Raw genomic sequence first — 71,476 nt, forward strand, 5'->3', positions numbered from 1 at the left:
TCTTGTAGTGCACAAAACCAGAGATGGGTCGTGGAATTAGTCCTAGAATTGGTTCTTGTCCTGACTGTGGGTTTTGGCCCAAAATGAATTTGTGCCACCGGTTTTTATTCAGAGTTCTCTTGTAACCTTCTACCCCAAAGTTTAGCTGCAGATTATATTACATCCCATTTGTTTACACAATATATAAGGTTGCAGTGGGTCAGAGTAGGTGTAAATCCTCTCTACTTGTTTTCGTGGCAGCTCTATTAGCTGTTCAGTGCTTATATTCCCTTGCAACACTAAGAAAGTTGGATCAAGTTCAACGAAACGAACTTCGGAGATTATTGATGAAAATAGTCAAAATTTTAACAAGAGATTGAAGCTGAGGTAGACCCAAAAACAAGCAAAAAGGTAAGTGTGGAAAAGTCTTTTAGATCGAATTTTCTAACCTATACACTATAAATTGAACCTCAAACTTATAGTGAAACTATAAGCTAATTTGAAAGTACTTTGTGAAAAGATATTATCAAGAGTGAAATTGATTCCATCATGCAGAATCATACACGAAAATTAATATATCTTCCTTATGGAATTAAGCCATTAAATTTTAAATTAAATTTCAAATGAACAATGAAAGCATTTGGTACAATTAACAAGTGAAGGGTCAGATTAGCTCTAAAAGGTTATAGACAAAAGAAAGACCTTGATTACTTTTATACATATTATTTTGTATCAAGAATAACTTTTATAAGGAAGAACTTGCTATTTTCGCTTCGTTTGATGTTTATGGAGATTAACTTATCCAAGTTGTTACATTAATGGATGAAAATTTGAATAGCGTTCAAATATCTTAACTAAACACTTTGATGTTTACGAACTATAAGTTTAATTTATCTAAGTTGTTGCATTAATGGATGGAAGTTTGAATAACGTTGAAAAGTCTAAACTAAACAATTTGATGCTTATGAACTAAAGAGATTAACTTATCCAAGTTGTTACATTAATGGATGTAAGTTTGAATAGAATTCAAATGTCTCAATAAAATACGTTGATGTTTACGGCCTAAAGAGTTAGTCCACAAAATTTAGTCCATTGACACCAAAGTGTTTAGTTAAGCATTTCAATGCTATTTACCTTGTATGGAACAAACGTCACAAAAATTTGTACACCATTAGTGGCATTTCCTTCACAAAAAACCACAAAAGAGTGTAGTTCTAGTGGCTTTTGTTTAAAAGGTCGCTATTATTAATTCATTTTGCATATATTATTTTCTACTCTATATTACCTAAATATAATATCATATAGCATTATCTAATTAACAAGAAGCTTAAAATTTAATTACAACACAAATTATTTTGAAAAACACTTAACAACAAAATAAATTAAAGTTTATGAATAATAAAATTAAATGTAATGTAGTTTAAAATTGTTCACTAGAATTGAGTCTAGATTCTCTTTCAATTAAAAAACAGTGTTCACTAAAACAGATAAAAAAATATTCTTCAAGTGGCAATTTTATGCAATAATCTACAACTTCAGTTGATTAATACTCCATCTGACTTCGAGTATTCAATTCGGGAATGTAAATTAGCAACCTGCAAAAGGAAATGTTCATTCGACAAAATGTCCCAGCAGATAGGCCAGCATTATTCCAAGTGTGACAGAGAGCTAAGCAGTACAACATTGCATATTTGATCAGCCTAAGAGGTGATCAAAGCATTTTCTAAAAATATTTGTTAATAAAGCTAATGATAAACAGAGCTAGAGCCAACCTGATTCAGTTAGTGATGGGCATGGGTCGGGTCAGATCGAATTTTCGGTCCACTCGACCCAGCCCAAAAATTATAGATCCTCCACTCAAACCAAACCGAACCCGACCCAAAAAATATACACCTTTCACCCGACCCGAACCTGACCTGAAATATTATATTTATTAAAATATTATATTTATTAAAATATATTATTTTTATTCAATAAAAATAATATTTTATTAAAAGAAAATAATATACAGAGGAGTATTATTGCAATTGTCACTAAATATCTAAGTTAAAATTACAATTTTTTTGGGTTGGGTCGAATATTTTTAACCTAAACTCGAACCCGACCCGAACATAAACTTAATAAACCCGTCCCGAACCCAATTTTTTTTTAAAAAAATTGACCTGATCGGATCGGGTCAGGTTGGAACCCGATGGGTTAGGGTCCCATGCCTATCCTTAAATTCAGTGAACCCAAGCTGCCCCTCATGTTTTGAGGTGCCATCTCACCTATACATAATATATACAACTCAAACTCTCAAGCCCTTTGAACAAAATTTCCATCCTAATAACAGAACATAATTCAACATTACCATATAAGAAATTATTCCCACACCAAAAATCTTCCAACAATCTTCCCATGTGAAGAAAAAATGAATACTGCAAAATGCCGCAAACTTTGTTTGTAAGTGTAAATGATCAATTTATTCTATGCCAAAGTAGCTACATCAAGCTTGTGCAATATGAACTCATCGTAGCAAAAGACATAGCTAGTAATCCAATTATATTAGGAATTGTAGCAATCACTAAAGCCTACAACGCAAATAAGACAACTATACTTGGTAATCCAAATCAAAACAGAAATCAAATACTCTGAAGGTAAATCAGTGATTCGATTACCCCTTTTCGTTCTATTTAGTTGGCTATCTGACCACTGGCTAATGCTCCAACCCTGGCACCCACATTCGATAAAGAATCGAAAAGAGAGAACTATCCTAGAAATAGGACTTATTAGCTAGAGTTCAATCAAGGAAAACACCAGTTAACCGAACCAAATTAAATGGGAAAAAGGGATAAATCTTACCTGTGAGACTGTTAATCCAAGATCCTTTACTATTGCAGATTGTGTAGGAGAAGAGTAACCACACTCAAGAACAAATTAAACCCAATTCAGAATTTGTTTCAAAGTAAACACAAAGCTAAATCAGAAAAGAAGACCAACCCTGTACAAAGCTAGGCCAAGTAAGTAGCCTCCTCTTGTTTCATCCACTTCTTTTGCGCATTCAATATCCTCACCAAAGTCCTCGCCTTGTGAGCAGGCAACTCTTTACAAAGCCAAGCTAGCTTCGACCTTCGCCACAGCTCCGGTAACTCTTCTAGCTCCTTAACTTTAATCACCCGCGCCTCCAAAAGTTTCATATCGTCCCCCGCCAAAACCCCATCAGCGTCTTCAAACGCAAACGCTTCACTCTTGTCGTTCGAGGAATCCCATTTCTCTTTTTCTTCACTTACGTTTCCATCAGCCAAACTAACGTGAGCAGCCGAGAACAAGGGAGAAGGGAGCAACCGTGGCGCAGCGGAGCGCGTGATGAGAGGGCGGGAGAGACGGAGGATAGAGAGAGAAGGTAAAGCTTTGGTTGCTAGCATTGCTGCTGAATATCCTGAATCCATTATGGGATTAAAGATTTGTTTTTTTTATTCAATGGCAGGCTGCTGCAATTTTGTGGCTTATTTCGTTGAACGGCGGAAACAAGCTAAAGAAAAAAAAATGAAAAACCCTAAAGGGTTTGAGGAGATAAAAGACTCAAAACTTGCGATGTTTTTATTACAAACGTCACTAATGGGCTGAAAATTATGGCGTTTTATAAAAACACCAATATATATGAATCTGCGGCATTTTTAATTACAAAAACTACTAGCATTCTAAAAAAGTTGTTGCATTTAATAAAAAAAGCCATTACATATTAATCTTATTATGGCGTTTGTTTAAAAAATACAACTAAAGTATTGTCGTTAGGGGATTTTTTGCAAAACACCGTTAATGTAACATTTTGTGTCGTTTTTACTATAAATGTCGCAATATATAAAAGTTTAGCGATGTCTGCTCTTAAAATGTTGCAAAAAACACTGCTACAAATCTATTTTGATGTAGTGAGATAACGTTATAGATTCGTTGATCAAAAGGTTAGATCAAAATAAATTTATAAAACATCAAGAGGAATGAGATTGAAGTCAATGAATTTATGACCAATTTCCTCCAATAAATGTGGTATCTTGAACTGCTACAAATCTATTTTGCAAGAAATTCGGTTGCATTACATAAATTTCTACATGAAATTTATGACCAATTTCCTCCAATAATACGTACCAACAGAAAATTTTTTCTGGCGTATTTAACTATCGATGGATTGGAACCAATCAATTTTGAAAAAAGTGGATTTTTCCTTTTAAAAAAGAATGGATATATTATTATTTTTTATTAATTGGAAGTATTATATTTTAAGGTGAATTATGAAATTTAAATTCATAAAACATGATAGTATAAATATCTTTAACTATTCAGTCAATTAATTATTTATCTCACTCTTAGTTTTATATGAATTAAAACTAAAATTTTATATTTATTAAAAATAAATATATGGATACACTAAAAATCAAATAGAGGTTAGCCGTGAATGGGTATATTCAACTTTTATAGTGGTGTTAGTGATTTTCAATATTAGAAATTAGACGAGAGATGGAGGAAAATATAAAAACTATGAAATGATAATGAATTTGACCAGATTTATTCAACTCCACTCCGTTGTTATCTTTATTTTTTTTATTAATATGAGGTAAACACAAGGTAGTATCTACTTATATATATCTTTCTACTATTTTATATTGTCACACTCCTGACATTTCTAATACTCGAACTGATATCTTGATGAATAACAACAATTTCTTTTACCACTAAAATCGTTTGGTTCGTACTTATTATCTTTATTTTTAATCATCTTTAAGAACTTATAAATAATAAAATAAAACGAATCATTTATAAATCGATGATAAATTTGATAACTTTATTTCCACTCCACTCTATTACCATGTAATCGACATAAAAATGTTGGATGGGTCAATGGTAGAAATTTGAAAAACAAGAGAGTTTTTACTTGTAAAATTTGGATAAGGCATCGTGAGATTTGATAATATTAGTTCACATTGTACTTTATTGAAAACCATCAAACACATTATTAGATCCATACATTTCTTCAAATAGAAACTTATCCGCGTACGAATTAGAAAGCCAATGGAGAAAAAACAAATTTGTAATGTGTTGGATTAGTCAAAACACAGCTTTACCTCAACCATTTCATGCACGTGTTCTCCAATACATTATCTGCAGGGTGAAGTCAAAGAAACAGATGTATATATTCAGTCCTGGCGGATCTAAAATTATTTTTTTTTTAGAGGGAATACATATATGTTACTCACATAGTTTTTTTTATAAAATAAATACAAATAAAATTTTAAAGTGAAGACGGTAAATAAAATGACATTTTTACCCAAAAATACCCTAACAATGAAATATTATATGTCAGGAATTCTTTCTCCAAATATTATCGAATTAATATCCTTTCTGACAAAGTGCGGATCATGTAACGTGCATTCGCGGGGTTCTGTCAGAACTGACGCCACGTTGGAAGGCACGAATCATGAAGAGAGCCTTCGTGGGTAAATCTAACACGTACAAGAAGACACGTATCACGAGACGCACCTTCTATTATTCATTTTGAATTATTGCACACTCTATTATTACCAGAACCTTAAATCTGGGTTATTCATCCATTCTCCTCCCCTATAAATACCCCTGAATGCAAACATCAAACCACACCAAAATTATTTTCACATTATTCCTTATATCAATTCTTTCTATCAAGTTAAGTAGGTTTTGTTATAGTTTTTAGAAGGTAAAATTATTTTTTTATTATATTATATTTATTTTTTATTTAATTATTTGACCAATTTTATTGTACTAATTATTTTCTATTATTTTTTTACAGTTGTAAAATGAAAGGCAGGATCATATCTCGAGACATTTTGTCGATACAGTAACAATATTAAATTATGTTATTTAAATTATTGTGATTTTTTAGCATAAGTTTATATTTTAATTCGTATATTATTTATTTAATTAGGTGTATTTCAGCTATTGCTTTTGCAGATATATAACTCTCAATCTTTCAAACTCTCAAACTCTCAAAAGGAGGCGTATTTCATCTATTGTTTACTATGATGGAGAAATTCGGGAAGATGAAACTGGCGTTGTCTTCGCATCAAATTATTATGTCAGAATATCATTAAAGAGAAACACAACTCTTAAGAAAATGGTCACTAAAATTTCAAGGAAGGCTCATGTTGGAAATACTAGAAGATTGTCCTCACTTCAGTACAAATTTACAACTATACCATTTTCATTAACTTATACAACATTTAAACTCTTCAACGATGGCGATGTTGCTATGGTGGTTGATGCTCAGAATCAAAATTCAGACGTTGATACATAAATGTATGTCACATTTGTTGAAATGTTTGCGGTTTGTGGAGTGTCATTATGCTCCCACTATAGGTTGGCTCAACAAGCTGGTCAAGTTAATAACCCAACTCAAGTAATTGTAATGATTTAAACTTGTTAATGGGAAATCCACATCCTGGTATCATCCTATCAAGTTCAATGGGGAGACATTCATCAGCAACTTATTACGATCTCCATCGACGTGGCTCCACAAACAATCTATATGGCAACATCGCTTCAAGATCAATGGGAAGACATTTATCTGGCAATTTCTTTGACTCGAATATGGATATGCCCTCGACACAACAATTTATTCAATACCCATTTGACACGATGGCTTCAAGTTCCAGGGGAGGCATTCAACTGTGAGCTTCTTCGACCTCAATGTGGAGATGTCTGCGACACAACACTCAGTTCAAAACCCGTATGACACGATGCCTTCAAATTCAAGGGGAAGTCATTTAACTACTAGCTTGCTTGACTTAAATATCAACATCATATAGGAACCCTCATCTCTATTAGAAGAACCTCTTCGTGAGCCAAGTGCGGATAGTGTTGAGACTGGACTATTCGTTGAGGCAGAATCACCACAGTTCAACATGGAATCCAATAATGATGATTTAGATAAAGTTCTCACAAATACGGTACACACGGAACCTCCAGTACATATGTGTGAATCTGACTATGGTGCAATGTACTGACCAGAATTTAAGGATATGCCTAATGTTGGTGATTATGAATTTAACTCATCAGTCAATGATGGTGAGTTATATATCAGAATAGAGTTTTCATCCAAATAAGAAACGATGATTGCAATTAAGAATTACAACATTCATAATTTTGTTCACTCTAGAGTCGATCGATCCACCACCAAAAAGTATGTTTGTTACTGTGTCTAACGTGATAACGGATGTAACTGGATGATTCGTGTATTGAAGAGGAATAGGAAAAAACAACATATTGGAACTAACAATATAGAAGGGTCCTCATACATACTGTGCTAGAGGGGTCAACCAGGACTATCCCAACTTAGACTCCGATATTATTTGTCAAACCATCATGCCCATAATCAAAGCAAGCTCTCATATAGCTATTACGGTGCTGATTTCAGCTATACAGTCTCAATATGGGTACACCGTCTCCTACAGGAAATCATGGAAGGAAAAGCATAATGCCATTAAAAAACTTCACGGCGAGTGGGATTCATCTTACAATGAACTATCAAGTTGGTTTAGGGTAGTGGCCAGACTAAATCCTAGGACAATAGTCAACTTCAAAATTTTTCATGCATACCACAATGATCGAGTGCTTCGCGATCAATGCCAATTCTACCGTCTTTTTTGGACTTACCCACAGTGCATTAATGTTATGAAATACTGCAAACTCGTGGTTCAAATTGATGGGACATTCTTGTTTGGAAAATACATGCATGCTTTTTTATTGACAATTGTCCAAAATGGTAATCACAACATTCTTCCAGTTGATTTTACCCTTTTTGAATGAGAAAATATAGATTCTTGGGCTTTTTTCCTCAAAAACTTGCGTTTACATATTGTCACGAGGGAAAAACAATATGTGTCATTTTAGATCGCGTAGCTGGGAACAAAGCAGTAATAGAGTCTTTGGGTCTAATGTTGCAGCCACCCTATGTCCAACATCAGTACTGTATCCAAGATATTGCTTCAAACTACCATAGAAAGTTCAAGAATAATGATGAGCGCCAATTACTTGTGTGCATGGGTATGTCATAATGCCTAATTTCATTTCTTAATCATTTTCATTTTTTATGGGAATTTAATAGTAAATATTATATTTAACGCTCAGGTTAGGAAATATAACCTCAAACGTTTGAGTCCATACTTCAAGATTTACAAGGAAAAAAGGAGCAATGATACAATTACATCAGCCTCATCAATAAAGAAACGTGGACAAATGCATACGATGGTGGATATCAATTCAACCTTAAAGGGCGTGCACCATTTACCTGTAATAACTTCGGGAGTGCTTTTTTCCAAGCTCGGAGGACAAGTTCTAACTTGTATGCAAAAAGGCCATACTTATCACCCAAGATTAGTTGCATATCTACAAAAAAGAATTGTTGCATCAAATGGAATGTTTGTAACAAGATTCTCTCGAACCCATGATTTATTTCGTGTCACATAAATGCCACGACCTCTTCAAGGGATTGAAGCTAACTCGTTCAGAGTTAATTTACAAGACTGGTGGTGTGACTGTGGGATTTTCAAGCATTGAAGTATCCATGCTTCCATGTCATAGAATATTGCTCTTATACCCGTCAAGACTATAACCGTTTTGTGGATCTCATATACCGACTTTCAAAAGTATTTAAGGTATATGAATTTGAGTTCCCCCATAAGTAATGAGAGAGATCCAGATGAGGTTCAAAATTGGCTTATGATTATACCAAATCGATCTTTATTAAGGGAGACAGGTCGTCCAAAATCCAATCGAATTCATTATGATATGGATATTCGAAAGACGACCAAAGAAAACAAAAGATGTGGGCATTGTAGAAACCTAGGCCACAATAGGAAAAAATGTTTATCTCTTTTATCATCACGTAACCGTTGATGTTGTAACAATGTAATTGTTGTTTATGAAGCCTCATTTTGTGTTATTTTATTTTCATTTAATTTTAATTAATGTGCTACTCAAATGATGGGCTACTCAAGTGAAAATTAAATAAAAACATTACAAACTAAATACTAAAAATAAAAAAAATTAAATAGAAACATTAAATATAAACATTACAATTCAAACAATTAAATAATAAAAATATTAAGAAACAAAATAAATAAAAAGTCTATAATTAAATAAAAACATAAGAAACAAATAAATAAATAAAACAAGTCTATCAATGTATGCGTCTTAAATGTGTTCCACAGGGCGGTGGTTTTTTATTTCGATAAGGATTTCTTCATATAAGTTGTTCTTCCTCCTCATTCTCATCATCATCAGCAGCAGTAGCAGTAACTATATTTTATTGATGAGGGACAGGTGATGATGTAGCACCTCCATAGAATAAGAACCTTGGAGGTGTATGACTAACCATTCCACCGCTCATAAAAAACTGTGAAAAGTGAGAAAACATCGAAATCGATGAATGCGAAAACTAAGTCAGATATGTCTGTGTCTCTGGTGAAGCATCACCCTCCAAATAAGTAGCATATGAAGACCACGGTGGATCTATAAGCATGAGAGTATATCCTCTTAGAGGATTCATAAAACTCTACAGTGGTGGCATCTAAAATGGTTGCGGTGGTATCAAAAACAGTTTGTGGTGCTATCTGAAATGGTTATAGAGGCATCTGAAATGTCTATGGAATATAAACTTGTGTAGATTGTGGTTGTTGTGATGGTTTGGGTGATGCAGCTAAGGACGATCCGAAAGTGCCTACTCTTCGTCCACAAGTTGAGGGACCATGATGATGTGATAATGGATGTTTTTCTCGACGTTGATGAATGTTCATGCCTCGTGCATCCTCGAAAAGTAGGAACGACTTCTCGTTCGTGTTGAACCATTGATAATAGTCATTTGCAACTGAATAATGATCGATATTAATTAACTCCATACGAGGAATATGTCCACGTTGATCCTCCAGATCATTACTCACTCGATGTGCTTTATCAACCAATTAACATCTTTTTTGCCCCATCTATCGACATTATGCATATTGTCGAGATTCGTAGATGCTTTAGGAATAGATTATACGAAATCAAATTGGAAGAGCACGCGATCAGTAGGATGCCACTCGACAATAGCATAATACATCAGAGGGATCGCTACCATCCATACATCTAATGGGCCACTCAAGTGAGGTGAGATCTAATGCCTCATTTCTTCAGTACAATAAGGAGCCCATTAAAACTAAAACAAATCTATATAATTTTTATCAAAATGATATTCTAATTATATAACGATAATTAAAGGTAAATAATAAAATTTAAATACATACCTCTGTATCAACCTTTTGATCAATGAGTAGTCGAATTTCTTCCAATTCGTCTAGTATATCACAATGATTTTTCCTTATACATGACCATCTATTTAGTGTAAAAAAATTCATTATATACTTAAAAATTATTTATATACGAACTCAGTATTGAAATTACCTCAATAATAACGGGAAGACTAACAGGTTTTTCACGACCAGACATAAAAAGGGCATGCGATACCACACCCATGACTGCAGAAGAATGAGACATTCGTCGATAGCATTTTTTTGATAATCAGTTGCCCGACATATTTCTCTATACAGATATGCCAAAACCGCGGAGCCCCAACTAAATGAGCCATCAACTCGAAAATTTGCGAGGTGACGCAATCACATACAATGAACTTGGTTGCGAGATTTATCGGGCATCAAGATCCCTCCTATAAGTTGTAATATGCAAGCTCAGGCAAATAGTTTAGCATGTTCCTCGAAACAATCTTCGCTCAAAAATTTGTAGCCAACCATTATAATTGTATTCAACCACCGTTGAAATTAGGCGGGATACCTCCAAGATACTCCTTGCACAAGGACTGTCAATCACCATTCGCCACACCAGAAATAACATCCCTATCTACCAGAAGACCCAAATGTATGGAAACATCCTCCAACGTAATAGTGCACTTCCCACATGGAAGATGAAATGTGTGTGTCCCTCGTCTCTATCTCTCAATCAGTGAAGAAATAAGGTTGGATTCAAGGTTACAATGCCCTTCATATTTCACTATGTCACTGAATCCAGCCGCGGCTAAACACGTCTATACACGACTTTGTATCTCTAACTTAACATTATGGATCAATGAATCTAATATACAGTCATTCACCTAATTAAATAAATAATATACAAATTAAAATATAAATTAATACTAAAAAATAACTAAATAAAACATTCATAATAAATAAATAATAGAATTTAAAATTATTATCATATCAACAAAATGACTCGAGATATGATTCTCATATAAACACAGTTATACACCTGTCATTTTATAACTGCAAAAAAGTAATAAAAATTAGTACAATAAAATATAATAAAATATAATAAAATAATAAACTATTAAATGATTATAATATAATACAAAATTTAACTTCTAAACTTGATAATTATACCTTCTTAAAACTTGATAAAATGATAGATAGAATGAAGAAATATAATATTTTCTTTTGTGGTGTGAGTGTAGAAAGGGGGTATTTATAGGGAGAAGGGGCCAACTTGGACGGAACCTCGCAAAGACGCGTTTCATGATCTGCGCCTTCCAACATGGCGTCAACTCGGACATAACCTGCAAAGGTGTGCATCATGATCTACCCCTTTCCACCATGGCGCCAGCTCGAACAGAACCCCGCAAAGGCGCGCTTCATAATTTGTGATTTGTCAGAAAGGGTGTTAGATCGGTAATATTTGAAGAAAGAGTGTCTGACAAGTAATATTTCGTTGTTAGAGTGATTTTTGGGTAAAAACGCCTAATAAAATAACTATTAATTAAAAAAAATCAAGTTTCAAGATGAGAACATGTACACCCAATAGGTGTGCCACTGTTCACACCATATATACATATATATATACATTATCTGCAGTAACTTCAAGTGACAAAGCCAATTCAAAACAGACGTACCGCTTTAAAGGGTGAAGGATTGGATCCTTGTAACTCACCTTTCTAGACTTGGTTAGTGGTTACTTGTAAAACTTGTTCACATTCATCCCCACACCTTGCTCATTATTTCAAAACTTCTTATCTCATCCAAGTAAGCTAGACCAGACGGTCAAAAAATCACATTAATCCGAAAATAATATAAAAATAATGATGATAATAGTATTAAAATATTATTATAAAATCAAAGAGAATGAACAAATTTACTGTGTCTTAAGATTATTAGAAATATAACAATTTGAGACCATAATCACATTTGAGAATGTAAAATAAACGAAATCAAATTTCTTAAATATTAAATAAAATTATATAGAAGAAAAATAATCTTTTTGTTTTGATATTTTGATTGGAAACAATTGAGGTCTGTCGCTACACAATTTCCTTAAAACAAATTTTCGACTACTCCTTTGGTGCTCGAGTTCATTGGTCATCTGTCTCTCAAGATTTAACAACCAGATGATCAATTATAGTAACATAGCTGTAGACATCACGAACGATCATCACCTTCATCTATCACCCGAAAACTAGTCGAAGAGAAAAAACTTGTTCTGAATTGTTTGAACACATAAAACTTGTAACTTGTAAAACTTACGTTTAACCTCACAGTTTAACTAAGTTTTTATAGAAGATTTCTAATAGAGATTTACTTCATTTAGATATATTTTAATATTCAAATTTAAACATATAATAATTTTTTTAATTTGTAATATTCCAAAGATATAGACACATTTTACTATTCAAATTTAAAAAGATATTATTTAATTTAAAATATTCAAAAGATATAAAAACCTTTCACTATTCAAATTAAAAAAATATATTATTTAATTTAAAATATTCAAAAGTATATAATTATCTTTAATATTCATAGTTAAATAGATAATAAATATCTTTTAATTTAACATATTCAATAATTATCCTCCTAATATTCAAATTAAAAATATATTTTAATTTATCTAAATATTAAATCCATCAATAAAATTTATCACTTTTCCTGACATTTTTTTCAAAGGCCATAAAAGTGACTTCATGGGCGCCACGGTTGAGCACCACGTAGCTTTAAACACGTTGAAAAATAAGATGTTTTTCGTCACCCAAACTTTTCCATTATTTTCTTTCGATAACGCCTTTGATGTAGTCTCATCAGTTACATCATTACTTTGTCTTATAACTTTATAATTTTAAAAAAATAAAATCTTATTATTTTCAGTACTATGACATTTAGATCTTGTTGGGGAACCATAACGAACATAATTTTAAAATTGATCTAAAACGTTAAGTTCAAAACTACTAAAGTTGCACAGCGAATAAATCTATCAAACTATTGAATGGTGAAACACAATGGAAAAACCCAATAAAGAACAATAATGGAGATAACACATCAAATTTACGAGGTTCAACGAAAATATTATCTACTCCTCGGGCACCACCAACGAATGATAATTTCACCATGGACAAAATATTACAACAAATGTAATTCCATAGAATTCCCAAAATATTACAAAATGAGATAATGAAGAAAACAAATGGGAGAGAGAACTCCTTAAGATGATTTCAAGTGAAAGTGATTAGGTCTATTTATAGTTGAGTTTCAAGGGTCAACCTTACAAAAAAATAATACACAAGTTGGCAACTTGCCAATTTATCAACTTGCAAATACTTCTTGTCAACTTATGTAGTAAAATCAAACTTGAATTCTTTAGTTGCAGTAAATTCAAATTTGAATTCTTTGATGGTTGTAAAGTTGAACTTAAATTCATGTCAGTTTTGACCACCACTTGAACTTATCCAACTTGTAGCTTGTAAATATACAAGTTACACATAACAAATCTCCACCTTAGCTTGATATTTTCAAGCCTACTCAAATTCTTCAACCCCAAATCTGACAAAGCTATCCTTATATAGTGCCTCTAATTGCGCTCACAAGCGTCGTATACCCGAAGGTACTCAAACTTTCATGATGTTATTCAAGTTCAAATAATGATTGAATTTGATTACTGTTACCACATTGGTCATCATATCTGCGTGATTTTCTGCTATTGCAATCTTTTGAAGTAGAACTTTTCATTCTTCAAAGATCTCACGCACAAAGTGATACTCACGTCAATATGTTTAGTCCTTGAATGAAAAACTTGATTTTTTGCTAAGTGAATAGCGCTCTGACTGTCACAATAGAGACTAATGTGACTTTGAACAACTCCCAAGTCATCCATCAACCCCTTAAGTCAAATTGTTTCCTTCACAGCTTTTGAAATTGCCATATACTATGCTTCTGTAGTAGACAAAGTCACCGTAGACTGTAAAGTAGACTTCCAACTTACTGAAGCTTTAGCAATAGTAAACAAATACTCAGTAGTTGATCGACACTTATCCAAATCACCAACATAGTCGGAATCAACATATCCAACCACAAACTGACCAAGTTCTTTATCATATGCAAAAACTAAACTAACATCTACGGTTTGTTGGAGATACCGTAGAAACCATTTCACAACTTGCCAATGTCCTTTTCCAGGATCATCCATGTACCTGCTCACAACTGCATGTGAAATGTCAAGACGCATACACACTATCACATACATCAAACTCCCAACTGCATTAACATATGAAACTTTTGTCATATATTCTCGTTCTTCATTGGGTTTTTCCATTGTGTTTTAATATTCAATAGTTTGACAGGTTTATTCGCTGTGTAACTTTGGTGGTTTTGAACTTGACGTTTTAGGTCAATTTTGAAACTACGTTCGTGTGAGAAATAATCCGATTTTCCCAACATATATTCCTAAAATATTATTCAAAATGTGCATTACAAGAGAAAATCATATAATTCATCATTTGTTTTAATGTTATATTTTCTTCTACAGCACCATTTGATAGGGAGAAGATAGTTCGTGAATTATGCTTTCTTTTTCACTAGTCATTAATTGAAATATATTTATCTTTGTTCGTAAGAAAATAAAATTTAGTGTATCTCGAAAACACCTATCGATAAAAGTGACATAATATTTTTATCGTATTTAATCATTGTTTGTTTTAATCATTGCATTTTAATCAAGTAAGTTACTATTTAAAATATGAAAATTTATCTATAACGTTATGTTCAATATGACATGCCAATTATATTTTCCTAAAATATTTTGATGATCTGTGTGACATATTAATTTATATATTATGTCCTCATGACTTATGTAGCATGCTAGTAATAATATAATTTGCAGAATATATTTGTTACAAGGAGGACATAAATATACAAATTAATATGCACACAGACAAGAAATTATGTTGAAACAAAGAGAATATAATATTTTATTATATTTTAGTGATCATTTTTATATTTCACCTTGAACTTTTTTATGTTGGGATTAGGTTGAATTAAAATTGAATTAGGATTATACAGTGTGAATATGAAGTTCAGATCGAAATTGTAGTGTGATACTGATATTATGATTGCAGGAAGCAGGTAATGGTAGGCAGGAACATATAGGGTCACGTGTTTTTGAATTTGAGATTTTACTTTTTTTTTTATACTCTATTATTTTTTTTGTCAATATTTGACACGTGATTTAATTCCCTTGCTGTGAGGTAAAGTACTGTAGTTTGGTCTTGTTCCATTGATGTCGGCCAAAACCTTCTTGTGTTTCAGTTCAGTTCGGTTCAGTTTGATGGTGCTGCAAAGTCATCCCTCATTTATTCTTCTTTTACGTAATTTTATTTCTTCTTTTACGTAATTCAATGTGCATAGATATTGAATTAGTGGATTTTTAATTCCCCATGAATTTTGTGTTTGTGGATGTATGAATATGAAACACATGTTGAGATCAATTTATACTATAGATGTTGAACATAATAAAAATAAATATTTATTTAAAAATATTGTTTTGTAAATTATGAGTGAGTGAATGATTGTAATTTTATTTCTATAATAAATAAAATAAATAATAGTTAAAACTAATATATTTTTTATTAAGCTAAGGTGATTACAAAGTAATATATGTTTAAGTGTCAACCATTCGACAATGAACGTTCAATCACCCTGCTGCAGCCGCCGGTGTTCGAACATGTGACCCCTAAGAACAACAACGACTTTTTTAACCATTGATGTAATCTTTTTTTTATTTTAGGTAGTTTTCTTGTATTTTATACGAGTTATCTAATTTCACACCATGATATTTTATAATTTCACATCCTTTAAACTTTTAACATAATTTTTTAAATTCCCACCTCGTCCCTGGTTTAAATTCTTACATCCGTCCTTGTTGTATGTTGTCAATAATAAATAAAGATTATAAACATATATTATTTTATTTATTATCACTTATTCTATTAAAAATATATTATACAATATCAACGTGTCTTTGTAAATAAAATGTTGTTTTTATTTGGATACAACAGAATAGAGGGACTTTTCCAACTTTTAGTTCATATAAACAAGCTAATATTTGACAATGGGATATGTGCTAGCTGCTGTACTTTTCCATTGAAGAAATAAGTGTTAAATAATTGGTGCTGTCGGTGTTGAATTTGACAATCAAAATCATCGCGAGTTTTGAGATTGTTGTTTGACTAATTATAGGCCTAATCTCTTCGCTGGAAACAAATAAATATAGGACGGCTTTAATAAATGGTTAAAATAATACGTTATTAAAAATATTAATATATTTTAAATATTTTATGTAAAATATTATTTAAAATATTATTTTTTTACTAAAAATATTAATATTAGACGCTACTTAAAATAATTAATATTTTTAATAAAATATTATTAATAATATTATTTTTTCTATCGAAAATATTAATATTAGACGTTACCTAAAATGTTATTTTATCTCCTTATTCATTTTTTAAATATTTTAACTTCTAACATTTTTATTTTTAGTTAAAATAATTTATATTAGATTAAAATTATTAATTAATTAACAATTAACATATATTATTAATGTGATTTTTTAACATGTGTTCAATTAATGATATCATATGTGTCATGTCTTCCAAAATGATGATATAACACTTGTTACACATGTAAAATAATGATGTGATATTTGTCAAGTTATTTAAAATGATGATGCAATATATGTCACGTTATTAAAGTAATAACATGTCATATGTTATTTTAGTTAAAATAATAACGTGACATATGTCACATCACTAATTAAGTATATATAAAAAAAGTCATAAAAATAATTTTCATTCAGTAGGGTTTGTTTTGAAAATAAAATAAAATATTAAAGCCTAACATGCTCAAAAAAATGAATAGGGGATAAAAATAATCATTGGGGGCTAAATTTATTATTATGCCTTACATAGTTACCATTTTTTTTACTTTTCATGCTAGTTAATTTACATCATATATTCTCAAAGTACAACTTTCATTTTAAATTAGTCATTAAACTTTTAAATATTTCAATTTTATCCCTAAATTATGACTATCATTCCAAATTAATTCTCAAACTTTTAAATATTTCGATTTCATACCTAAACTATGATCTTCATTCTAAATTGGTTCCCAAACTTTTTGAAAATTCTAATTTCATTCCAAACTATACACATATACTAATAACATATCTCGTTAACTACATATTATTATATGTTTGAAGAAAAAAATTGTAGGTTAAACTATGGTTGAAACTAATTACATATTTGGATTAATTTAAGAATGAAATTAAAATATTCAATAGTTTGGGGTCATATTTAGAAAGAGAACCATAGTTTAGGGGTGAAATTTATTGATCACTTTACTAGTCAACAAAACTAGAATGCTCAAAAGTTTAAGGATTAATTTAAAATGAGAGCATATTTTGGGATGAAAATTGAATATTCAAAAAATTAAAGACCAATTTAAAATGAAAGTCATAGTTTATGGATATATGGTGCAATTAACTCCTTTCCATGCATACAAAGTTAATCTATATATGGAAAAGTACTTTTTTTATTCATGCACATGATATTTCACTTTTAAGATATGAATCCCAAATACGTCCAAAAAGAAACAAAAAAAAACCAAATTAGGTTATAAGTTTCAACCTCCTAATTCTAAATAATAATAAAAGGATAAATTATCGAAATGTTCGCTTTTGGTTATTAAATTAAAAAATATATTATTTTAGCCACTTATATTATTGATTTATAATATTTTGGTCACACGAACGTTAAAGGTTATGAGTTTGATGATGTGAAACGTTAGTAAAATGAGTTAATTTTCAATTTGACCATTAAATTTAAATGAAATACTAATTTGACCTCTAAACTTTTGACAAAATATCAATTCAACACTTTACCTTTAGATAAAATATCAATTTAACCCTTGAATTCAAAAAAAGTCCACCTTTTATTGCTGCTAAATGTTAGCCACCATTGGCTACTATCAAAAACGACAATTAGACATTAAAATTACAAGTAGGGATTCAAATTGTAGTTGCGATCTTGTTTTCGATCGCGTCATGTTTATCGTAATTGCGGACATGACGAACACTATTATGATGATTGCAGAGATCGCGATCATGAAATAACGGTCGCGGAGAACATCACTACCACTATATAACGGGCGCTGTCACGGTCGCGAACCGCTATTACGGTCACATACCGCTATTTAAATCCCTGATTACAAGTCTACTCCTTTTTGGCCTTATGACCGGTGGTGACCACTGATTGGGAGACTTTTGTTAAAATCAGAGGTTAAATTGATATTTTATCTAAATTTCAAGAGTCAAATTGATATTATTATCTAAAGTATAGGGGTCAAATTAGTATTCCATATACAGTTAATGGGTCAAATTAAAAATAACCCATTTTTACTAAAATCTCACATCATCAAACATTTAACTTCCAAGAGACCAAAACGTTACAAATTGATAATGTGAGTGACTATGACATTCTTTTTTAAAATTCAATAGTCAAAAGTAAACACATAAAATAAAAATGATCATTTTAGTAATTTAACCTGAAGCTAAAATTTTGTTGAACTGAACAAACGAAACACGTGCGTAAAAAGTCATTAAAAAAAACCCTAAAACCGTCTAATTTTGTTTGCTTTCCACTAGCAATCTATCAGAGTCGAAAGCAAACTTGTCTTTAATTTGTACACACACGGCTATTTTTATACAAATACTATCTTCAGTCTTCTCACGTGATTATATATATATATATATATATATATATAAGCTTCATATCGGATAATATTAATTAATTCCAATTCTTAGGACGAAAAAGGTAAAATATACTGTTCGTCCCTCACCATCACTGATGATAAAATTTTAGTGCTTAATGTATTGGTAACTCACCAAAATTTATTTTCTTAATTTCTTACTTTTCATGATTGAATCCTTAAATCCCAATCCTTATATAAACCCCTTCACTCATTCTAATCTTTTCACCATCGCTCAACTTCTCTTTGTTTTCTTCATCTAAATTTTGCCTCAAATATTACATAATTCAACAATGAACCGTTGGCCTGAGCCAGTGGTTCGAATTCAGTCTCTGTCTGAGAATGGCATACGTACCGTTCCGGACCGATATATTAAGCCTATAAACGACAGGCCTGAGCTGAAACCTGTCTCCGATGAACACGTGGACATTCCCGTCGTTGATCTCCGGAACCTGTTCGGCAAACACCGAGCTCTCCACGAAGAGACCTTGAGACGCATCTCTAGCGCGTGCAAGGACGGGGGTTTCTTCCAGGCGGTTAACCATGGGGTTAGTCACGAGCTTATGAAACGCACCCGCGACGCGTGGCGTGAGTTCTTCGACTCGCCGCTCGAAGTGAAGCAACTGTACGCCAACTCACCGAGCACCTACGAAGGGTACGGTAGCCGGTTGGGAGTCGAGAAAGGAGCGATACTTGACTGGAGCGATTACTTTTTTCTCAACTACTTGCCGGTTACAGTCAGGAATCAAAGCAAGTGGCCTGCACAGCCGACATCATGCAGGTGCGTGCCACCGTCTTAATAACACGTTTACTTTGATGTTTTTACGTACGTTTTATGTTGTCTTCTTTATCTCGTCTTCTTGACCGAAAGATTTGATCAACCCACAACTAAGCTTAGATTCAAGCATTCTCATATTCATTGATCAGCTTAGTTTTAATCAACTTTGATATTCTTTTTTACTTTGAGATAATTACAACTGGAAAAAAAAATATTTTCCATATCCAGATATGGTTGCATCCAGTAGAGATCAATTACTGGGGGCTTTAACTTCTAAACATGTGTACATAACATTTTTGGTTAAGGACTAAATCAGTGTAGAACTACAATATATCTAAATAAATTCGAATTTAAACTTGCAATAAATAAGAGAGAATTCGACGACACGCGATAATTAATTACGAATAATTAGATTTGAATATGAATACTCAGGGAACTGGTTAAACAATATGGTGCCGAAGTTACAAAGCTATGTGAAAGGCTGCTTAAGGCGATGTCTATAAGCCTTGAACTAAAAGAAGATTACCTACAAAACGCATTTGGGGGAGATGAAGTTGGGGCCTGCTTAAGGGTCAATTTCTATCCAAAGTGCCCTCAACCTGAACTTACACTAGGTCTTTCCTCGCACTCGGACCCGGGTTGCATCACTGTTCTCCTGCCCGATCACGACGTGGCCGGACTCCAAGTTCGTAACAACGGCAAGTGGGTTACGGTGAAGCCTGTCCCCGATGCTTTCATTATCAACGTTGGAGATCAGATTCAAGTATGAATTAACTTATACAACGTTACGACGATCCTATATTAATTTCGTAATAATTAAATTTACTGTCATGAGTGTTTGACGATGCTTGTTTAGGTACTCAGCAATGCAATTTACAAGAGCGTCGAGCATCGTGTGATCGTGAACTCGGAAAAAGATCGAGTCTCACTGGCTTTCTTCTACAACCCTAAGAGTGATATTCCGATCCAACCGGCCGAGGAGCTGGTGAATGAAGATCAGCCGCCGCTGTATAATCCGATGACATACGATGAGTATAGGCTTTACATTAGGATGAACGGTCCCTGTGGTAAAAGTCAAATTGAATCCTTGAAAGCCAATATATAATCTCCGTTCTCAAAAACTTTATTTTATGTGATAAAACAGTGTGGGGCAGTTATCATCTCACTTGATATTAAATAATAGTTTATGGTACAGTTGAATAGAGGTGCAAAAAAGAATGAGTTTCATGTTTTAATTACTTGAAGCTTTAATCTGAAACAGCATACCAAAGTGAGCCACTTTGTTGTGATAAAGATCACACTTTCATTGAAAACTAGAGCTTTTGACTATCAAAATACATTGCTATTTCTCACCTTCCCACAATAAAGAAGAAAAACCCCACAATATCTATACTATGAAATGCACTTTGAACACTCACAATAGCGTTATATACTTGATTCCATTAATAATTTTGAGTAAATAAAATTGCCCTTCATATATATAAGTTTCAAAATGAAAGTAATTATCCGAAAGACGTAGAGATTCACTTGAGCGGAGAATATGATGACGACTCTGAAAATATAAAATAATTCACATTATAGTCGAATTGATAATAGGATTTGTCAAGGCTTGTATACATTTTTCCAACTGTTAAACAGGTTGTAATTTATAAACACCTTTCAAACCTTCATTGTTGATTGTCATCTAGATTTTAGATTTTCAATAATGCAATTTTAATTATTGCTTCAAAGGTGCACCAAATCTTTTAGTGAAAGATCATGTTATTAAGAGGGTTTGGGTTGTTACTTCTTTGGCTTATTTAATGACGGTGCCTCTCCCTGTAGAGATAGTACCATTGATGGGTCAGTCAACCATCATACTACGACCAATGACTACCCTACAAGTAGGATTGGGTTTGAGGAAGTCAAAATGGCTCTTAGAAAGATGGGGAAGGACAAAGCTTTCGGTCCAGATCAAATTCCTATCAATGTGTGGTTGGCCATAGGCGAAGAGGGAGTTAAGTGGTTGACCAACATCTTTAATAGTATTTTAGAGAGTGCCAAGATGCCAGATGAGTGAAGAAAGTCTACGGTGATACCAATATATAAGAATAAAGGAGATTCCCAACATTGTGGCAACTACAGAGGTATTAAACTACTCAGCCATACCATGAAGCTATGGGAAAGGGTGATAGAGGCTAGGTTAAGACAGGTTACTAGGGTTTCAGAAAACCAATTTGGCTTTATGCCAGACAGGTCTACAATGGAGGCGATTCATCTACTTCGACGGCTTATGGAGAAATATAGAGAAAAAATAGAGATCTTCACATGGCGTTCATTGACCTTGAGAAGGCTTATGATAGTGTTCCCTGCGATACGATCTGGAATACCTTAGAAACGAGACGGATCCCAACTGCTTATATCCGGGCGATTCATGATATGTACTGTAGATCTACTACATACGTCATGACTACAGTTGGGGACACCGAGGCATTCCCGGTGGAAATCGGACTCCACCAGGGGTCGACTCTTAGTCCTTACATCTTCGCCTTGATTATGGACGACATCTATTGTGCGACACTAGACGATGTTCCATGGTGTATGCTTTTCGCTGACGACATTGTTCTAGCTGCTGAAACAAAAACTGAGCTGAATAGTAGACTGGCTACCTGGAAGACTGCTTTGGAAGAAAAAGGTCTAAGGATCAATATTGAAAAGACAGAGTATTTATGTTCAAACTTCAGTGAGAACCAAAACGATGAAGATGTAGAAGTATGCATAGAAGGAAACGTTCTCCCCTCAAAGGATTGTTTCAAGTACCTAGGGTTTATGATACATAAAGATGGGGGTGTAGATGATGACGTTACACACCGTATAAGGGCAGGATGGCTAAAGTGGAGGGTTGCTACTGGAGTTTTGTGTGACAAGAAGGTGTCTCTAAAACTTAAGGAAAATTTTTATAGAATGGCAATAAGACCAGCGTTTCTGTATGGATCAGAATGTTGGGCAATCAAGAAGGATCACGTAAGGAGGATGGAGGCCGCAGAAATGAGAATGCTTCGATGGGCATGTGGTAGGACTCTGTGGGACATGACACCAAACTCTGCTATTAGGATGTCCTTAGGGGTGGTGCTTGTATCCGAAAAATTGAGGCAGGGAAGACTACGGTGGTTTGGGCATGTCCTTAGGCGACAACCATCGGATGCGGTCAGGAGGGTAGAGTCGATTACAATCGACGGTGCCAGAAGGAGAGGACGACTAAGGCGGAAGTGGGAAGACTACTTGAGATATGATTTGAAGGATTTATCCCTTACCATGGACATGACCTCTGATATGAAAGTATGGAGACTTAAGACCAGGGTAACCGAGTAGTGCGGGTCACATCCATAGGGTGTATCATCTTTGTCTTCTTTTAATGCCTTTGTAGTAATTTCCATGACTTCTGCTTTTTGTACGTTTCTGTCATTGGAATTTATGAAGGCTTAGAACTAGGGTAGCGAAGTTGTGTTGCCTTAGTTTAGGTTTTAACCCATTTAACTTTATTCCTTCTCGTAGCTTGCTATTGTTGACTTATGTGTATCCTTCTCTCCATGTTTTCTCTTTTTAAATTTAGTCGGGTCTTACGTTTCTGTCTATATGCAGAGATTTTTAGGCAGGGATTTATTTGATGGGATTACTTCCCATTACAGACACGTATATGAAGACTGCATATGAAGATTGTTCAACTATATATTTATTTATTTATTTATTTGTACATGCATTGCATTTTATCTTTATTTTTAATTTTCTGACTGTCGAAGGTCTTCCACGGAAGCTGCTCTCAGCCTGGCGTTGGGGGCATCCTACTACCCTACCCCCCTTACCCCATTGCATATGGGAATATGGTTTTGTTGTTGTTGTTTCAAACCTTCATACTCTTTCCATGTGGGATGAAAATGTTTTAAGCACTCAATGTTTCTTAACAACATTTGTTTTACTTTGAGCATTAATTTTACATTCGTCGCTTAATCATTTTAAACATATTATACACCGTTTCAAAGGTCTCATGAAATAGAATATAGAACATAATTTTATTACCCAAACCTCAAATTTTACACATAAATAATATTCTCTCTTTCGAATGAAGATTTTAAGATCCAAAGTTAAGCTTATGTTGCTTTCGAGAATTTTTTATTCATGCTTGTGGAAAGGACTACAAAGGAATCTACAGCTAATATATTGGCATACGGAGCCTTCAAGGGTGACTATATAGATTTGGAAACACTACAAGTAGAATTCCATGTGCTATATTCAATATTGTTTCTTATTCAAAACACCATATATGAGCAAACATATGCTCTACATATATATCACATCACACTCTTATTACCTAATAATGAAGCTGCATCTCTGTGATGCTATACTTGATATGATCATTGATTTATTATACAAATTTATATTGTCTATGCAATGGAAGCCTGTGGCATGATTCACATAAAGCTGGGCACCAAGGGTGATGAGCAAACCGAGATATTCCATGGAAAGACGATGATATCATTAGCGGTGTAGGAAAGTCTTTCTTGCATGTTTGGATCATTGTATTCATAGGCATCTGGGTGGAATGTCGATGCAAATGTGTATATCGACAATGATGATGCCGAGTTATCTTTCGCTATTCTGGCCTCAGAATCGGCTTCGGAATCCTTTATGTTGGACTCAGACTCCTCACATAATGAAGGCAATGATACAGGAGATGATGATTTGGTAGCTTTTGTTGGGGGGACTCGGTTCCTATGATCCCCGCCTGAAATTCTCTTGAAATATCTCGTCTGTGCTTCAATCTTGATCTTCAAATTCCTTCGGACCTTTGGATAATTAAGAAAGTGTTAAACGAAGGGGGTAATCTAAAAGGTTTGATCTTATGCATGGTGATAGGCAAATAACACCTCGAGTTTATCATCCCCTTGTTTTCTTTGTGCTTCCATATGCAATAACAATGCTTCATTAAGCTGTGCAGCTCTTTAATCAATGCAAGGACAGGGCAAGAGTGAATATATATGTATACTGATTCAGATTCAAATATTTAAGGATTCCACAGAAAAAGAAACGATAACTCACGATGTTGTACCAAAATTAGGCAGTATTTCTGAAATACTTCTCTCAAACTTGCATTCTCCGGTTAAAAAACACAACATGATATCAGATTTCTATGGATTAGTTGCTTCTCTTCGTAACATCAATGTTAGCGAAAGAGAGACTAAGGTTCATTGAACGTACTAGTATTTGTTTCTGGAACAAACTTTACCATCCTGTATTTCTGCAAGTGACTTTTGACATGGTAAATGGTAAGCCCATCAACGCCCATAGCCTTGAGAATTCCCTTAGGCGTCGCCCCTGAAAAGAACAACTCACATAAACATCATCCACCATAAAACCAAAGAGAAGGCATAGCTAAAAGGACTTACTATCTGGACCTCCTAGCTGGTTAACAGCTTCTTCGAATCGATCCTGGAGCTCTCGAGTCCATCTTAGGCGTTCCTTGGAGAAGCCTTCAGCGCGACTTGGACGACGCATTGCGGAGACAATGGAGGGAGACAAGAAAACAGTTGGGAACCAAAATAGTATATCTGAAGGTAGTGGTAAGCACTATGAATAGATTGGTAGGATATTAGGATTAATGGGTGCTTTAATGTCTTTTAGCAGTCGCATTTCACAGAGGTTTCCCCATAATCCAAATTATTTATTTAAATCAAACTCAAAGTTAGGTTCCTTGTTTGAACTCTTATGGCGGCGGGGATCTCCATGTTCCAGAAAAGGAAGGAGATTACTTCCTATTTGACATTAACAAGAAGATTGTAGATATTGACTATGGACATATACCAGTCACAATTTTCTAGTAATTTAAGCCTTATTCAATTTAATTTGATCGCAGGTTTAGCTTTATAGGTTTACCAGTGACTGTTTTATTTAAAATAATATGACGAACAAAATATAGCTTCCCTTAAAGATGGTGCTCCATTGATGGCAATTTGAACCCATGATATCTGCACACACATGTTCCCAAACAAAACAGAGATGTCAAGGCTATGACCATCATGCATGCTTTCCCATTTAACTACATGTTGAGATTGCTATTTAGCATAGGTTGCACCTTAAATTCCATCGTCAGCTGAACGAGGATGATGAACCATTCAACTCTTTCCATCGTTCACCTTACGCGCTTACTCTGCAGTGAAACACGATTCATCCTCGACCAGGTTTCAATTGTAATGTAACTTATTGCTTCTTACCACTCCAATCCACTTTCTCCATGACAAAAGAGTGGTAAAGTACAATCAACAAATGACCAAAAGACTTGAGCCAAATTATGCAAGGGCCACTCAACAGCAAGATTTAAAGGGTAAAGGCATCAACAGAAAACGTGCATAATAATTTACCAACACCTAGATAACTGTTATGATATACCAGTTCAGAACACATGAACTTCCTTCTGGATAATAAAAGTAAAACCAAACGTAAACTCACACAAATTGGCTGATGGTAGTGAGGGCTACACATTAGGGAGACGATATTAATCGTTTCAGGCCAGTTTTCTGTTCCGGTGTAAGCTTTGTGGGGAACTTGATGTTGAATTTGATTTTCAAATTTCCTTTCTTGGAAGGTTCCTTGGGGATGGGCATCCCCTCCCCTTTAACAACCTCCTCATAGTTTGGACTGATGATGTTGTTAATGGGGACAGTCAGATTCCGTCCATCTAGGGTTGTCAGCTGAGCTGTATATCCAGTTAGGGCTTCAACTAGAGAGATCTTCTGAGTAACAATAAGGTCATTTCCATCCCTCTTGAACAGACTGTGAGGCTTCTCATCAATGATGAAAACAAGGTCGGAAGGAATAACCCCTCGCTGCTCATTTCCCTTTTCTGGAAAAGTGATTTTTGTACCTTTTTTCCACCCTGGCTTAATCTCAATAGTGAGAATTTCTTCCACTGTAGTAGATCTCCTGTAACAGGAAACAAAATCACAGTTTTAAAGTACATGAAAAAAAAATCAACAGTTTCCTGAAACAATGGCATTATTACTAAATAAATACGGTTAAAAATTGGAACTTCAACCATCATAGTTTGACCAATTGAGTCATATAATAAAATACCTAGGAGCAATGTTGTCAAGGGAGCAAGGCACACACCAAGTGCTTAAACCCTTATATTGCCGAAGGCGCAAAAAGTGCGCTAGCCTGAATGAAGTGCAGTGCAATACATATGTGTGCTAATTTTTGTAATAGATATAAAGCTTAATACACTCTAAACTGTTGTCGAGCTCATCTACAGAACATGCAGTTTTTAATTGGTCAATATGCGCTATTTCCTTTAATTCCTCGTGGCCAATATTTTCTGTTGAATGCTCAAATATTACTAAGTACAGAGTTCGATATTATCTTTTTCTTTCTAGTAAAGACATATCAAATGTAAAAAGGAAAGTGAAAAATAAAAGAAATTGAAGAGAGATTCAATCGGGCAAGGCTTTTTTATGCCTAACGCCTTTCAAAAAAGCATGCCCAGGCACACTAGGCGTGAGCTTGAACAAATGGGCCTGGCCTGAAGGGTCTAAGGCGCTTTTGTTGAATAATGCTAAGGTGCAGGCACATCTAGGCGCACACTTTGACAACACTGCTCAGGAGAAAGTTGTTAGTCTCACTGTTTTAAAACAATTACCACTCGGTGGCATGCAAACTTTCAGACTTCTAAAGTTTAATTCACATGGTAAATTAAACTTATATACATTTGTGGGCTAGGAAATTCCGTCAGGTTTTTCATCAAAGAGACTACCGGTCTATGGATGATCTGGTAGAACCAAAGCTAAATGGCGAGGAGGGAGCACCAATATAGAAGGAAACAATCATGATAACCAAAACATAGAATATCTTTTAAGCTCTAAGCTGGCATGCAAAAGTGGCTATTATTAAAGAAACATCCAGTCATTTCAAATGATTAACGTCCCTTCATCCTAGCAAGTAATAAAGTTACTTTTAGCAGGAAAAAAAGTCAAACTTTACAACTTCTGTAAATATCTTTTGCAACCTAAGTTCATATGCAAGCACCTTTAAATGTCAACTATTTCTTCTGTCTGTTATGTCTAAAAACTATCCATGCCATTCGATCACTGATGTTTTCACTAATCACAAGCCACATTGAAAGTTAATACAAATTGAATTTAACTCTACAGCATGAACCCAGCTGAAGATTCAGTATCCACCAAAAAAACTAAGCATTACCCAATTAATTAACTTGAAAAAGAAAAGCTCTAGTCCATAAAGAAAGGGGTTACCCGCTATGATCAGACACATCCCTCGAAATCTTCATCTTCTTGGTAGTCCCTTTATACAAATCCTCCAAGCTGCAAGGCAATGTTCGTTCAATTGGGGGACCTTTTCTGGGAATTGAAGCATCTCCCTGTACATGTCCATGTCCACCCCTAAATGACCCGAATATATCTTCCCCAAACATGCCCCTGGGGAATCCTGACGCCCCCGCACGTGACCCGCCCATATCCCCAAACGGACTCGAAAACCCGAAAAACTCCGAGAAAATATCGTCAGGGCTCCGAGTGTTGAACCGGAACATCGTCGGACCCCCATCTGCCCCGCCCGGATATCCCCCCGCCCCGGGAGGGGGCACCTGGCCTTTTAGCCCTTCTTCTCCATACTGATCATAAACTGCACGCTTTTGGGGATCACTCAAAACCTAAAATTGATAGAAAAATTTAATTCGTTTAACCAAAAATAAAGCGAGAAAGAAGAAGGAACCAAAATTTTAAATAAAAAAGAAACTTTTTTACGTCGTAAGCTTCCGAGATCTGCTTAAATTTAGCTTCAGCTTCTTTCTTGTTATTGGGATTCTTATCGGGATGCCACTTCATAGCCAGTTTGCGATACGCTTTCTTCAAATCTTCATCTTTTGCATTCCGATCGACCTGAAGAATCTTGTAATAATCAACGCCCATTCTTCAATTTTCTCCTCTTCTCCCCTGCTATTGATTTCCTTTTTCTTTTCTTCCTTCTGGGTTTCGAATCATTTCGTCACTTCACCAACGTAAGAAAGCCATTACACCGATCGGGACAGGCGAAGCTCGGTTAACGACCTTTGGCCCATTCTCAAACTATTGCGGGCTTAACTTTTTATGCTTTCTTGCCCAGTATGTCCAACAGTTTTTGTGGGTCAATTTCATAATAACACAGGCCAAATTGGCCCATTACGGCTCCCGGGTAAATTATTTAGCCCATTAGGACACCCAAACTTTTAATTTGGGATTTACGGCAATTGCAACAGTCCCCACAACCTGATTAAAAAATAAATTTCAATAGGGGCTCGTCACACCGGCGTGATGAATCCCAATAAAAAAAATAATATTTTTTAAAATTTTAAAAGAAAATTAAAAAATAATATTTTATAATTTTGACTTTTTTACCGTTGGATTGAACGTTGTTCAACGGTCGATTTTTTTTTAATTTCAATGGAACTCGTCAAGCCGGTGTGACGAGTTCCAACGGCTATTTTCAGTTTGAAAAAAGTAGTCGTTAGGTAGAGTAGTATAAATAGAGGTTTGGGTTAGATAGATTTTTCACTTGTAATCAAACATTCTACCGAGAGCAAAAACTTTTGTGTTGAAGAATTTTTGTTAAAATGACATCAAGAGATGAAATGTTACGTCTTGATAAAATTCATATTTTGTCGATCGAGTTGACAACGATAAGTTTTTTTTTCATTTTAGTTTTGACAAAATTATAGTATTAATAATAATTATTTTATGTAATTGTATTAAATAATTTATTTTCAAATTGTAGCGAGAAGAACGAACCATTCGTCATCGAGGAATGACAAATGAAAAGCCACGTCAGCGGAAGTTGATATATATTTTTCACAATCCGGATTTTATGGAGCGACGTTTCTTCGCGGATTTAAGGTGATGCCGGAATTGATATCGGCGTTGATTGAGCGTTGGAGGCTTTAAACACATACGTTTCATTTACCTTGTGGTGAAGTGACGATAACTTTGGAAGACGTCGTGTATCACATTGGCGTTCCGATTAATGGTATGTCATTGGTGCTTCGCAACACTTATAAGGTAAATGTTCTTATTTAAAATTTATTGGGAAATGAGGCTCCAATCGATTTCATTAATGGCTTGCAAGTACGGATGACGTTGTTGGAAATCGAATTTAGAGTAGATGAACAATCAACGGAGCAAAATGTGATATATACAGCTCGAGCATATCTTTTGACGTTGATTGGAGGGATCTTGCTACCGGATAAATCAGGCAATTTGGTGCACACCCAATATATTCCGGTTATGGAGGATTTCGTTGTATGTCACCAATATAGTTGGGGTTCTGTAATTTTTGCGTTTTTGTATCGTGAACTATGTAAGGCGACCGTAGTCGTTAGAGGAAAAAACGGATGTAGCGGGTTGTTTAGTTTTACTCCAATCATGGGCGTGGTATCGTCTCCCATTTATGACGCCTATTACATTCGCTCTTATGGAGTTTCCTCTCGCCGCAAGGTAAATTCATATATTTAAAGTTTTGATATTTTATAATATTTATTTAAATATTTTGAAAAATGACAATAAATAATGTAATTTTTTTTAGATGGTGACACCGAATAATCGATACAAAGTTGTCGGGTGCAATCAAATTAGATAGTCGAATGAGAATTGATATCGTCGGTAGACATACGATAAATTTTTGTATTTTTTGCATTAACTTTAAAATTGTAATATTAATTGTTTAATTATACTAACATAATACTTTTGACAGTTTAATTGGATGCCTTATTATGAATCGAATATCCAACGATGTCTACCATCAATGTTCTTTGAAGGAGCGGACACATGGTGTGCCATAACACCATTGCTCCATTTTGCAATTGTTGAGATCTATGCCGTCGATAGAGTTTTGCAATAATTTGGGTTTCACCAACTAATAGAAATGTCAATATATAACATTGACGATTTGCATAAAATAGATGCTCATGGGAAGCATTCCGAAGATTGGCCGAGGAAGAATGATACATTCATATATGAATGGCAAAATAGACACTTATGATTGCCTAATCGTTCCGAGGTACAACCCGAAGATTTTGATTTCAATGTTTCTCCCTACCTCCAAAATTTTGAAGCAAATGGGAAACCATACTTGACAACGGTAGAGGAGCGGTTCGAGTGGGAAATAATGAAGGAAAAATATGGGAAAAATCATCATCTTCGTTAACATCTTCATCTTATGCTTCCGCTAATTATTATTCATCGCAAGAAAGTTATGGTGAATATGGTGCATATCAACCATCGATGGAGAGTCGAGCGACGCTGAAAGAAAGTGGGTAGGATCAAGTGCCACCTTCACAACAATTTTCCTCAGAACCGGAAGAAATAGATCCATGGGATCATCGTCTTTATCATGGACAACCTCAATTTGAGGCGATGACTTCAATGATGGCGTCAAATACCTTGAGTACTCCATCGTTTTCACTCGAAGATGTATATGGAAGTGGTGGAGTAGTGTTCGGAACACCGGAACCGGAACCAGAAGAAGAGGAAAATGAAGAAAGTGGACAACCACGACAAAATCGACTAACACCACGTCATTACCATTCTACCACACCTCGACATCGACAAGAATTACGCAAATATAAGTAATAAATTTGTTTATTTAAGTTTTTGAAGTCAATATTTAATTGTATAAAAATATTTTTTAAGTAATTAAAACTGCCTTGATTTTGTGTTTAAAATAAGTTTTTCATTTTTATGTATAAAGAAAAATGCATGCAAAATGACCTCTTTAATGCCTTTTATGCTATTAGTTAGGATGAGTTTATGATTTTTCATGAAACTTAACAATATGTTCAAATTATGCTTAAGTGTATGTTTGTTTGCTTGAACATACTTGATTTTCCAATTAGAGTTGCATGTACCATTATTCTTTTTGAAATTTGCATCCTATGTGTTTTTGTTGCAATTTTTGAATCATTCTGTTCACATAGATCGATAATGTTCATCTAGTATGGTTATCTTCTTAGTAATTTCTTTATCAAAGTCGGTCTTAGAGTCAACCTAGATGTTACCATCCTTTTAGGTACCCAAATTGATTTTACGTCTCTCCGCTAGTCCGGATGGACTCAAGTTGGTACAAATTAGGAACGATCAACTAAAAAGACACCCGATGCTGGTTCTTCACAAGCAGCTTTGGTTCCGGCTCCTCCTCACATCGATGATGTTTTACACGATGTAGATGATCATGTAAATCGCGTCCCTAACGAGCCACCTAGCGATAGTAGTACCATGCCTCCCTATTTTCAATCGCTGATAGAGACATTAGATCTGAGGTTTGCATCCATGGAGTCCCATTTTACTGCCTTGGGGACTTAACTGACTGAGCTGCAACGCGACACCCATGCTTGATTTGACGCCGTCAATGATAGGCTCGATACTCTTTCTCAAGATGTTGCATCTTTCCGTGCACCTCGTTTGGATCGTGATCCACCATCAGATGCTTGATAATGCATTACTATGCTAGTTGTTCTTTTGTTAACGTTTCAAATATCATACGTTGAACCTTAAATTACTTAACATTTAATATTTGGTTATTTCATCCTTTCGATTGACTCAACACTTTCAACTTTCAATTTCCCTTAATTTCTCCGCATTTGATATTTTAGATTTGGTTATACTATTATGTTTTGGATGATAAGATTTATATTTATCATATTTCGCATATTTTTATTACCATGTTACCTCTTATTATGTTTAAGACCATGCCAACTATATTTTGGATATTATATATGTTTAAAATTTGAGTCATATACTTGAAAAGTTTTTGAAATAATTTTTATTAAGGGTTTCAAACTTTAATCGAGTAAAAATGATTTTTAAATATAATTGTATCGATACTGCTATAACAGTACCGATACTGTTATAACAGTATTGATACTGTTAAAGAAGTATCGATACTGAAACCCAAAATAATAAAGTAATATAGATACTGCTGATGCAGTATTGATACTGTCAAAATGGAATGCTAAAATAATACCGATACCATATATGATATCGATACTACTTAGAGTAGTAGTACCGAAACTGTTGAGGCAGTACCGATACTGTCAAAACAGAATGCTAAAATGGTATCGATACTATATATGATATCGATACTACTTAGATTAGTAGTACCGATACTACTCATTTAGTTTTGAGTCAATTAACTTTCCGTTGAAATTTTCTAAAAAAATTTGAAAATTATAACCGTTGGCGTGACGAGTCCATGTCCATAAAATATTATTTTTTTTAATTTTCTTTTAAAAATTACAAAAAAAAACATTATTTTTTATTATGAATCGTCACGCTGGTGTGACGAGTCCCTCTTGAAATTTATTTTTTAATCAGGCTGTAGGGCCCTCCTGACACGGCCCAGTAAAAAAATTATATCCCATGAAACTCGTCACACCGACTATTGTAATTGTCGTAGATCCCAAATTAAAAGTTTAATGCCCTAATGGGCTAAATAATTTACATGGGAGCCGTAATGGGCCAATTTGGCCTAATAAGACAAGCCTCCGAGGGCAAAATTTTAAAAAACAAATAATCTCGTTCCAGTCCAAACAAAGTCTAGACTTTAGTCCTTCAACTATGCTGAAATTTGTATGTTTTACATTTTTACTTTAATTTCATATAATTTAGTCACTGCAATTGAATAACGTTTAAAGAAAAATCACGCCAACTAATGTTGTTACTGATTTAGACCCATAATAACATTATACAAGTAATCGGACTAAATTATGCCCAATTAAAAGCGATTAGAACCCAAATTTTAGCACGATAGAGAGACTAAAACTTTAAATAGTTCATCCAAAGAATAAAGGGTTAACTATGATCATTTATGTTTGTATTTTGTCCATTTTTCCTCACATTTTAAAAAACATAATATATGGTAACTTTCATTTTTATTTAATTAAGATGTGTTCATGAGTCAATTGTCGTTAACAGTTAACAAATTATGTGGCATGGTATTTTGGTATAATCACATATTTGACCAATATTATTTACATATTCTCTCAATTTAGTCATACTTTTAATAAATTAAAATAAAATTATTTATTTTAATTTAATATATTTATTTTTCACTAATCAAAAGGTGACACATGTCATCCTCTTATTGAAAGAAAGCAAAGCAAATTGAGGCTAAAAAGATTCAAAACTAGGTCACTTGGTAAACTATACATGCACCGAACCATTAAGTTGAAACCAATACTTAATCTAAAATAGACAACATGATCTAAATATTTTGTATCTTAGTGTATAAATACTTAACTTAAATCTGTAATATTTTATACATATTAACTTCAAGAAATATTTGTATATTAACTTATTAAATATATTTTATAATTAACTTAATTTAAAATATTTTATTTTATTTTTATTTTAATATATATATTTTATTCTTATCTAAACTTTTGAAAATATATTTTATTATTATTTTAACTTTTTAAAGCATCTTTCAGAAAAAACTTTTCAAAGTATATATTTATATTAATTTATTAAATATATTATATTACCACTTTAGATTACTAAATATATTTTATTCTTATCCAAACTTCAAAATATTTTAACATAAAAAATATATTTTAAATTTAAAATTAAAATAAATTATTTTTAAATTAATTTGATAATAAAATATATTTAATAATTTAATATAAAAAATATGTTTAAAGTTAGTATATAAAATATTATAAACTTTTTTTTGAAAGAAAGCCGCTTAGTTTTATTAAAAATAAAAAATATCCAGAATTACAATGAAGATTTACAAGCATAACCATAAATATAAACTCAATTATAATTAAGATATTTTTCTATAACTATTGACACAAAAACTAACCACATAGATTACACAATGACAAAAAAATAGAAATGATTAAAAAATCTAACCAATGCTTAAACAAATTTGATTGTATCGACAAACGAACCACAAAAGGGGATGAAGCTACTAAAGACCACCGACAAATCACAAATCAGAATCAAACGATGTGAGAAAATTATCCACGAACAAATTGCTTAATAATTTATTTTAAGTTTTTAAAAATAAATAAAATTTTATGATTTACATATTAAAATATTAATATTGAGGTATTATAAAATATATTTGTATTATAATTATATTTTTCATTTTTATATTTTTATTATAATTTAAATTTATATATTTTATATATAATAATATTTTTTTAAATTTATTTAAAAATATATAACTTTTTATTTTTTAATGATTAAAAAGATAAATATATTATTTAAATTATTTTATTTTAAATTTTAAGTGAGCAATTATGGTTAATTAAAATAATTAAAATACTATTTTAAAATTCATATATTAAAAAATATTGTAATATATTTTCTGAATAAAATATTTTATATATAAAAATATTATTAATGGGTTATTTTAATTTTTTTATATTTTTATTATAATTTAAGTTGATATATTTTATATACTATAATATTAATTAGAGAAAATATAATTTTTTCCGGTAACTACAGGAGAAAAGATAAAGTCTAAGCACTAGCAGGATGTTTATCCTCGATTAACAATTGTCTTATTCCCTCAGGTGGATCACTGAATTTAACACATTCCATGGTCCTCCTTTCCGACAATCTCGCCATGTAATCTGCTACTTTTTTTCCCTGTAGATGAACATATAAATATAATTTAAATGTTATATTTTTAATTTACAATATAATATTTAAAATGAGCATCTTATCATTTTTAAAAGATAAAATAATCTTAGTGGACGAAAATGCCTTATAATATAGGATTTTAATTAATTTTTTTTGAATTTGCCAAAATGACCAATAAATTCGCAACGCGAACTCCTATTTCGCAACCCAGTTTCCAAATTCTCAACGCGAATCTGTAAATTGCAACGCGAATTTGTAAATAGCAACACATAAGTCAAATTCGCAATACAGAAGTCAAATTCGCAATACATAAGTCAAATTCGCAACGCTGAATTTCAAATTCGCAACACAAAAGTCAAATTCGCAACGCGATAGTCAAATTCGCAAAGCGCGTTTATTTTCGCAACGCGAATTTTATTTTATTTTCGAATTCGAAACACAATATTAATTTCGTAACAAAAATGTAAACAGTATTATCGCAAATCATAACCTAAAACCCTAAATCACAACTCAGTCTCATCTCCATCTCTCACTCTCTAAGGCGACATCCGTCCCCATCTCCGACGAAATTCATCCCCATATCCGGTGAAATCCGTCTATCTCCATCTCTCTGAGCAACCCTCACAACCATTCACGGTCAGAAATAGAAAATCAACCACCGAGGGTTAGTTTTTTTAATCTCTTATTTTTATTTTGAAATTTTTGTATTATTATTAGATTTTTCTTATATTGATGATAAATTTACTGGTAATTTCAATATATATAGATTAATCTCTTAGTAAATTTATTCGGTTGCTGCCAATACTGCTAAACTGTTTAGTCTTTAACCTTGTGAAGTTAGTATATGTCTTTTTTTTGTTGAAGTAATGCAATTCATTCAATTTTCAATTTGCAGAATAAGAGTAGTTTCTGAAACTTAAATTTGCAACGCGATTTTCTCGTTGCGATTTTCATTTTCGCGTTGCGAATTTAAGTTTCAGAAACTACTATTATTCTGCAAATTGAAACTTGAATGAATTGCATTACTTCAACCAAAAAACAAAGAAAAATACTAACTTCACAGTGTTGCTATTTAAGTTTCAAGAATAAACTACTACTCTTTATATTGTCCTTGAACCTACAGTAAACCTATATGTTGTCCTTTTATGTTTATATAAGTGCTTACTTCTGGAATGTTATCTGATGCATTTTGTGAACTATGATGGAATAATGACTTGGGTGAATATCGTGCTAGTTTGAAACATATTTGGCTTTGTTTTCACTGTTTAATATCATGTCTGTTTATAGTGTATAATTTGTAGTTTTTGGTATATCTAACTTGGTATGTTTATTGTTTTTGTAGAAATTTTTTTCGGTTGCATTGACCTTAAGGAATAAATTAAGCCTAGCCACTAAAATTGTGTCGATGCTTACACCTCTACAAAGAAAATTGTTTGAGGATACTTACTTCGGGCCATGGCTAAAAGTACAACATTCGAGTGGAGATGCTATGTTGACACATTTGTTTCTTCAGACCATGACTAACGATCTACCCGAGAAGATACAATGTGGTGATGAAGAGATATGGTTTCATTTTCCTCCGGCGTATACTTGTTTTGGGCGGGAGGAGTTTTGCTTAATCACTGATCTACGCTTCGGACACTATGAAGTAACCCGGTACACTAGTCATATCTCCAGCCCATCATGGTTATCTCGGGTTTTTCCTGATCTGGCAAAGTCGAAGCCGAGTTTACACGTCGACGACTTGAAGAGATTATTTGTTAAAGATGGTTTTACTCGGATAGATGACCTTGATGTTGTCCGAGTATGCCATTTATTACTTTTGTATGCCGACTTTTTAGGCAAAGAGGGCAGACAACCTATCTCTGAGGACCTAATATTATTGGTAGAGGACCTAAATGCATGGAACCTGTTTCCGTGGGGTTCATATCTATGGAAAGCTATCTGGAAGAAGTTGTTGTTTGCCTTTGAGGACCGAAAAAGTTTGCGGGGCGATGGTTCTAAATACACTTTAACATGATTTACTTGGGCCTTTAAGGTAAGAATTTCTATATAATGTTTCCAAAATTATAATTAATTATTTAACAATTACTAATGTTTGTCTATTATATTGTTTGTAGATTTGGATATTTGAGGCTTTCCCCAGCATGCGTACATATGCGATAAAAAAATCAAATGATATTCCTAGGGCTATTACCTGGAAGAGGATCCACATATTGGATTGAGAAGAGTTACTCCCATATACGACGATGAATGATGTAAGTTAACACACAAATAATACCATATATAAACAAGTTATTACTAGTACACATTTAACTTTGTTTGAGTTTTTATATTGTTAGGAGGCCAACTATTCATTACAGAGGCTGACACCTACAGAGGCTGAGCTTGCCACTGATTGGTGGCAAGTTAGTAAGCGGTTTTTTGATGGGACAGATGATGAGCACCCCCAACTTCGAGAGCCATCACCTGATCGGGCCGATTCTACAGCTCGACACCCGGAGCCATCACCTGATCGAGCCTCTTCTCCACCTCCACCATCACCTATTCCATCACATCATCGAGCCTCTTCTCCACCATCACCTCATGATAGGCGACCGGCAAAGAGGCCACGGCATTTATCTCCCTGTTCTCTACCTCAACGGGATGAGTTAGGGGAGTTACGTGATAAGGTCGATGCTTTGCGTCATGAGGTCGATACTTTACGTGAAGACAATGGTGCATGGCGTGATGAGGTTCGGTCTTTACGAGGTGAGGTAGATTTTTTACGCGATGACAATGGTGCGGTACATGGTGAGGTATCTACTTTATATGATGAGGTTGCCGCTCTACGCGAGATTGTTTCATCGTTGTAGAATGAGGTTCATACTCTACGCGATGAGATAAATTTGTTTAATACTATACTATAAATGTAAATAACCTTTTTTCGACATTATTTATTTATTTACTGATTTATGTATTAATTTATTTTCAGCGGCTCGATAAGGTAAATACTTTACGTCGGGTTTTTCTTGTATGATGGGGTTCACGCATCAGACGTCGTGCACGTGTCATTACGTCTCCGTTCACCCCACTAGTGCCAAGACTCCATAAGAAGAAGCCCGATGCACTTATCATCGTTCAAGAGGCGCCTCCTATCGTTCAAGAGACCCCTCTCATCATCGAAGAGGCCCCTCTTACCGTTTAAGAGGCCCCTGTCATCGTTTAAGAGGTCCCGCCTGCAGTTCAAGAGCCCGATTTACATAGCGTCATATGTCGACATATTGATAAATACCCTCCCGTGCCCGATATGATGGATGCGAGTTGGCTTTCGTATGTGTTACCAGCCAATACCATTCCTCAGCAGGAGAGGGGAACACTACCAGACACAATTACAGATAATACCCTTTGGGCTAAGACCGTAGTTGATTTTTATCTACATGAGCGGAGAAATGGGTGTTATTCTGACCTATGCAAACTCGACGATGTTATGCATTTGTTTCTTAATCGGTCTTGGTGGGGTATTTTATTAGGGGTTGAAGATAATGGCTATCTCGAAGGGGTGGTAAGTCTTATATTTTTCTTATATTGCATTTTGATTAAATTTTTTTTAAATTATTAATAAATTCACTAATATTTGTATTTTTTTTATAAAACAACATATTGATGCATGGGTGTCACATCTTCTAATAATAAGGAAATTGAGGAAAATAAGAAATACTCGATGGACTATTATGCCTACGTCTTTTCATGTAGCTCACTTGAAGGATCCGAGAGATGCTTCATATACGTTGGGTAATGGAAAAGCTAAACTTTATCCTGCGTTGTGGGAGGTCGATAAGGTTAGTATTTATTTTTTGAATATTTTAAAGGTTTTCATAAATTTTATTTGATGTGCGTAATTATTTATGATTGCAGGTTTTTATCCCTGTTTTGGAACGTCGTCATTGGCTTCTCGTCGAGCTTCAGCTCCCATCCCTGAAGACAATGGTATATGACAGCATGTTGAATTACATACCATTGTCCGATTTGAGAGATATTATTTGTAAGGGATGGAGCGCTCATTTGGCGAAATACTTGGACGCGATTGATTATTTGACAAATTCTGGAAACACGAAGCCAAAAAAGTTCAAAGTTACAATGATCAGAGACGATACCGTGCCACAACAAACAGAGGGAGCCAGAGGGGATTGTGGTCCTCTTGTATGCATGTGCTTGTAGCATTTGACGACAGGAAGTAAACACCTTCTACCTCCCACAGATAGAGATAGAGGTACAGTAGGCTTATGGTTTTGGCATTTTATGGCTCGAGTGATATATGTGAGACGTTGCCTACCTGCATCCGCGTGCTGAAAGTTTGCATAAACAATTGGTAAGTTTGAGCAAGTGTTGTTAACATATATACTCTTTGTTGGTTTGAAAATGTTTGGTTAAGTACCTAGAATTCAATAATTTGTTGTTTGTTGGTTTTAGATGTGTAGAAAGTGTTGTTTGAGCAAATGTTTAGTTTCTGCAGGTTATTCCTAACGTGAGCTACGTGAAATTGATGTATTTGTGCATAAACAACTGTCTGGGGTACACTTTTTTTCCTTGTTTAATTGAATTTTACATTGATTTGTTCTCTTTGTAAAAGTTGATTTGTTGAGGAAATAAGAATTATTTTTTGCTTGTTGATTTGTAAAAGTTGATTTGTTTAATTGATGTGTAAATAAGAATTATTTTTTACTTGTTTCATTGATTTATAAAAGTTGATTTGTTTAAATTCAATCTACATTATGTTGAAGGCAAAAAAGATTGTTGAAGGTACACTTTCGCAACGTGAAAGTCAAATTCGCGTTGCGATTTTCTCGTTGCGATAGTCAAATTTGCATTGCGATTTTCGTGTTGCAATAGTCAAATTTGCAACGTTAAAGTTAAATTCGCAACGCAAAAGTCAAATTCGCGTTGTGATTTTCGGTTTGCGATTTTGATTTTCGCAACAATCGCAACAAAAAATCGCAACGTGAATTTGACTTTCGCGTTGCGAATTCAAGGAAAACACCTTTAAAAAGATAACAGACATCAATCTGATAAGTGATAACAACTGAACAGATCATAGCAATGTTCAAACTCAAGTTACTAATGAATGTCTAACTGAAAATGTATGCATTCACACATAATACAACATTTGCATTTAAAAATTACCTAAGTTAATAAGTCTCAAAAGGTGAAGTCGGTTGTGATTGGGATTTTGATTTTGATTGAGATTTTGATTTCCTTTTGCTTGGCACCATATGAGCTTTGGATTTTGATGAGGATCCATATTTTGGTAAAGGAAAAGATGATTGTGATGGCACTGGTGATCCATAGGTCAACCTTGTATGACCACTTTCCTTGCACCGACTACATGTAGATATCCTCTTCTCTTCACCCTTAGACGGTATACGATCGTGATTTTTTGGTCGGTCAGGTAGCCTGTTGTCCATGACTGGTGGCAAAACTATTTGTCAGTCATCTGGTATGTCTCACTCAGAAGGATGTGGAATAGGGTAGACAATCTCGGCATAAGTCTGTCGATATACTTCTGTAGTGTAGCAATCCATAGTGTATGCGCTTGAATCATCTTGGTTTAGATGAAGAGCAACTTTTATAACATGGTCACACGGATAACCAGATGTTTTCCGTTTCATACAACTACACGTTTTTGTATTTAGATCGACAAGCCCATTTAAGTTATTATCCAATACTTCAAACAAAGTGTTTGAACATGGTTCAACTCTCCATGACGTTGACTTCACAACACGTTTAGTGATCTTTTTTTCAGTCCATGGTGTAACACGACGTTCCAATGTTCCTGTAAATTTAAATAAATAATACTTAGTAAAATATATGATAAGTTACGAATTTAAAGAAATAATACCTGCATGGTTTCTTTTCTTGTAGTACCACTGTTGAATAGAGGCTCGAAAAAACTCCATTAACATAGTAATGGGTAATTTCCGGGAATGACGACTTAGAGCGTTGATTGATTCTGCACTATTAGATGTCATGAAACCATATCTTGCTCTAAGTTGATGTACTCTTGACCATCTTTCAAACCCGACATCTTCTAGTGTTTGAGCACATTGAGGCAAAACACGTCTTAAACAATTTATATGCTTATTAAAATCCACTTCCCGATAAGCTTTTACAGCCTTCCAATATGTCCATTTGTGATTTTTTATACTAGCAGACATTGATTTTAGATTTCTGTACAAATGAACACCACAAAGTCCATGAAAAACATCTGGGAAACACCTTCTAACAGCGTTGTCAATTGAGTTTGCCTTATCAGATATGATTTTCAAATTGCTAATAGGACTTATGTAATCCCTAAGATGCCCTATAAACCATGTCCATGAATCAGAGGTTTCAGATTTGCCAACCCCGTAAGCTATTGGCAGTATCCCATTGTTAGCATCCATGGCTACTGCTAATAAGTTTACTCCAAGGTATCGACCTTTCTAATGTGCTCCGTCAACTATAATAACTGGGCGCATACAAGTAATAAACGAACGAATCTACAAAATAATATACACAAGAAATATAATCATTTAAATATGAAATGCATGTAACTAACAAAAAATGAGTCAACAAAATTATATTGATTTACTAACCACAGCACCAATGGCGATAAACAGCAACCCAAAGCGTCCATCTCTATCTGTTTTGATATGAGTTACTAACCCAAGATTTTTCAGCTTTAAATTGTGACAATAAGCCGACAGTTGGGCAAACGATGCTTCTGGAGACCCCCTCAACAATTCCAAGGCATAACATTTGGCTCTCCAAGCTTGAGAATATGAGATACTAATCTTGAACCGAGCATTCATGTCAGTCATAATTTCATGTCTCCGATATACTCTGCCATTCATAAACATTAACTCAGCTAGAAAACCACCCAACACCTTTTTGTTTGCCTGTCTATGGTGAGAAAAAACTTGGGTTCTTGAACATGTATGTTTATCAATAAAGGTCCTAACTTGAAACATTTCGTAATCTTTTATCCTCTTTGCAATCATACGCCACATATAATTTTTGTCAATCATACACTTTGTTTCAAAACGATCTTTGCTTGATTTGTTAACTTTTAATTGATAGCCATATTCCACACATTTCGTATACAAAACTATCTTCAAGTCTTCCTTTGTATCAAAACAATCATCTTTCTTGATACAAATAACTTTTGTGTAACAATCAACTGCTATCTTTACCAACTCTTCTTCCAATATCTGAAGTAATTCGGGCATATTTTAGTTATACTCCCGTGGTATTTTCTTCTTTTTGTTTTCTTCGGTGACTTCTTCTTCAGGGTTATATGAATTAAAGAATGGATGTTCAACATGTTCATTCACAGTCATAACTTCCTCCTCATTATCATCAACAACATCTTCCTCGGCAGCGGCTGTTTCATCATCAAAATTCGGGTATTGACCAATATCAAAATCATTACACGTAGGGTATGTTTCTTCTTCTGAAACATCATCAAAATCCGAGTATTGACCAAGATCAAAGTCCGGGTATTGACCAAGATCAAATTTCGAATACTGACTAGTACTCACAATTTTTTCTGTTGGCTCATAATCGTTTAACTGGTTAATACGAAAACCGGAATTTGGTGCTGAAAGTTGATTGGGATTTGGATTAGGAAAAGATTGTGTTCGGTATTGGAAATGTGGTGAAACAAAATTTTCTTTGTGGTGAAACAAAATTTTCTTTGTGATGAAATTGTAGTGGAACCATTAAATTTGAGGTTGATAACAACGTTGTACATTGTGAGCACCATAAACTGGGGTTGAAGAACTTAGTTGATTACTACCCGCTACTGACCCAACTTCACTACTTTTAGGTTCAACAACATCTAATGTAACATCATCTTCTTGCGAAACACTAATGTAAGCAATGAATCGTTCAATATCTTCATTGTCGATTAACAAATAAACTTTACCTTTTCTCTTATAAGATAGCCTAAATCCACTTAGAGGCTCTAAATTCAATTTCTTTGCAACACGTAACATTAGAGTTTCATAAGTTAACTTTTTTAATGACAGTTTTAGTTGAAGATTCATGGGTAAAGGCACATATTGTAAAACACCATGAACATTCTCCCATGACCCTTCAAAACTCAAATCTATCCAAACATGATCAACATTAGATGATTTCATTCTACAAATTGTAAATTAATTTACTAAACAAACGAGCTATAAACTAGATATCAGCACTAACTTAGAGAAAAACATACCTTTATTAAGTTGATAGTTGATAATTTGGGAGAGAAATCATTGAAAAATTGTATAGAAATAAAATTATTTAAAAAAAATTAGAGATGGGGAAGGATGTCGTTGGATATAGGAACAGATGTCGCCGGAGAGAGTGATAGATAAAGATGGAATGAGTTGTGATTTAGGGATTTAAGTTATGAGTTGTTACTGCTGCGTAGTTATATACCCAAAACATTTGTGTTGCAAAAATAAAACCTGTTGCGAAATTAAATTCGTGTTGCGAATTCGAAAATCGAGTTGTGATTTTGAAATTCAGTTGCGAATTTGACTTATGTGTTGCAAATTTGACTTTTGTGTTGCGAATTTGACTTTTGTGTTGCGAATTTGACTTCTGTGTTGCGATTTACAAATTCGCGTTGCGATTTACATATTCGCAACGCGAATTTGGAAACTGGGTTGCGAAATAGGAGTTCGTGTTGCGAATTTGTTGGTCATTTTCGCAAATCCAAAAAAAGTTGATTAAAATCATATATTATAAGGCATTTTCGGTCACTGAGTTTATTTTCTCTTTTTAAAATCACTTTTAACAATAATTTTAAACATTTAAATTTTAAATTACACTATTAAAAAGATATTTTTAAAAATTCTTTTCTACGGTATTTTTAATAAGTCACTTTTTAAAAATAACTTCAAAATTGATATTTAAAATCATATCCAAGTATCCAAATTGACATTTATTGCTTGAACCAATGCATAAACCAAAAGAATGATGTAATTAAAACGACGTTGAAAATTAGAGAATTCATTAAACGATTTTAATAGTAAAAGATAAAATTATTTTTTTAGAGATTTTAAATTTGAGCAGTTGTTTCTACAAGGTTGTACAATGTCAATGACTAAAAAATATCATAAACTTATATTACCTTGTAATTACCATAAGTTACTAAAAAAGGAATTAATTAGAATAGTTTAAAATTTTAGACCCGTCTAGAATTTGAGCCATAAATTGGGTACTTCTAATGTAATTTAACTAAAATTTGGAAGATAACGTCGTGGGCTCCAACAGGCGGAAACAAAGAAAAATAAGTGAACAAGCAGACACGGCTGATATTTTTTAGGATAGGGAACAAAAATGGCAGTTCAACTGAACCACTTCCGGTCATCCTTGCTGAAGCAAGAGAAGCAACCGAAACCACCTTTGTTCACGTCCTATAAAACCAGAACCATTAGACTCAACACCGCGGCTTCAAGCAGCGTCCAACAGCTAATTCAGTCGGGTGAAGTGAAACCCATACTGCCGAAGGACGCAGCAACAGCCCTGAACTCCGACGGCTTCAAGTTGCTGGACATTAGACCGCAGTGGGAGCGAGTAAAAGGATATGTTAAAGGGTCACTTCACGTGCCACTCTTCGTCAAGGACACGGACAATAGCCCCATTACTCTTTTGAAGAAATGGGTTCATTTTGGGTACATTGGCTTGTGGACTGGCCAAAACTTCACCATGATTAACCCTGATTTCATCCAAGAGGTTGATGCCGCTGTCTCCGACAACAAGGATGCTAAGCTGCTCGTGGCTTGCGGTGAAGGTCTAAGGTAAAAGCTTCATGTCAACTTCTTTGTTTTGTGGTTTTTTGGGTGATGATATTGTTGTGCTTAGGTCTATGATGGCCACTTCGAAGCTATACGACGGAGGATATAAGAACTTGGGGTGGTTGGCCGGCGGATTCAATCGTTCTGCAGATAGTGATTTCCCGGAAGTGGAAGGGCCTGAGAAGTTGAAGTACGCTACGATTGGGGGTGTTTCGTATTACTTTCTGAAATTGCTCCTCCTCTTGCAAGCTGTGGGCAAAGAGTAATTGGATTGCTACTTGGGGGTGTTTCGTATTACTTTCTCTTGTTTTCATTTGGATAGAACGAAATTGAGGTAGCCATTTCCCACTTTTAGTTCACATAAACAGGCTGATATTTAGCAATGCTCCCGTCCCAGTGTCTATTACGAGTCGATGTTTTTCAATTTACTTTTTCTAAATATTCATATAAGTTTTAAACGGACTGATTTCCGACGTATAAAATTTTCTGGTGTTCATATTAAGTTAAAATCTAATAATTGTTATAAGATTACATGTATTGATACTATTAAGATTAAGATGTTCCACCACTTGGTAATATAAAGCATGTTCTGAATTTGAGAAAAAAAAATTAATTTCATTAGATACTCCGAGTTCAAAAAAAATAAAAATACAGGTACTTTATTGAAGGTGGAACTATGGAAATTTATAAAAGCTTTCTAGTTGTGATAAAAAAAAGCAGAGAAATAATGTCAAATTCTATGTTCGGCACACTTCAACAATTTTAGTCTATGCAACCATTATTTGATTCTTCCTGTAAGAAGACCACGTTAGTGGTGAAAATATCTCGACTCAATCAAGAAAAAAAGAATATTGCAATGAACAAGACAACCATAAGTATGACAATTTTGAAAAACGTAAAAGAGTTCAATTTTGTAGACAAAATGAATTTGAGAAATAAAATAAAATTCAATTTATCACATGAATCAATAACATTAAAGCTTCCTGGATCCGGATGCTCAAATATTGTATTTGTTCTGTTTCGTATTCGGTTGTAATTAATGGTGTGACAGGTACATCTTTCAATCCGTAAAGAGGGTGATCCTCTAAGCCCGTATCTATTTTTAATCTACAATGAAGGGCTTTCTTCTCTGATTTGCTTCTCCATTGATGTTGGTTTGTTACATGGGGTTCGGATAAACATGTATGCCCCTTTGGTTTCTCATCTCTTTTTTGCTGATGACAATCTACTGTTTAGGGAAGCTTCGCGCAATGTGGCAATTCAGATGAAAGAGATCCTTTGAATATACGGGGAATGTTCTGAACAAGAGATAAATTTTGTTAAATCAAGGCTTTTCTTCAGTTCAAATGTTATTGATGAAAATCGCAATGACGTTCGGCGTATTCTGAGAATTTCAAATATTTCCAACCCGAAAAAATATTTGGGCCTTCCCGCTATTGTGGGAAGAAATAAAGGAGCGGCTTTTGCGTTTTGCGGGAAAAATTCCAGAGTCGAGTATGGGGTGGTGCGTTCGGGTCCTGTCTCAAGGTGGTAAGGAAGTATTTATAAAGTCCATCCTTAAGCGATTCATTTGTTCGCTATGTCATGTTTTCTTTTGCCAAAGAGTTTATGAATGGAGCTTGAGAGTATCATGTCGAGATTCTGATGGCAGAAGTCGGAGAACAAACGTGGTATTCATTGGTGTCAATGGAAGAGGTTGTGTCACCTTAAGGAAAATGGGCCCCTCGATTTTTGCAACTTGGCAAAATTTAATATAGTTTTGTTGGCAAAACAGGGCTGGCAATTGGTTCACAATTCTTCTTCTTTGGTAGCTAGAATTTTGAAGGCCAAATATTTCCCTGCGGGAGATTTTTTGTCTTCCCGTCGAGGTTCTTCATTTTCATACATCTGGCAAAGTATATGGAGTGCAAAGGGACTGTTAGAGAAGGGTATGCGTTGGAAGGTGGGATCGGGGAGCTTGATCTCAATTTGGAATGATTTTTGGTTGCCAACAAGTATTCCTCGAAGGCTAGAGTCTATGCGAGATGACTCGGTTTAATCCATTGCGGATTTGATAGAGGGCGATAATATGATTTGGAGGGAATCGATTATTAGGAGAATATTTAACCAGGAAGAGGCAAACTACATTCTGGGCATTCCACTCTCTCACTTTAATCAGGTTGATTACAAAGTTTGGAGTGGAGAAAAATCTGGGGTTTATAGCTTTTATTAGAAGAAGTTGAGGATTTGCCAACAAGGTCTGTCGTGTTTAAGTACATATGGGCAAGTTCGTGTCAAAGAAAAATCAAGTTGCATGTATGGCATTTCGTTCATAATTTTATTCCGTCTTTATAGTGTTTATATGAGAAAAGATTATTAATAATCCTACTTGCCCATGTTGTAATATGGGAGTTGAAAATAGGGTTCACATTGTGTGTGACTGTGTGTTAGCGCAATCTGTTTGGTCTATTTTTCCTTATTCTTGGACTGGTGTAAATCAAGCAGATGATTTTCTAGTTTGGTTGGAATAGTTATTTAGTCATCATCCGAGTAATACACATGCATAAATTGTGGTCATAATTTGGGCTCCATGGTACACGAGAAATATCCAATTTCATGAAGGTAAAGTGCAAAAAAAGGAGGAGGTGATTACCTTGATAAAGTCCCAATGCTCTGAATTTTTGAGGGCTACATTTGTAATTTATGGCCCTCAGCAACCTCTTTTCGTCTGTTGGAAGGCCCCGAGTTCTCCGACGGTGAAAATAAACTTCGATGCTCATTTTATCCATTCCCAGCAACATTCATGGACCGGAGTGGTCATTAGAAAACATTTTGGATTCGTATTAGGAGCTTGTAGAAGATGGTATTTAAGGATTACCTCTGTGTTTATGGTCGAGGCTATGGAGGCCCTTCATGCCATTTTGTTTGCTGCTGACTTGGGTTTCATTGATATTATGGTTGAAGGTGATTCAAAAGCAGTCATAAACAAGTTAAAGTCAAGAGAGATAAACTTAACAGAAATTAGTACCGTAATCAGTGAAGTGAAGGGGAGGACGACCCCTTTTCGTTCTTACTTATTCTATTTTACTCCTCGCTCCCGCAATAAGGCATCGTATCTCCTGGTGGGGGAGTCGTCGTTGGGTAATAATGATCTGGATCGAAGAAGCTCCTTGTTGCGTGAAAGTTGAAGCATCGGTAGATTGTCGCTGTTTAGACCCTCTGTAAATGGTGATTTGAGATGGGTTTTTGTGCTTTGAAGGCTCGAAGTGTTCTAGTTTTTGGTTCCTTGTTGTTATTCACCGTTTTTTCAAGGGGCTTTGAAACGCCAGCCTATGTTATTTTTCTGAGTTTGTTTTGTTGGTTAGTGCATCACAACTGGTTGGCTTTAATTATTGCTCATCACTTATAAATGGTTTGTGTTATGTTCTTAGATAGAAAGAAAGAGTTTAGATTAAAGAATAGAGAATTTGAGATTTAGAGAAATAAAATTCTTGATTCAAATTTTGCATATGTGAGATCATCCCATTTACAAGTTTTATTTCTTTACATTGTACTCAGAATCTAACATTTGCCAGCTACTGTACGAATGCTAACAAACTCTATCTTCCTGATGCAGGTGGCTTGGCTTCTCTTCTTGGGCATGATCATTTAATTCTAGCCAGATGGGTAAGTTCTTCACATGCTCTTCACGTGCCTTTAAATTCAAATTTCCCAAATTTGTGTGTTCAATACCTAACCATTGACTAACAATCCCCAATTTCATTTCTATGCAGCGACTCTCTTCTCCTCCCACTGTGACAATACCCGCCCCTTGAAACGATCCTTGACCCCAAGGATCAACCGTGGAAATTGGGACTTAAGAACGAAATAGTCCTCCCAAGTGTCGTGATCGTAGTTGAGGTTAACCCATTGAACCACTAGTTGAGTCATAGGCCTGTTGTTTCGATTTACAATCCGCTTTCCCAAAATCTTCAGTAGCGCAACCTAAAATTGATTCTCATAATTCATTGCAGGTGGACTCATCGCAGCAACAATCGAATCCCCAATTCATTTATTCAAAAGGCTCACATGAAACACGGGGTACAAACGCGAATCATTGGGTAAGTCGAGGCGATACGTTACTTCCCCAATCTTTTGCAAAATTTTATACGGGCTATAAAATCTCGCAGCTAACTTGAGATTATTGTACAGGGCAAGGGAATTATGTCGATATGGCTGTAACTTCAGGTACACTTGCTGTAACTTCAGGTACACTTCTTCCCCAACTTGAAACTCCATTTCTGAGCGATTTTTATCTGCCTATTGCTTCATTATGTTTTGAGCCTGCTCTAGTTGATCTTTTACAATTCTTGTTATTTCCTCTCTACTGTGGAGCAAGTCATTAACACTTTGCACTTGAGAGTCTGTCTGCCAAGTCATAGTTGGGGGCTGATAGCCATATAGTGCCTAAAAATGGGTAATTTCAATGTTGTGTGGTAATCGGTGTTATACCACCACTCAGCATGAGATAACCATTTGCCCATTGTTTAGGACTTAGGAAGCAAATCCCCCTTAGGGATTTCTTTAGACACTGGTTTACCCTTTCAGTCTGTCCATCTGTCCGAGGGTGATAGGTTGTACTAAACAATGTTTTAGTTCCCAATTGCTTCATCAGTTCCTTCCAAAAGGTGTTGTGAAGGTCTTATCTCTATCTGAAATGGCCATTTAGGATGGCTAGGAGCTTATAGACATTATCTAAGTGATGCTGAATAGGGATGAGATAGGGATAAGAAATGGTTATACTTAGTGAATTTATCAACTATTACCAAGATGCAGTTTTTCTTAAATGACATAGGTAAACCCTCTATGAAATCCATTGTGATCACCTCCCATGCCTGAGTTGTAATAGGAAGGCGTTGTAAGAGACTAAGTGTTATATGTTCAATCTTGGTCTGCTGACACACATCACAGTGTTAGACATTGGTAGTCACCATGTTCTTGAAGTTTGGCTAATAAAAATAGGATTTAACTCAATTGTATGGTGTTTGAATTCCAGAATGTCCCCCTTAAGGAGAATAATGGAGGGTTTACAATATTTATAGTCTTAAACTCCCAAAAGCTCCAATATAGACCTTAGTATTGTATCTCAAAATTCCTTTGTTATACTTTCATTTCTCATCGGCATCAGGATTTACCGACAGAGTTGAATCCAACCAGTAGCTAAGTCATCCTGCTTGTAGCTCTCTTTAATTTTCTTCACCCAACTAGTAGTTATGGTTGTAACAACCATAGCTTGCAATTGACCATGACCTTCCCATTGCCTAGACAGAGCATCAGCTACCACATTACATTTCCCTTTTTTATACTAAATTGTATAGTCCAAGTCTAAGAACTTTGTCAAGCCCCTCTTTTGAATAGTTGTAGTTAATTTATGTTCAAACGAGTACTTCAATGGTTCATGATCTGTTTTGATGACAAATGGCTTCCCTTCCAAGTAATGCCTCCACTTAGAAACTACCAACAGAATAGCAAGATACTCCCTTTCACAGATGGACAAATCAACATTTTTAGGACTCAAGGCTTTGCTTTAAAAAGCAATTGGTCTGCCTTCTTGGGACAGGACAACACCTATCCCTTTTGAACTAGCATCGATCTCCAAATAAAAGCATTTATGCCAATGAACCCTATGTTTCTGTATGATATAGACATCAAACCAAGACTCTGCTTTTCCTACCAAATGCATTGCAACTACTTTCAGTTTCTGATCTTCAGGAACAACATAAAGGGAAAACATTTCTGGCATATTTGTAACCAACCCCTTGGATTATTGCCGTCGAAAGGAGGCAACTCTAATTTCAGCCTCGGAATGGATGAACCTGGGTTCAAGGCATAACCCCTTCTATCCTCCTGATAACTACCCAGATTAGTTCTTAGATTGCTATTTCCCCCAACTGGTTATCACTTGTCACAGATTGTTGATTGGTTTGTACCTCTTATGGTTTAGATCAACATCCTCATTTGGTCTATATGAAAACCTACTCTTTTTATTCACAATAGTTACATTCACCGAGGAAGAGTAAGAGTATTCACCTGGTCATTCTCTGAACTCGTATGTTCCTGCTCATCTTCTCGATCGGTAAAAATTTGTAGAATTTGTTTCACATATCCTTGATTCGTATTCATCCTTTTTTTTCAAGTTGGTTATCCTTTCGTTCCCGCTTCCCACTATTTTGGAGGATTCGAATTGTCTGTAGCTTGTTTCACCAAGGTAGACAAATCTTCAATCTGCTTTTGAATGGCAGATAAGTCAGATGTTTCAGCCATCGTTTGATTTCTTTTTGGCATGCCCATATATTAAAGTGCTAGGAGTAATGGCTATGGGTACCAATTAGTTATGTTCTTAGATAGAAAGAAAGAGTTTAGACGAAAGAATTGAGAATTGGAGATTTTGAAAAAGGAAATTCTTTACTTAAATTTTGCATAGGTCAGATCATCCCATTTATAGGTTTTATTTCTTGACATTGTACTGGGAATCTAACATTTGCCAGCTATTGTACGAATGCTAACAAACTCTATCTTCCTGATGCAGGTGGCTTGGGCTTATTTTCTTAGGCATGTTTCTTTAATTCCAGCCAGATGGGTACATGCCCTTCAAGTGCCTTTAGATTCCAATTTCCCAAATTTGTGTGTTCAATCCCTAACCCTAGACTAACAATCCCCAATTTCCTTTATTCGCAACGACTCTCTTCTCCTCCCACTGTGACAGTTTGATGTTTTGTACACGTTTTAGATTATCAATGAAAGGTTGGCAGTTGCCATGGTTCAAAAAAAAGTTTAAGTATTATTTGGACTTAGTTGACACTCATTAGTGATTAATACCCTTAAGAGATTTTGTTGAGGAGATAGATAATACATGCTTAAGGTGAAGAATTTATACGTTGAGATGAATAATTGATTTTATGTTTTCTTCAAATGTTTCATTTATTTGAGTTTTTTCATTTCGATTTCTTATACTTTTAAAATTTGTGTCAATATAGAGATTGTTAGGATTTTTATGACCCAAATTTCATGTGATCCGACCTAAAAAATTCATGGTATAACTCACTTGGTAAAGATAAAATTTAATCTTCAAAACTGAGTGGCCAAATTACTTTTTGAAAAGAATTAATAACGAAAACAGAACTGACGTTAAAGTTAAGTGACGAAACTTGTAGTTTATCCTTAAACATTATAAGGAAACTCAACTCAAAATTCCGCTGGTTTGTCCTAAATTTGGGACGGTTGAGTCAAGTCAGTTGGAGCATAAATATTAAAATGAGGAAGAAAAGGGATGCAGGCCTTAACGAATTTTCAATTTTTGTTTAATCATTCAGTTTATCAAACGCTTATCGTTTGATTGGAGACAGCCTGGTTCGGTACTTGTAACTGATTTTACATTAACCTCCACTCCGAGTCTCCTTCACGAGCATTTTTGTCCCGCCATTATCAAGTTCTTTTCGGGGTAGAAACGTCATTTAACTGCCAACACGTCAAAAATACTCCAAAATTCAACAAATCACTTCACCGTCTCCGGACTCAGCCTCCCTTTCCCTTTTCAAAACAAAACCGACTCTCAAGACAAAGCTTAGATCCGATCTACAAAATTTGAAATTCGAAATTTGAAGAGTTGAGAACAAAACTGTGGTTCGGTTCGATAGCTTCGGAGCGATGGGCGATTTCAATCTCGCTCTGGTGATCATCGCCGTAGTCGTATGCGTGTTAGTGTTGTTGTTCAATGTCTACCTCCTTATCAATTACCAGCACCCGGACGACGCCAACCAAGCGTATTTCCCCAAATTCGTCGTCGTTTTTGGTCTCTTCATCGCTGCCATTTCCATACTCATGTTGCCGGCTGATGTCGCCAACCGGCAGGCGTGTCGGCACGCGATATACAATGGCGCGTGTAATCTCACCTTGCCTATGAAAGAGCTTTGGCTCGCGGTTTATATCATCGATGCTGTGCTCGTTTTTTTCGTGATCCCCTTCGCTATGTTTTACTACGAAGGAGATCAGGACAAGTATGTGGTTGTATGAGTTTGATTCTTATGATTCATTGATGGTATTGATGTATTTGTCTATTTTTTTTAAATATATTTATATTTTTTTATCCATTTGGTTTTTGTTGCAGGAGTATGGGAAAACGGATAAAGAGCGCGTTGATATGGGTTGTGACAACGGCAATTGTTTGTGCTCTCTTGCTTGGAATTCTATATGGTTGGTTTTCATTTTTGTCCCTTTTTTATCAATTTTAGTTGCGTTTTTTCTTTGATCAGTAAGTCGTTTTACTTGCCATGTAAATATTGAGCAATTGAGGTGAATGTTAATTTAGGAATATGAGCAATATTGATCACTGAACTGCTCTGTTAATGCTCCGCAAACTAATTTTGATTAAAGGTGCTTTTACAATCAGAAGATCTTAGCCAAAAGAAGAAAAAGTTCTACATAGGCAAGCCTGGCATTACTAAGAAAATTGCTTTTTTGCATTTGTTGATTGTTTGTGTGTTACTTATCAGTTTTATTTTAGCTGGCGTACCATTGATTTTATCCCTTTTCATGGCATGTCAGGGCTAGCTGGAAAGGTGGATTTTAGTGTTAGGCACTTGTCTTCTGACACTACGAATTTCCCAAGTAATTGGGATTTTTCTAGCGGTCAGCCATGTATTGGTGGCAGTGGAGCACGTGCGGTTAGTTATTATTTTTCCCATTGAAGATGCAGTGTTATCCTTCCTTTACTCTTGTAGAATATTGCATCTTTTCACTTAGTTTCTTTAAGCTCATACATTCCATTTCCTTATTTTCTCTTTGGTTACAGTGCTCTGCATATACTGCAAATACTTCATCAGAGAAAACATGGACTATGCGTACTACCTTTCCAGAATACGTTGTCGCTCTTGCCACAATCGTTGGATCAGTACTTTTCTCGGTATTGAATTTCTTGCTAATATCCATATTAGATCTGTATTGGAATTTAGTTAAGAGTTCTAGTCAATGTTGACTTTTCTTTTGGTAGAATATATTGCTTACATTTCAGAATTTCTCGACAGATATTTGGTGGTGTAGGTATTGCTTCTTTGCCCCTTGGGCTTATCGCTGCATTTATACGCCGTCCGAAGGCTGTTATCACTCGCTCACAATATATTAAGGTCCACCGCTTTCTTTTTTTATTTCTTATGATGATGCCATAACAAACCTTGCACTATAGTTGGAAAACAGTATTGATATTTGTAGATTAAGTGTTTTTAACGAGGCCTGAAATTCTTATCAAAAAAAAATATTTGTAGATTAAGTTGTAATAGCTCATGGCCATAGTTTTAATCAATACTGTAGGAAGCAACTGAACTTGGTAAAAGGGCAAGAGAAGTGAAAAAAGCGGCTGATGGCCTTCGCCAGGAAGAAAAAAGTGGTTCTAAGGGTAGAAAGTGGCGTAAAAATGTTAAGGCTGTGGAAAAGGTATGTTATTGACATCCTACACTTAAATTTATCTCCGAAATCTATTTTGTTCCAGTCTCTATGAGAATAACTACTTTGTCCAAACTACCTTTAATCATGAGTTGTAGCCCCCTCTACTGCTAATGTTATCTGTTTATTAAGTTCCCCTTTTGGGTTGAAATATCATAATATTTAATAATTGGCTTCTGCTGTAATCTTTATGATTATAAAGCTTAGTTATATTTCAATCACTGTATTACTTCGTGGCAGTGTTTTTAGCTGTTGCTTGGTAAGAGTTGAAGTTAATACTGGGTTTTAGGGGTATGAGTGATAAAAGTAGTTGTCACTTGATGTTTCCACATATTTCTTATTGTTATGTACTTGTGGCTATTTACATTCTTTATTAAATCTGCAGGAGTTGCTTCAGCTAGAAGAAGATGTAAAACTTTTGGAAGAGATGTATCCTCAAGGAGAAAAGGTATAACTTGGGAACTTTGTGTAGGCATGACACTTGATTACGGTCCTATACCCTATGTCCCCCCCTCCCCCCCCCCCTCCTCTTTCTCTCAATATTCTTGCATTAACCCCCTTGCTATGTTATTTCAGGCTGAAACTTCCTGGGCCTTGACTGTTCTTGGATACTTGGCAAAACTTGTTTTGGGAATCCTAGGGTGAGGGCTTACACCATGCATTGTGTTGTTAATTAGCTATGGAGTTTGTGTATTTTGCATCACACTGTTTGGAAAATGGCGCTTCATGTAAATAAAAAAAGGAGGCTATAACATGTATTCAAAGTGCGAGCCCTATATATGCACCAAAGAGAAATATATTACTGCTATCCTTGGAGAAAAAGGATAAAACTGTTAGTCTTTCTCTAAAGAATGAGGTTACCACCAATGTATTAAAAGTAATTATCTAATATGCCTTTGTTCGGCACTTTGTTAGGTTGATTGTTTCGGTGGCTTGGATTGCACATATTGTTATATACCTTCTGATCGATCCACCACTCTCTCCCTTCCTGAATGAGGTTTTCATCAAGCTGGACGATATATGGGGTACTTCCTATACGGTTCTTAAACGTTCTTTCTGTTTGCTGCTTTCAAAATATATGAATTATGGGTGATATATTTTTTCCTTCTTTTCAGGTCTTCTGGGTACTGCTGCATTTGCATTCTTTTGCTTCTACCTTCTGCTTGCTGTGATTGCTGGTGCAATGATGCTTGGTCTCAAATTAGTTTTCATTACAATTCACCCTATGAAGTAATGTATCTTATGTTGACCGCCTTTAGGTTAATTATTGCTGAGAAAACGATTAGCTGGCTGACATATACTTACCGGACATTTTTGTAGGTGGGGAGCTACTTTAATGAACTCTTTTCTGTTCAATGTGGGACTTATTCTTTTGTGCTCAATAAGGTTGGTGACTTAGCTAACGTATTCTGTCTTATTTCTATGTTATCTGGTGGTATCTCTTAATAGAACACATTGAATTTCTAGGTTTGTGCTTGATTGTTGAAAATTGTATTAAGGGAATCATGCATTGTACAATATTTGATGAAATCTTATCTGCATTTGCAATTACAGTGTCATACAATTCTGTTCCACCGCATTTGGGTACTATGCTCAAGCAACCGCTGCCCAGGAAATATTCGGCCACACATTGGAGTCTCTTCGTGGGATTAAATATTTGTATAAGTGAGTTTTTAAACCATTTGAATTCCAAGTTTTGTTCAGTTGAAGCATGCATTAACATTTTTGGGCCTATTCGCATTACAGGTATAACGTATTTCAAATCGCATTTGTTGTTTTAGCGGCATTGACCTTCGTGTATTACATTGCCTTTGTAAGTTTTCAGCTATCTTTTATATTCTCTGTTCCAGTCTTCGAATAAATTGCTCGTGCCTGCTTCCAGTATTCCAAGGTCTCTGATTCTGTTGTTTTCGAATTTGTCAGGGATGGAGAAGGAAAAAACCTAGCGGCAAGTTCCAACTTTCCTCTTAAGAATGTTTTCCCGGAAGACAATGCAGCAGCCTCTCGAGCGTTGGAAATCCTATGTTATATGATTCCGTTCCGGAGTGTGCTTGTTATGCTCGGATGCTTACGGCTGTCGAAGGTTTAGAGAGTGAGAGGCGATTCCGCCGTCGTTAAATTGATTGCCTGAAGTAGAGTGCCCCAACTGCTTTTCTTTATTCTTGCTTTTATCACCTTTTGTATGTAGTAATGTTATTAGTTTTTATTTTTTAAATCATTTTTTTGGTAAATGCTAACATGTTTGGATTGGGCATGTAATTGAGGCTCCATGTCTTTGATGTAATATATCCTTCGGAGTTCAGAAAAATTAACGAATTCATGCTTTTGTTAAAATTGAATTGAGCTAAATTTGAGCTTTGGTGTTCCCATGAATGGGTAATTCTCGTCCCCTTCTCATACCAAATTTACAATACTAAATATAACTTATTCTTAATTATCTTCCTACAGTAATTAGATAATATTGTTGTGAAAATGTTTTTCTTTTCTTTTTTTTAAAAAATGGAATTATCTCATTGATCTCATTAAATATTAAATTATATGATTGTATACAGACTATCGTTTATTAGAAAGCTTTAAGGTGGAGTAATGTGAAGTAAATTCGACAATATTTTGATTGGAAGGTTGGAAAATAAACTATTGCAAACTAAAAACATTAGTATTGGCTGAGAAAAATAACTCAAACAAAATGGACCTAGTTAATACATGGAAAATTATTGTTTTAGAAGTAATTTCATCCTGATTGGTATAATGTTGAAATGGACGTTGTCCCACGAGGTTAACAAAACTTTTCAATATTCGTACACTTGAATATCGAAATGGAAATCAATTGGTATTACTTGATAACCGTCGTTTTGCTATCAAAATAATTCTGGCTTCTTAAATAGAAATGGGAAGTAGTATAGAGAAGCATGGTCGATCCATAGGGACTGTGGTGTTTCTTATTTAGTAAAACTCTTTCTTGATTTTAGAAGAAGATAGAATTCTAGATGAAATTGAAAAGATAGAATAAAATAAAATAATAAAAGGAAAAATAATAAAATAATAAAATAATGATTTTAAAAATAGTAATAAAGATCAAAGGGGGTTTTAAATTATTTAAAGAAGTATAATGAGATAAAAATTAAATAAACAAATAAAATAAATAAATAAATTGAAATAAAGAAAACTTATGGTGAAAGTAACCTCAGACTTCAGCTTTGTCACAATTTCCTTGAATCATCGAAACAGTTTTTTACTTCAAGATTCACGTCTGCTTACAAGGACAATTCTTTTGCTGTCGACTTGGATTATGTTGTTTCAACAATAACTGATTATGATCCCAGTTTCTTCTTAACAAACAATTTTGCTAAGTGTGTTCTCGGAAAGTTGAATATGCTTCAATAAGCAAATCCTTCTTCAAACGTTAACCATAACAATATCCGAACCAATGTCGAAATCGTTTTGATTTGAAAAGTAAGCTCAGAAAACAGAGAGAAAATCTGAAGCGATTTAAGTACCTTACAATTCTCACGTTTGGAATTGAGCCTTCGCTGTAGCCCTCGGCTTGAAAGAAATTTAGCTAAGCATGACGAAAGTCATACTTAGCATAATTGAAAAGTATGAGAAAATAGAGAGAAAACTAGAGAGAAAAAGAAGATTTTATTCTCAGATGAGAGAGATATCTCTCTAAACTTACCCTGAGAGGGTATTTATAACCTTCAAATTCTTAAAAACAAGCTAAAACATCTTAAATCATAATAAAACACTAAAAACTATTTAAACTAAAATACCTAAAAAATAATATTCTAAATAATATTCTAAATCCTAATTAAAAGGACTAAAACCTATTTAAACTAAAATACCTAAAACACAGATAAAATATAAAAATAATATCTTAAAACTTAATTAAAATACTAAAAAACATATTTAAACTAAAATACAAAGATAAAATATAATGTTTAAAATATTATCCTAAACTAGAGTTTAATTCAAATTCGAATTCCAGCCAGCTTTGATTCTGAAAATAAAAAAAATGCAGAATTATGTCTTTTTTGTGCAATTTATAGAATTTGTCGTCATGCACAGAAAATGAATCAAAACGAACAATTAAGCCACAAAAACCAATGATTAAGGAGTAATTTACAAGAAAAATATTAACTAAATTAAACACTTATCAAATTCTCTCACTTATTAAATGCTTGTCATCAAGCATTCATCAATTAATACATCCAAATCACAAGTTGTCATCTTCAATTTCAATTTATTCCTCAAACTTCCAATCGAATTAAGTCTATGATATTTGTCGAATTTAGGGATGGCAACGGGCCGGGTTCGGGCCGGGTATTGGTCCCCCCGTCCCCGTCCCCATTTAAAAAACCGGTACCCGTCCCCGTTTAAAAAACCACGGGGATTTAAACGGGGATCCCCGTCGGGTAATCGGGAAAAACCGCGGGGAAACGGGTATCCCCGTTTAGCACAAACGATTATTTAAACGGGTATTGGGTCGGTATTGGGCTGGGAATCGGGCCGGGTATATATATATATATATTTAAATTAAATATATATTTTTATTTAAATTAAATTTATTAATATTATATATATATATAAATAATTATTTTTAATATTTATCGGGTCGGGTATCGGGGCGGGTAATCGGGGCAGGTAATCGGGTAATCGAGGCGGGGATTACCAAACCCGTCCCCGTCCCCGTTTAAAATAAATGGGTTTTCCCCATCCCCGTTTATCATCCCTGAACCCGACCCGTTTAATTCGGTTTTCGGTTTTCCCCGTCGGGTTCAGGTTTTTTTGCCATCCCTAGTCGAATTCAAGTAACAATCAAGCAAAGGTACAACCAAGAAAATTTAAAGTAAGCAAGATATCTCAATTAATTGACAACTTCAATAAAACATGACTCAATACCTCACAAAGATTCACACATATCCGTTCAAAGTGTTTGGGGTAAATGAAATCGCTCAAACCGAAACTAACCAAAATATTACCATATGCTTGGAATTCAATTAAGTATTCACTACGAAAAATGAACATAATGCAATAATCAATGGGTCTTTAAACAAGGTGTAATGGGGCTTAGGTTAGGGCAGGGAAAGGCCGAAAAGAAAGGTTTAAAATACCAAAACAAGATATCAAAATAATTAAGAACAATCCACGAATTAACATGAAGCACAATGAAGAACAAAACAAGGAAAAAATAGATTAAAGACAATTGAAGCGATCGATTTTTCCTACCCTTTTTTATTTTTTTCGAACAAAGGTATTTTTTCTTCTTTTTTTTTGCTGTTTGAAACAGTGAACAACTTGTTTTTTTCGATTTTTTTTAAACATTGATTTTTTTTCGTGGAACAACAATGATATAAGATCTCAAGTCTCAGCAAGGGTGTGAAAAGAGAGGAAAAATAAAAAAAAGGCTTCAGGTTTAATTATGAGGTGTAAAACAAAGAAAGGGATATAGACTCAAATGTGGTTCACTAGTAGATATACAAATAGGTAGGCTTTTTGGAAAGAGTGGGTTTATCCTAGGTGTCCCTATCACATTAAAACATTACGTTCAACATTTAGTCTCAATATGCATTGTGATTACAAGTTCTAAAATGTCCTAATTAGTTCGGCACACACAAGTTAAACAATAAGCAAGAAAGAAAATGTATGCTCGTTAGGCTCAAATCTCACAAGAAAGGTTTATATGCATTGAGTCAAGTTCATCTCTATCGATAAAAGCATGAAATATCAATACTCAACAAAAATTTCACCAGTTATATTAATCATCAATCATGAAAATAAAATTCGATCAAAAACATGGTCATAATCCAAAATGAAGCAAGATTATAAAGCGAAATTCAAGACTAGCAACCAATGATCCCAACATATCAACATCAGAATAACTCAATTTCAAACAATTAAACAAGCCAAGGAAAATTTTGACACATGCTTATCATTCCCCCCTCACTTAATCTGTTTTGTCCCAAAACGTATGTCGAATTTAAAAACAAAGAGAGGGAAAAGGAATACTCCCCAATCTAGTGGCGACCGCAGCCATGGTCATGTCGAGACGAGCCCGGGAGAAGGTAAGATATATTCAATCGAAATTCGAATCTGTTCAAAGAAAAATAAAATAAAATTAATCATCTGATAAAATAAATGGAATGAAATAAATTTGGCTAAAAATAAAGCAAAATTAAAATGAAAATAAAACGAAATGGGTTACCTCCCATTAAGCTCTTTTGTTTAACGTCGTTAGCTCGACGACCTGATTCAGACTACAGGTTCTAAGAGAAATACTTATACCACTTCATACACTTTTTCTAACTAAGAATTTCCCTATGAGAAATTCTACGATTGTACAATTCTTTTATTTTCTCCTTGTAGAATTTGACATTCTCATAGGTTATTCTTCGGATTTTTTTTAGCTTTGACAGCTTATCCGAAATAATCGGTGAAGTAGCATTTTCTCCTAAAAATGCACTCTTTAAGTTTTTCGACATTTGTTTCAGTTCTATCTCAGGTGCCTGCAAAACAGAAGACATAACATTAGACTTAGCAGGAATCAATTTTAGAGCGGCACAATCTAAAATATTTTTTTCCAACTTCCTGATTTCCTCATCATGATCTTTTAACTCCCTGCATACATTAAAGGAAAAATAAGTTTTTACAAACTCATTTTCCAAAGGATCAATAATTCCAATATAATTTATGCTCGTCACTTTCTCTGGGTGTTTCATTTTCTTATACACATCAAATTTAACGATCTCACCATCAAACTCCATGGTTAAAGTTCAGCTTCTTACGTCAATCTTTGTGTGCACAATACTTAGAAAAGGATGCCCCAATAGAATATCGGAAAAAGTGTTGGTGCGATCATTCTCCATGTCAAATACATAAAAATCAGAGGGAAATATTAAATCTTCGCCTTCATCAGCACATTTTCCAAGAGTCCTTCCAGGTAAATGACATATCTGTCAGCAAGTTGAATTAATATTTTTGTATCCTTCAAGGGCTCATTAGTAATCATATTATAAATAGAGAGAGGTATTACATTAATAGAGGCGCCAAGATCACACATAACTCGTTTTATCCCAACTTTACCAATTTTACAGGGTATTGCGAACATACCCTTGTCTTTCAGTTTCGATGGTAACTTTTGTTGGAATACAACTGAGACATGTTCTCTTAGATTTACCTTTTCATTTCCGGTAAGCTTCCTCTTTGTTGTACAAAGGTCCTTCAAAAATCGGGCATATCTTGGAACCTTTCGGATAACCTCAAGGAGAGATATATTGATTTTCACCTTCCGAAATACGTTTAGTATTTCTTTTTCCTCAGTTTGTTTATCCCTTTTTACTAACCTCGATGGAAAAGATGGTGACACGTTATAGGGGACGGTGTTGGATCTTTTTGTACTTCGTCACTCTTCTTCTGGGATCCTGAATCTACAATATTCTTCCCTTTTTGGATTGCTTCATCTTTTGAAACAGGTGGCACCACTATTGTACCACTCCGAAGAGTGATGACACTGACATTTTCCCTTGAATTTACCTCGGTTTGAGAAGGTAGTCTTCCTTGTGATTCCAATTTCCCCATTGTTTGAACTAGTCGGCTCACTTGGTTATCCAACTCTTGAAGATGTGTCTCGGTTCGACTTTGGAACTTTTCCTGGGATATAACCAGCTTTTCTTGTGACATTGCTAACTTTCCTATGAGTTCCTCCAATGATGAGTTTTGCGTTTTCTGTTGAGTAGGAGGCATTGGTTGATAAGTTGATCTTTGATTTGCCGCATAGTTAAAGTTTAGGTGGTCTCACCATCCTGGATTGTAAGTATTACTGTATGGGTTGTATTATCTTTGTGGAGGACCTGGAAAGTTCCCTACTGCATTGATTTCTTCATTGACTCCTTCTTGTATCAGCGGGCAGCAATCCGTCAGATGGTCTAGCTTTATATATATATCTCACATGCTCTTGTTGCTCCATATTTTCCTGCAACAAGTGAATTAACTACTTCAGTTAATTTATCTAACTTATTTTCAAGGGAAAATGTACTTATCTCGTGAACCCGTCGGTTGGGTTCACTTGAAAACTGTTGAGAGTTGGCTGCCATGGTTGAAATCAATTCCCTTGGTGTTGTTGGGGTCATGTTGACTAATGCTCCTCCACTGGCGGCATCCACCATTTTCATCTCCATTGGTAAAAGGCATTCATAAAAGTGTTGAATTAACGTTTGCTCACTTAATCCATGTTGCAGACAACGTGCACAAAGCTTTTTAAATCGCTCCCAATAGTCATAAAGACTTTCTTCGCTCTTTTGCTGAATGAAAAGAATGCTCCTTCGTAACTCGCTTGCTTTAGCCCCTGGAAAGAACCTGTCAAGAAAAATTTGATTCATGTCAGCCCATGAATTTACTGAATTTGGATGTAAATAAAATAACCAATCTTTAGCCAAATCGACTAAAGAGAAAGGGAAAGCTCTAAATTTAATTTGATCTTCGGTAACTCCCTGTAGTTTCATGCTAGTGCAAACCATATGGAATTCCAACAAGTGTTTGTACGGATCATTAGTGGGAAAGCCGTGGAAGATGGGAAGAAGATGAATGAGTCCCGTCTTTAATTGAAACGGAGTCCCGCCACTAGGAAAATTGATGCATAGTGGCGTCTGAGTGACAGGAGTTGCGGCTAGATCTCGGATTGTTTGTTCTCCTTCAGCCATCGGGATGTTGTTTGCGTCTGCTTCAAAGTCTGTCTCCGGATTTGATTTTGTTTCTGAACTTTGCTCTTGTTTTTCTTATCTTTTTCTTTTTTTTCTCGAAGCATTTTTGCGTGAATTCTTCGTGCTCGTGCTTCGATCTCCGAATCTAGATCTACTAATTCACCTGGGTTTCTTTTGGTCATAAATCAAAAACTAGAAAAATAAATTAGTATTTGCTGTTAGTCCTCGGTAACGGCACCATTTGATAACCGTCGTTTTGCTATCAAAATTATTTCGGCTTCTTAAATAAAAAGGGAAAGTAGTATAGAGAAACAGTGTCGATCCACAGGGACTGTGGTGTTTCTGATTTAGTAAAACTCTTTCTTGATTTTAGAAAAAGATAGAATTCTAGATGAAATTGGAAAGATAGAATAAAATAAAATAATAAAAAGAAAAATAATAAAATAATAAAATAATAAATAATGATTTTAAAAATAGTAATAAAGATAAAATGGGGTTTTAAATTATTTAAAGAAGTATAATGAGATAAAAAATTAAATAAACAAATAAATAAAATAAATAAATTGAGAATAAAGAAAACTTATGGTGAAAGCAGTCTCAGACTTCATCTTTTCCATAAATTCCTCGGATCATCGAAACAGATTTTTACTTCAAGATTCACGTAGTCTTACAAGGACAATTCTTTTGCCGACTCGGATTATGTTGTTTCAACAATAATTGATTCCGATCTCAGTTTCTCTTAGCAAACAATTTTGCTAAGCGTGTTATCAGGAAGTTGAATATGCTTCAATAAGCAAATCCTTCTTCAAACGTTAACCATAACAATATCCGAACCAATGTTGAAATCGTTTTGATTTGAAAAGTATGCTCAGAAAACAAAGAGAAAATCCGAAGCGATTTAATTACCTTACAATTCTCACGTTTGGAATTAAGCATTCGCTTTAGCCCTCGTCTTGAAAGAAATTTAGCTAAGCATGACGAAAGTCATACTTAACATAATTGAAAAGTATGCGAAAAATATAGAGAAAACTAGAGAGAAAAAGAAGATTTTATTCTCAGATGAGAGAGATATCTCTCTAGGCTTACCCTGAGAGGGTATTTATAGCCTTCAAATTCCTAAAAATAAGCTAAAACGTCTTAAATCCTAATTAAAAATACTAAAACCTATTTAAACTAAAATACCTAAAACAAAGATAAAATATAAAAATAATATCTTAAAACTTAATTAAAATACTAAAACATATTTAAACTAAAATATAAAGGTAAAATATAATGTTTAAAATATTATCCTAAACTTGAATTTAATTCAAATCTGAATTCCAATCAGCTTTGATTCCGAAAAAAAAAACTACAAAATTCTATTTTTTTTGTACAATTTCCAGAATCTGTCGTCCTGCATAGAAAATGAATCAAAATGAACAATTAAGCCACAAAAACCAATGATTAAGAAATAATTTAAAAGAAAAATATTAACTAAATTAAGCACTTATCATTGCTCTTCTCAAAAAGATGGAATTGAGATTAGAAATATTTTTGTAATTATATTTCGACAACCGAAAAATAATACTTTAAAAATAAAAGGAAAAAAGTAAAAGAAAAATTTTAATTGAAATTGAGATTCTAATAATAATCTCAACCTTTCTTAGTACTCAGTCTCATGTAATTTATTCAAAGAGATTTATGATACAATTTAAAATTTTCAATTGCTAAAAAAATAGAACTTATATATAATATATTCAAATATTGTTTAATTATAAAAAATATTTAACTAAATATATTAATATTCTCAAGATACTATTCAAGTCCTATACTAATAACAAATAACTCCATGTTAAAAAATACAAAAATAAATTTAACAATAACTTTCCTAAACATATTTCAATTCTAGAAAAATATAGTAAAGAATTCTATTAAATTTGAAATTATATTTTTATCATATTGTTTTATTTTTTAAATAATTTTTTAAATAATCTAAGGTGATTATAAAATAGTATCACTTCAAAATTTTCTTAATTCATTTATAATGTATTTGCACTTTATTTTTTTTATTAGGCTTAAAGGTCATCTTTGCCCCACTAGTTAACACAATTTATCATTTTTCGCTCGTATCGTATTTTCGCATCAATTTAGCCCTCAAAGTTGTTTAATTGCATCATTATATACCCTACCTCTAACTTAAAACCCTAAATTATAAACCCTAAACCAAAACCCATAACTTTTAAGCCCTAAACCCTAACTTAAAATTCTAAACGATAATAAATATTTAAAATATTGATGCAATTGAGCAACTTCGATGGTTAAATTAATTCGAAAATACGTTAGGAACGAAAATGATAAATTGAATTTACTACATGGACATAAATTTTCATTTTTGTCTTTTTATTAAATATATACACTTTATAAAACCAAGTGTTTAAACTCAAATCCTTAGAAAGAAAAAACGAAATTCTCTTCTACATTATCGTAAATTTCTTATCGAACTTTCTGTATAAAAATATCAAATCTGTTGGCATTTTTGTGTTGCCCTCATCAAAAGATGTGTAGATATCAGATATGAAACTTCCTGGAAACTGCACTTCCCATCACCCTTCCCTATCATTGATGTGCACCCAAAATTATTTCAAAGTGATTATCAAGAAATCACAACCACTAGTTCGGGTACACAAAACAATTCCCTTTTGAAAATAAAAGAAATAAATTCAATCTTGGGCGAGCCTTGTTTACTTGGTAACATTATTATGGAATGGCCGAGAACCTCCATTATTTGCATGGAACAATGCTGCAATTGGAGTGTGATGGAGAGGAAACTTCCCGGAAGCTCTCATGGCACATGCTTGTGGGGGCAAAATCTTGGGGAATATGTAGGAAACGGACAAGGAGCAGAATAGCATTTCCAAATATTAATGGAGACAACAACTATTCAGTCTTTTCCCTGCTGATTTTCCTGCACCAATTGCCTCCATGCCTCCTGCCTATAACCAACGGCTAGTTGCACCAAAAATCAACTTTGATTGTGAAATTTCCAGTATCTTTAATCATTAAATCGACTAGTGAAATAATGTCCATTCAACTACTAGCTATGTTGAACTTGAATTCTGTTCTATCTTTATTAGAGCTCAGGGTTTATCTTCATTCAAGACTTTAGGAGAATTCCAGAGGTTTCTTGAATCTCAAGTCTTTTCTATATTTTATAGACTTGGAAAGCTCCGAAAAATATCTTTTAAAGGACATTGAATATACAACACCCTTCTAAAAGTAACATTCTTTTAACATATCTTAGATAAGCCCATGTAACCTACAAGAACTAAATTTGTTATCGGTTAACTATATTCATTGAGCCTGCTAACCTACGGGTAGCTATAATGAATTAATAATCCTATCTGACAACAGTATTAGGAGTTGCTCTAAAACTTCTTGACCAAGACCAAGAGAGGACTGGAGTCTTCTTCTTCATTCATCTCTCTTTTACCTCCTAATTAAGACAGAGAACAACGATTATGGATCTAAACCAAAAGAGGTGAACAATCTATAGCTTCCATAATCCATTTATTCCTATAAACAAAATTTAAAACCAAATTTAATACATTTAAATTCAAGTCTAATTTAATTCGATTTGTTCATAAAAAAAGTTAACATGTTAGAAGAAGAAAGAAAGGGTAGCTATACGTCAAACTGTTCCCCAAAGTACGCAGTGCTTCACATGGAGAGCAAGCTAGCGGGTGCTTCAATGGCCATACCATTTCCAAACCCTAAAAATAAAAACTATACCTTCCTGCAAGTGTAGAGTTCGAGTCGTTTTCTCTTACTTGAGCCCCACACTCTAACTCGCACATAGTCGATTAGTCTTGAACTGAAAATAGCTCCATTTATTATATTCTAAAAAAACACATAACTAATAAATTTCCTGCAAAATGTAAAGATGATATTAATGCTATATACCTACCCACCACGCCCACCAAAACTTTATAAGTAATAAAACAAACAGTCGAATGATTATGCATTATAAATGATACCATGTTTTCTTACCTTGGAAGCAACTCTACCAATCTACCATATGGAAAGCATTCTCCAGGGAGGATTTGTTGAGGAGTGTAAAACATTTGGATGAATTTTTATAGCAGGTGGAAAGGCTTCTTACTCACTTTTTTTAAAGGTGGAAACTTCTTTACACCTTCCATATTTGACATTTAGCTGATACAAAAAGTTGAAACAAAAGCCATATAATACATATTAAACACGACTACAAGACATAAAATACAACATCACATAAAAACATCCATCATAAATGCATGTCTAGTAACGAACTATGATGTTATGTTATCCATGTTTACATTTAACACTTTGTGAAAGTCAAAACTTTTAAGATCTTACTTTTTTTTTCTATAAACAAAGACAAATTCCTACTAATTTATTCAACTCTTAGGGTTTTTCTATGCCAATATCCATCATTGTAGTTTTATCCATTCTTCTTCCTATAAAATCTCATCAGAAGATTTATGTTTGTTCCATGAAACTGCATACGAGTCTACATGATTTAATAGATGAGGTTACAAATTATTCCATTTAAATCTTCTATAAATTTATGCCTTAAATGTACCATGCATGCTCAACTTTTAATATAAGGACGAACTAGACTATAAATTTAGTATTAAGATTACTTTCAGTAATTAATTCAAAAAGCAAAACGTCTATTTCCGCTGTAGTAAACATGGAAACAACCAAACTCGTCCAAAAGATGCGGAGGTCATATGCTATTTTAAAATGATGTCCTTAAAATCCTTTATAATAAGACAAAATTATAAAATATCAAATTCGTCATATTACAATTATTTCTTATAAAATAAAATAAAAATTCAAACATATGAAATTAAATTTTTTCCATTTAACTTTAAATATGATGTTCTTAAATTTTGTGATCTTGTGACGTATCACAAGTTACACTTACTAATGAACGAGCCAGAAACAACATAGGAAATTAACAAATAAACGCCTAAGTCATGTCAACGCATCGCTGATTTTTAAACAAAAATAATGATTAAAATTGTAAATATTTAATGCTATTTACATGACATCATACTTGGTTTTATATCTTTATAATGATATATAATTAAATTTTTTCCTAATTCTTATTTTATTTAGAAAAGATGAAAAAGAGGGACTCTAAGGGAAATAATAAGATTGTTTCTAGTAGGTCTATAACTAATTACCAAAGAGATTGCGAGATAATAAAAATGAATAGTTTAACCAATCAACTAGATAGACTTACTCAATTTTGAACCATTTATTGATGTAACTATATAATGCAAATAATGATATCTCAGAACGTTAAAAATAATATTTTATGAATAGTTTGGAATAATTATAAGGTAGTATTTATTCATAATTTTCTTAATCAATTGACAACGAATATACACCTTACGAAACTTAGTAGATCGAATTAAAAATCTCTTAAAAGAACAACATTCTCTTTTACTATTAAAACCACTTGATGAATTCATATTTTTTAACTTTTAAAAGATTAAAAATTAAATTTAAAATAAAAATAAAAATCACTTCGATAAAAAAATATATATAAACGTTGATTTTGATTATACATTCACACCTTAAAAAACCAATATATAAATATAGAGGTACAAAGCTGCTCTCTCCTCTGTTTTCCCCATTTTTTTTTCCTTTGAGTTTTTATCATTTTTCTTAGATTATATTAACTTTTTGTTCATCGATTTTCTTTAGCCGATGGCGACATTGGATGTAATGATGATTGTCGACCGTCAATTCTCTTTTCTCTTTATTTTTTCTTTTATTTTTTTAATAAAAATAATTATGTTTGTGTTGCATGTTTATCTCTGTCTATGTTGTACATTTTTTAATTTTTTTCTCGGTCGTTTGTCCGTTCTTTTATTTATGTTTTCTCAAGGTTGGATTTGATGACATAACAACTGGTCAAGATGACGCTTATTTAAAATCTTGTTGATGTTTCCTGTTATGGACCTTTGGATTGAATTTGGATGCATGATTTTGCGTTTGTGGATAGTTTTCACGACGCTCGGCTCTGATATGTAGTTCTCGGTGGTCTTTCAATAGCTTAATTCCCTTTTGATATTCGTTTGTCGATGCAATAAGATTTATTCGTATCTATTTTTGTTCAAGTCTCTTAGTTGGGTTTTTAACATTTTCCATGTATGATCCTCCTTATATGATCTAAAATGACTAATTTTAATGTTATAAGAAAAGTCCAAATTATGTATTTAATTTACGATGATAGTTGTAAACTCTTATTATAGTTTCAAATATTTTCAACAACAACAACAACAAAACTCTATTCCCATATGTAATGGGGTAAGGGGGAGGTATGGTAGTAGGCTGCCCCCAACGCCAGGTTAAGAGCAGCTTCCGTGGAAGACATCCGACAGTCAGAAAATTAAAAATAAAAAATAAAATACAATGCATGTATAAATAAATAAATAAATAAATAAATAAATACATAGTTGGACACTCTTCATATACAGTCTTCGTATGCGCGTCTGTAATGAGAAGTAATCCCTGAAAATAAATCTCTGTGTAAAAATATTTGCATATATTTTCACTTTTTAATAATACTAATTGTTTCTATTAAAAAAAGTATAGAGGTATAGATATAGGCAAAACTCACGACATAATGGATTCAAAAAAAATATTTTACGAGATGATGCACTGGGCAGATTAATTGCTCGAATGGGGTGAATTCTACAGTGGCAACATAGGTCGCCATGCACGCCCGGCGTCCTTATAGGTCGCCATGCACGCCCGGCGTCCTATAATTATTTGCTTGGGGTGGCCGCTGTTGGTGGCCGCTGCTTTGGGGTGGCCGCTGTTGGTGGCCGCTGTTGCTCGTCCATCATTATTTGCTGCTTTGGTGGCCGCTGTTGCTCGCTGATGCTGCTTTGGTGCTATGCATGGGCCATGCACGAGGCATGGGATAGGTCGCATGCGCTTTGTTCACATGGTCTGATCTCGGCAAACCTCTGCATGGGCCATGCACCAAGGATGACCAAGGATCAGTTCATGCATGGGGCACTCGGGGCGACCAAGGATCGGTTCTAGGTTGCCGGCGACATCGCGACATGGTAGGTCGCCATGGAGTCCCGACGACATGGTAGGTGGTAGGGTAGGTGGTAGGTCGCCATGGAGTCTCCATAGGGAGATTCCTGCATCGCGACCCAGTTTTAACTGTAGCACTCATGCATGCAACGACCAAGCTTTAACTGTATCACTCATGCATGCGTTGCATCCATAGCTAGCTGGGAGATTCCTGCATCCGTAGCTGCATGCGTTGCATCCATAGCTGTATGATTGCAGCGTTAATTTAGCTGTTAAATACATCAAATATTGCTGTTCAATTGAAGACTTTCAATGCTCAATAGTTATACGATTCAATCCTAATATTTTATTCAATAGTCAAATTTTAAAGACTTTGTACAACGATTTTTTGCTTTATATAAATGATATGGGGTTTATGATAGAAGGAGAAGAACAACCAGGAGTATAAGCATAAGCACGTATAAACTTTGCCGAGAGAAGGAAAAGGAAGAAGAAGAAAATAAGATAAAGGATCAAACATAGTTTGTGAGGTAATTTTTTATTGTTTAATTTAGTTTATTATATGAAATTATTAGTTTGTTAGTTTAGGGTTTAGGGTAAAACTAAAATCTAGTTAATTAGTTTGTTAGTATAAATTATTAGTTGGTTAGTTTAAGTTATATATTATATTATATATAAAAAATTAGTTAATTAGTTAATTAGTTTAAGTTATTAAGTATAAAAAATATTAATTAATTTGTTAGTGTCTTTAAACATATATTAGATTGTTCATTGAAGTTGAAGTTATATATAAAAAAATTAATTAGTGCTTAATTAGTGTGTTATTTTAACTAAGTTATATTATAATAAAGAAATAGTTTATTAGTTTAAGTTATATTATAATATATTAGATTATATA

The 71,476-nt window shown here is 34.1% G+C and overlaps 6 protein-coding genes and 1 long non-coding RNA gene across 12 annotated transcripts; 4 read left to right on the forward strand and 3 right to left on the reverse strand.

Annotated features, from left to right (window-relative positions):
* Positions 1-2,125: 2,125 nt before the first annotated feature.
* LOC120135570 (pentatricopeptide repeat-containing protein At2g15820, chloroplastic-like) lies at positions 2,126-3,484 on the reverse strand. 2 transcript variants are annotated; one of them, XR_005517273.1, is made up of 3 exons: positions 2,821-3,484; positions 2,637-2,726; positions 2,126-2,396 (listed from the first exon to the last, which is right to left on the reverse strand). XR_005517273.1 is itself a non-coding variant. In XM_039151840.1 (2 exons), exon 1 carries the CDS (start codon positions 3,405-3,407, stop codon positions 2,970-2,972), a length of 438 nt encoding a protein of 145 aa, XP_039007771.1. In that variant the 5' UTR covers positions 3,408-3,484; the 3' UTR covers positions 2,532-2,726; positions 2,821-2,969. The 2 variants fall into 2 exon arrangements, 1 of the variants encoding a protein (XP_039007771.1); XM_039151840.1 differs by lacking the exon at positions 2,126-2,396 and having other exon boundaries at positions 2,532-2,726.
* Positions 3,485-19,370: 15,886 nt separating this feature from the next.
* Positions 19,371-20,978, forward strand: LOC120135537 (probable 2-oxoglutarate-dependent dioxygenase ANS). Its single transcript, XM_039151813.1, has 3 exons — positions 19,371-19,875; positions 20,305-20,635; positions 20,729-20,978. Exons 1-3 carry the CDS (start codon positions 19,388-19,390, stop codon positions 20,975-20,977), a joined length of 1,068 nt encoding a protein of 355 aa, XP_039007744.1. The 5' UTR covers positions 19,371-19,387; the 3' UTR covers position 20,978.
* Positions 20,979-24,199: 3,221 nt separating this feature from the next.
* On the reverse strand, positions 24,200-26,372 carry LOC120135654 (myb family transcription factor PHL7-like). Its single transcript, XM_039151889.1, has 7 exons — positions 26,356-26,372; positions 25,982-26,056; positions 25,296-25,874; positions 25,108-25,224; positions 24,949-25,003; positions 24,777-24,849; positions 24,200-24,695 (listed from the first exon to the last, which is right to left on the reverse strand). The coding sequence occupies exons 3-7, from the start codon at positions 25,402-25,404 to the stop codon at positions 24,321-24,323; spliced, it is 729 nt and encodes a 242-aa protein (XP_039007820.1). The 5' UTR covers positions 25,405-25,874; positions 25,982-26,056; positions 26,356-26,372; the 3' UTR covers positions 24,200-24,320.
* Positions 26,240-28,926, reverse strand: LOC120135652 (dnaJ homolog subfamily B member 13-like). Its single transcript, XM_039151888.1, has 3 exons — positions 28,665-28,926; positions 28,155-28,570; positions 26,240-26,829 (listed from the first exon to the last, which is right to left on the reverse strand). The coding sequence occupies exons 1-3, from the start codon at positions 28,827-28,829 to the stop codon at positions 26,388-26,390; spliced, it is 1,023 nt and encodes a 340-aa protein (XP_039007819.1). The 5' UTR covers positions 28,830-28,926; the 3' UTR covers positions 26,240-26,387.
* Positions 28,927-44,854: 15,928 nt separating this feature from the next.
* LOC120135507 (rhodanese-like domain-containing protein 10) lies at positions 44,855-45,788 on the forward strand. Its single transcript, XM_039151787.1, has 2 exons — positions 44,855-45,349; positions 45,414-45,788. The coding sequence occupies exons 1-2, from the start codon at positions 44,889-44,891 to the stop codon at positions 45,610-45,612; spliced, it is 660 nt and encodes a 219-aa protein (XP_039007718.1). The 5' UTR covers positions 44,855-44,888; the 3' UTR covers positions 45,613-45,788.
* Positions 45,789-48,891: 3,103 nt separating this feature from the next.
* On the forward strand, positions 48,892-52,112 carry LOC120135562. Of its 4 annotated transcripts, XR_005517267.1 has the most exons (5): positions 48,892-48,991; positions 49,099-49,245; positions 49,339-49,425; positions 49,517-49,573; positions 51,894-52,112. It is a non-coding gene; the product is annotated as an uncharacterized LOC120135562 (long non-coding RNA). The 4 variants fall into 4 exon arrangements; XR_005517266.1 differs by lacking the exon at positions 48,892-48,991 and having other exon boundaries at positions 49,050-49,245; XR_005517268.1 differs by lacking the exon at positions 48,892-48,991 and having other exon boundaries at positions 49,050-49,245; positions 49,517-49,552.
* Positions 52,113-52,915: 803 nt separating this feature from the next.
* LOC120135430 (LIMR family protein At5g01460-like) lies at positions 52,916-56,983 on the forward strand. 2 transcript variants are annotated; one of them, XM_039151688.1, is made up of 15 exons: positions 52,916-53,361; positions 53,472-53,557; positions 53,909-54,027; positions 54,156-54,266; positions 54,388-54,486; positions 54,671-54,793; positions 55,188-55,250; positions 55,379-55,443; positions 55,718-55,827; positions 55,918-56,032; positions 56,123-56,188; positions 56,357-56,467; positions 56,549-56,623; positions 56,722-56,783; positions 56,829-56,983. In XM_039151688.1, exons 1-14 carry the CDS (start codon positions 53,012-53,014, stop codon positions 56,771-56,773), a joined length of 1,545 nt encoding a protein of 514 aa, XP_039007619.1. In that variant the 5' UTR covers positions 52,916-53,011; the 3' UTR covers positions 56,774-56,783; positions 56,829-56,983. The 2 variants fall into 2 exon arrangements, with proteins under 2 accessions (XP_039007619.1, XP_039007620.1); XM_039151689.1 differs by having other exon boundaries at positions 52,917-53,361; positions 56,549-56,615; positions 56,726-56,783; positions 56,829-56,980.
* Positions 56,984-71,476: the final 14,493 nt, after the last annotated feature.

This window comes from Hibiscus syriacus, unplaced genomic scaffold (assembly GCF_006381635.1).
Source record: "Hibiscus syriacus cultivar Baekdansim isolate YM2019G1 unplaced genomic scaffold, ASM638163v2 tig00110610_pilon, whole genome shotgun sequence".
Lineage (NCBI taxonomy): Eukaryota > Viridiplantae > Streptophyta > Magnoliopsida > Malvales > Malvaceae > Hibiscus > Hibiscus syriacus.

What these genes read in the sequence shown, in the direction of transcription:
- LOC120135570 (XM_039151840.1), bottom strand. Translation starts at nt 3,407, where the DNA reads ATGGATTCAGGATATTCAGCAGCAATGCTAGCAACCAAAGCTTTACCT.
- LOC120135537 (XM_039151813.1), top strand. Translation starts at nt 19,388, where the DNA reads ATGAACCGTTGGCCTGAGCCAGTGGTTCGAATTCAGTCTCTGTCTGAG. An exon ending in GCACAGCCGACATCATGCAG is followed by an intron (nt 19,876 to 20,304) that starts GTGCGTGCCACC and finishes ATGAATACTCAG; the next exon opens with GGAACTGGTTAAACAATATG. An exon ending in ACGTTGGAGATCAGATTCAA is followed by an intron (nt 20,636 to 20,728) that starts GTATGAATTAAC and finishes ATGCTTGTTTAG; the next exon opens with GTACTCAGCAATGCAATTTA.
- LOC120135654 (XM_039151889.1), bottom strand. Translation starts at nt 25,404, where the DNA reads ATGCGTCGTCCAAGTCGCGCTGAAGGCTTCTCCAAGGAACGCCTAAGA. An exon ending in CCTAATTTTGGTACAACATC is followed by an intron (nt 24,850 to 24,948) that starts GTGAGTTATCGT and finishes CATTGATTAAAG; the next exon opens with AGCTGCACAGCTTAATGAAG. An exon ending in AAGGGGATGATAAACTCGAG is followed by an intron (nt 24,696 to 24,776) that starts GTGTTATTTGCC and finishes AATTATCCAAAG; the next exon opens with GTCCGAAGGAATTTGAAGAT.
- LOC120135652 (XM_039151888.1), bottom strand. Translation starts at nt 28,829, where the DNA reads ATGGGCGTTGATTATTACAAGATTCTTCAGGTCGATCGGAATGCAAAA. An exon ending in AGATCTCGGAAGCTTACGAC is followed by an intron (nt 28,571 to 28,664) that starts GTAAAAAAGTTT and finishes TATCAATTTTAG; the next exon opens with GTTTTGAGTGATCCCCAAAA. An exon ending in GATGTGTCTGATCATAGCGG is followed by an intron (nt 26,830 to 28,154) that starts GTAACCCCTTTC and finishes TTCCTGTTACAG; the next exon opens with GAGATCTACTACAGTGGAAG.
- LOC120135507 (XM_039151787.1), top strand. Translation starts at nt 44,889, where the DNA reads ATGGCAGTTCAACTGAACCACTTCCGGTCATCCTTGCTGAAGCAAGAG. An exon ending in GCTTGCGGTGAAGGTCTAAG is followed by an intron (nt 45,350 to 45,413) that starts GTAAAAGCTTCA and finishes TGTTGTGCTTAG; the next exon opens with GTCTATGATGGCCACTTCGA.
- LOC120135430 (XM_039151688.1), top strand. Translation starts at nt 53,012, where the DNA reads ATGGGCGATTTCAATCTCGCTCTGGTGATCATCGCCGTAGTCGTATGC. An exon ending in ATGTTAAGGCTGTGGAAAAG is followed by an intron (nt 54,794 to 55,187) that starts GTATGTTATTGA and finishes TTAAATCTGCAG; the next exon opens with GAGTTGCTTCAGCTAGAAGA. An exon ending in GGGATTAAATATTTGTATAA is followed by an intron (nt 56,468 to 56,548) that starts GTGAGTTTTTAA and finishes TTCGCATTACAG; the next exon opens with GTATAACGTATTTCAAATCG.